This window comes from Pseudophryne corroboree, chromosome 10 (assembly GCF_028390025.1).
Source record: "Pseudophryne corroboree isolate aPseCor3 chromosome 10, aPseCor3.hap2, whole genome shotgun sequence".
Classification (NCBI taxonomy): domain Eukaryota; kingdom Metazoa; phylum Chordata; class Amphibia; order Anura; family Myobatrachidae; genus Pseudophryne; species Pseudophryne corroboree.
The window spans coordinates 134,546,814-134,618,902 of record NC_086453.1 but is presented as its reverse complement, the minus strand read 5'-3'; the positions used below and the strand labels follow the sequence as shown (position 1 = coordinate 134,618,902).

The 72,089-nt window shown below is 45.9% G+C and overlaps 1 long non-coding RNA gene across 1 annotated transcript; it reads right to left on the bottom strand.

The window, feature by feature from the left end:
- Positions 1-37,492: 37,492 nt before the first annotated feature.
- Positions 37,493-63,983, bottom strand: LOC134965092 (uncharacterized). Its single transcript, XR_010188314.1, has 3 exons — positions 63,900-63,983; positions 51,410-51,433; positions 37,493-37,726 (listed from the first exon to the last, which is right to left on the bottom strand). It is a non-coding gene; the product is annotated as an uncharacterized LOC134965092 (long non-coding RNA).
- Positions 63,984-72,089: the final 8,106 nt, after the last annotated feature.

Sequence of the window (72,089 nt, the reverse complement as noted above, 5' to 3'; positions counted from 1 at the left end):
CTGCATCAGCTCCGACTAATCTACTCGGGAGAGATTTATTGTGTAAAATGGGGTGTGTCATATATTGTACTCCTGAGGGTGTCTTCTTGGATATACCCGAGAATCACGTTCAGGAAGTGCAGGATATATTAGACACCCCACAAAGGCTAATGTCACACTCTGCTGTTATAGACAGGTGTCCATCCAAGGTAGAGGAAATGATCTCCCAGATACCGGAATCCCTTTGGACCAAAGATGGACAAGACACTGGATTGATGGCGAATGTAACTCCCGTAGTAGTGCAAGTAAAAGATGGTAGGATAGCTCCAAAAATTCCTCAGTATCCTCTGAAGCCAGAGGTGGAATTAGGAGTGTACCCGGTCATAGAGCGCTTGCTACAACAGGGCATCCTAGTTAGGACGTCCAGCACTGCCAATAGTCCCATCTTCCCTTTAAAGAAGAGTGGGGGGAGGGGTTACAGGCTAGTGCAGGATCTAAGAGGGATAAACAAAATAGTTGAGAGCCAATTCCCAGTAGTGCCAAATCCAGCTGTCATCCTCATGCAAATCCCCCCTACTGCAAAATTTTTCACTGTCAATGACCTCTGTTCTGCTTTCTTTTCGGTCCCTCTGCACCCTGACAGCCAATACCTGTTTGCATTCACATACAGGGGAATACAGTACACCTGGACTCGTCTACCCCAAGGTTTCATTGACAGCCCAAGTATTTTCTCCCAAGCTTTGCATGACTGTCTACAATCCTTTCAACCTGAGAGCGGATCAGTATTAATACAGTATGTAGATGACTTACTGCTGTGTTCTGATTCACTCGAATCGTCCTTGAAAGACACGAAACAGCTTCTGTTTCATCTTTCTAATACGGGACACAAGGTTTCAAAGGATAAGTTGCAGTTGTGCCAGACCAGGGTAAAATATTTGGGACATTGCTTGACACAAGGACAACGACACCTTACCGCTGATAGAATACAGGCGATTCGCGACATGACTCTGCCACAAACCCAGCAACAGATCCGCACTTTTCTTGGAATGTGTGGGTACTGCCGAAACTGGATCCCAGGGTTCTCCATACTGGCTTTACCTTTGCAAGAAATGGTCTCCTCGAACCAACCAGATCGGATCTCTCACACAGATGAGTCCGAACTGGCATTTGAGAGACTCAAACAGTGCCTATCACAGGCACCTGCATTAGGCATGCCAGATTATGGGAAACCCTTTGAATTGTAAAGTACGGAAAGTGCTGGGTGTGCGGCAGGTGTCCTAACCCAGAGACATGCTGATGCCAGCAGGCCGGTAGCTTACTACAGTGCACAGTTGGACACCGTAGCGCGGTCTCTCCCCACATGCTTGCGAAGTGTTGCAGCGATAGCTTTGCTAGTGAGTAAAAGCGAAGACGTAGTGTTAGGACACAACCTGACAGTCCATACACCTCATGCAGTGTCAGCCTTACTGAACTCTGCCCAAACCAGACATGTCTCATCAGCACGGTTTACAAGGTGGGAATTAGCACTAATGGCCCCTGTAAACATCACCATAAAGAGATGCAGCGCACTAAATCCTGCAACTTATCTGCCGGGTGTGCCTGGACAGGCACAAAGGGTGGAGGATGAGAATGATGGTGAAGGAGGATTTAGTGCAGATACTGACACGCATGATTGTATGGAATATCTGAACCAAACTTTCACTGCAAGACCCGACATTAGTGACAACCCACTGGAAGGCGTAGATTTTACTTTTTACACCGACGGTAGTTGTCACAGACAGACGGACTCGGGAGACCTGTGTACTGGATACGCAGTCGTAGATGACAGAGGTATCATAGAAGCTGAGCCCCTGGGCCCACCGCACTCAGCACAAGTTGCTGAGCTGGTCGCCCTAACCAAAGCGTGTGAATTGGCCAAGGGAAAGTCAGCCAATATATATACAGATTCTAGGTATGCCTTTGGAGTAGTGCATAATTTCGGGGCCCTATGGTGCCTCAGAAATTTCATGACGGCAGCTGGCACACCTGTAGCGTATGCATCCCACATAAAAAGGCTTCTAACAGCGATACAAGAACCAGACAGAGTGGCTGTTATCAAGTGCAAAGCCCACACTTACAGTCAAGACCCAGTGTCACTTGGTAACAGCAGAGCAGACGAAGCTGCTAAATCAGCAGCCAGCACCCCCGTACAAACAGATATCACATCACTGATGATATTCAACACCGTCAACATACAAAAATTAAGTGAAATTCAAAATGTGTGTTCTCCACAGGAAAAGGCAGTCTGGAGGTCAAAGAGGTATGGCCAGGAGTCCTCAGGACTCTGGACAGATGGACAGGGTAAGCCAGTGGCCCCCAGAGCATATCTTCCAAGCTTAGCTGAGGCGGCACACGGTCTGACTCATCTGGGTAAAGAGGGTATGTGTAAGCTGGTGAGAGCCTACTGGTGTGCGCCAGGATTCTCTTCTCATGCGGGTAAGAGAGCAATGACATGTCTTATTTGCTTGAGGAAGAATATTGGAAAGTCAATACCAACAGAACCATCCCATATCCCGCCGACAGACGGCCCTTTTCAGGTAATACAGATTGATTTCATACAGCTACCACCCTGTAGGAATTTAAAATATGTGTTAGTCTGTATTGATGTGTTTTCCAATTGGTTAGAAGCGTTCCTTGCTGCCACAAATACTGCTACGTTCACTGCAAAGAAAATTGTGCAGGAATTTGTGTGTAGATATGGTATCCCCAGGATAATTGAAAGCGATAGGGGTACCCATTTTACAGGTGAAGTCTTTCAGGTAATGTGCAAATTAATGGGAATTAATAGTAAGCTGCATACTCCGTACCGCCCACAGGCGAGTGCGAAGGTGGAGAGAGTAAACAGCACTATTAAGAACAAGTTGAGCAAAGTGATGGCTGAAACTGGATTGTTGTGGCCAGAAGCTTTGCCACTAGTATTGTACAGCATCAGAACCACTCCCAGGTCCCCACTTAACCTATCACCCTTTGAGATTCTTTTTGGTCGACAACCCCATGTAATGATAGACCCCCAGGATGATTTGAAATGCAATAACGAAGTGATTGTACATTACTTGGTTAAGATGAGCCAGCAGCTGAGGAATCAAAACAGAAATCTAAAGCTGGTGATTCCTGACCTACCAAACAGTAATTGTCATGACATTGAACCTGGGGATTATGTAATGATTCGAAATTTTCTACGCTCAGGTTGCCTCATTGACAGATGGGAAGAACCGTACCAAGTCTTACTAACCAGCACAATAGCATTAAAGGTTGCCGAAAGAGAGACTTGGGTCCACTCGTCCCACTGTAAGAAGGTCGCTGACCCAGAGAGAACCCGTGATAAAGAGCAGAGTGTAGAGAACATCGTATCACTGGAGTGTCTGTTGCGGGAAGGCTGAGAGGCAGTACGGTTGAGACGGCACCTGAGCGCGGAGAACAACAAGACCAGAGGCGGTTGTCGCACCAGTTTTTCTTTTTTATTATTTTCTCTATCTCCCACTACCCTCCTTCTCTCCTTCCCTTTCCTCCCCCTTCTTGTTTCCTTTCTCTCCCCTTAACAAGATGGACTTACCCCAAGAGACTGCATTCCGGGTTTTCCTGTTAATCATGATGTTGACCAGAACAGTCTGTTTCGGTGAGAGTCCCAGGGAGGTCGAGACAGGATCTGGAATGGGTTCTGATGGCGAGGACGGATTTGTAGAATTCCAAGAGCAACACATCACTCGAGCAAAGGCGAGTATCAGAAAACGATCTGGTAGTCAGGAAACTAGGAGGCACTGTGAAGGGTTATTGGCTGAGGAAAATTGCATTTGTAGGAATTGTGAAAACATAGTTGAGGATGGGTGCATCCAGAGATGTCAGTCCAGCCTTAATATCAACATGGACCGTCATCCATTGAGTGATTACCACTCACTAGTGGGTAAGGTTTTAAACCAGACAGAATGCTGAGTGTGCTCACAAGTACCTCAAGGTCAGAGCAAGTCAGGATTAGTACCGTACCCTTTAGCAATAGATGAGGTACTCGAATTACGGGGTGGGAGACCGGTGGACAAGAAATATAATATTTCTAGGCCCCCTAGTTTGAAGCTCCACCAGTATCATGTAGATAGATCCTTGTTATGTTTCAACATTTCAAATTCCCGAAAACCAGGAAATTGGGAGGTGACATGGAATAACCAAACCATGGCATTTTCGCACAGAGCTGATAGGATACCCGTAGACTCTGAACTTATACGCCAAATAGCCAACAGTGGAAGGTATTTTCGGTATAGGTATACTCAAGGAAGCAAGACCATGCGGGTTGGAGAAGTATCACCAGGGTACTGTGCGCATATCATACAGCCTGATACTTGTAATGAACAGATGAGAGAACTAGGAATTGGGTTTTTCACTTGGAAAGTTTGCAATATGGTAATGTCATATTCTGTCCCATATGTTCTCTCCGATGATGCCTATTTCATATGTGGGAGGAAGGCGTATAAGTGGCTTGCCCCAAACTCAGAGGGATTGTGTTATGTTGGAAGAGTGTTGCCAGAGGTCTTGACCATAACCCATGATAAGATGAAAGATGTTCACCGCAGTGCTCAGGCTCCTTATACTCATACTCACTATGAACACATCGTCAAGAGACACCTCATAGAGAGGACAGAGCAAGTAGCCTCTGATTTGATCCACGAATCCACCGGGATTCAATTCCTACTCGCGTTAGACATCACCCGTACCGCCAGAGGAATTATAAATTATAGGTATATCCATGCGCTAGCGAACCTGATAAATAATATCACTGAGATGTATGATGACACCTTCAGGTGTCACAACTGAGGGCCTGAGCTGACGGGAGGCAGCCTCAGTTGTAGGGGCTGAGATGTAATGGAACCTGGGAGGTTGTATCAGACCCCTAGACATGTAAGTAACATGTAGAATAACTGCCCGAAGGCGTGACCACGACAACCAGGATAAAAGTCAATGATGTTTATTATGACAAACTCCGTAACACAGCAGCAGTAAAAGGAAACATAAAAGTCAACAGAGGATAAATACAATTCCTGGGTACTACAGGGTGGCAAGGGCCACAGGCACTGGTAGTGTGAGACAGTTCTTATAATCTTCTAGTTGGAAAGTCCTTACCAGGCCTGACTGTAGCAATGGAGAGAACCCAGGATCGTACCAGCTGATGTTCCAGGAAAGGCTGGGCTGCTGAAGGTAAAACGGCTGCTGTGGATACTGGCTGGAACCAGACTGTTGTTGGTACGGAGTGGATACTGGCTGGAACCAGTTAAATAATAAACGAACTTGAGAGCGATGAAATAATAATGAAGTTTGGAGTTTGAGAGCGGTGAAATAATAATACCGGTGGAGAGTGGTAAACTGCAGAAAAGGACACCGGCCCTTTAAGAGAAGCTATACACTGCTGGAAGCGGGGCTGGAAGCAGGTGATTGTTTGAGAGCGGTGAAATAATAATGAAGTTTGGAGTTTGAGAGCGGTGAAATAATAATGAAGTTTGGAGTTTGAGAGCGGTGAAATAATAATACCGGTGGAGAGTGGTAAACTGCAGAAAAGGACACCGGCCCTTTAAGAGAAGCTGTACACTGCTGGAAGCTGGGCTGGAAGCAGGTGATTGTTGTAGCTGGAAACAGGTGAGTCCAGAATGGATCGGAGAGTCAGGCTACACCGCAGATGGAATGCTGGTGCGGGTCTCTATAGCAGAAGTCTGGAGACAGGAGCTGGAACCTGGAAGACAACCACAGGAGAGAGACAAACTGGAACTAGGTTAGACAACCAAAGCACTGACGCCTTCCTTGCTCAGGCACAGCATACTTATACCTGCAGCAAGGAAGGGGTTGGCTAGGCAATTATGCAAATCAACAATACAGACAGCAGATTGGTGGAAATAATCAGATGACAAAATCCAAGATGGCTGCGCCCATGCAGACACTTGGAGGGAAGTTTGGTTTGTAATCCATGTGAGAATTGAAACAGTAATGGCGACGCCGGCCACAGGAGACAGGAGACGCCAGACTGACAAGCGCACATTTAACCACGCGGGCACAGCGGAGGCCGCGGCTGATGAAATCACCACTCTGACATTCTGCATGTGGAAACTCAGGAACAGCGGGATCCGGTCCTGGAACGCTGAGCCAGCCTTAGGAGGCATCTGAAGGGTAAGTAATGGCGTCCAGATACCCGGATCGTGACAGCACCCACCCCTTTAGGAGTGGCCCCAGGACACTTCTTAGGCTTTAAAGGAAACTTTGCGTGGAAATTTCGGACCAAGGCAGGAGCATGGACGTCTGAGGCATTGGTCCAAGAGCGTTCTTCAGGACCATAGCCCTTCCAGTCAATGAGGTATTGTAACTGACCGTAACGGAAACGTGAGTCCAAAATCTTGGCCACCTCGTACTCGACTCCCCGTTGAGTCTGAACTTTGGGAGCTGGAGGAAGTGCGGAATGAAACCGATTCAGGATCAGCGGTTTCAACAAAGAAACATGAAATGTCCTGGGTATTTTCAAGAAGGATGGTAACTGTAACCTGTAGGCAACAGGATTGATGACTTGTTCAATCTTGAAGGGTCCGATGTAGCGAGGTGCAAATTTCATGCTGGGAACTCTCAACCTCAAATTCTTCGTGGACAGCCACACACGATCACCCACCTTGAGAGCAGGAACCGCTCTACGCTTCCTATCGGCAAACTTCTTATACCTGAATGAGGCTTTAAGCAGGGCTGCGCGGACGTTCCTCCAGTTATTTGAAAACTGACGCAAGGTGACATCCACTGCTGGAACAGAAGTTGCGGGAAGCGGTTGGAATTCTGGGACTTTAGGGTGGAATCCATAATTAATGAAGAATGGTGTAGAAGAAGATGAGGAATGGTATTGATTGTTGTGGCTGAACTCGGCCCAAGGAAGGAGTTGAACCCAGTCATCTTGAGAGGAAGACACATATATACGGAGGAAGGCCTCCAAGTCCTGATTCACCCTCTCGGTTTGACCATTGGTCTGAGGATGGTAAGCCGTGGAAAACTTTAACTTGACTTGGAGGGCTTGACACAAACTTCGCCAAAATTTGGCTACAAATTGTACTCCACGATCCGAGATGATCTCTTCAGGAAGACCGTGAAGTCGGAAGATCTCTTGTATAAACACTTGAGCCAACTTGGAAGCTGACGGAAGACCGGTGAGAGGGATGAAATGTGCCATCTTGGTGAACCGGTCAACTACCACCCAGATGGTATTAAACTTGTTGCAGATAGGTAGATCGGAAACAAAGTCCATCGACAAATGGGTCCAAGGTCGACGGGGAACAGATAATGGAACCAGTTGCCCCGCAGGCGACTGGCGGGAGACTTTGTGTTGGGCACACTTTGGGCAGGAGGCAATAAATTCCATAACGTCCTTCTTCAGAGTTGGCCACCAGTAGGACCTAGAAATAAATTCAAGGGTTTTCTGAATGCCTGTATGTCCAGCAAAACGGGAAGCATGGGCCCAATGCATGAGCTTCTTCCTTAGAACTGGCTTAACAAAACTTTTCCCTGGTGGAGGCGTAGAGTCCATCCCTACCGTGGAGAATGCCAACGGATTAATAATAGGATGCTTGTCTGCAGACTCGGACTCATTTTCTTGCTCCCATGAGCGGGAAAGGGCATCGGCCTTACGATTCTGAGAACCCGGACAGAACTGGAGTTTAAAGTCAAACCTAGAGAAGAAAAGTGCCCATCTGGCCTGACGAGGATTCAGACATTGTGCGCCTTTGAGATACAAAAGATTTTTGTGGTCTGTAAGTATGGTGATTGAGTGGGAAGCTCCCTCCAACAGGTATCTCCACTCCTCCAGAGCGAGCTTGATGGCTAGCAACTCCTGATCGCCAATGGCATAGTTGCGCTCAGCTGGGGAGAACTTCCGGGAGAAGAAACTGCAAGGATGTAGATGTCCATCTTTGGCCCTCTGGGATAACACTGCTCCTACTCCAACGGAGGAGGCATCTACCTCTAAGATAAAAGGAGAGTCGGTGTCGGGCTGTTTCAGAACTGGTGCAGAGATGAACCGTTGCTTCAGAAGGTGAAAGGCCTGTGTAGCTTCCTCGGACCACTTGGACGGATTAGCACCTTTCTTGGTTAATGCAGTGATAGGCGCCACAATGGTGGAAAAGTCTCGTATAAATTTTCTATAATAATTGGCGAACCCTAAGAACCTCAGGACCCCTTTGAGGCTTAAGGGTATAGGCCAATTCTGGATTGCTTGGAGTTTCTCAGGATCCATCTCTAGTCCGGAACCGGACACAATGTAACCTAGAAACGGAATGGTTTTAACTTCAAACACACACTTCTCCAATTTACAATAGAGGTGATTGACACGGAGACGGGAAAGAACCTCTTTTACCCAGAAACGATGATCTTCGAGATTATTAGCAAAGATGAGGATGTCGTCTAGATAAACCACGACATGGCGGTACAAGATGTCCCTGAAAATCTCATTCACGAAGTGCTGGAAGACTGCTGGAGCGTTGCTCAATCCGAAGGGCATGACGAGGTACTCATAATGTCCGTCACGGGTGTTAAAGGTGGTCTTCCACTCGTCACCCTCACGGATTCGGATGAGATTGTAGGCACCCCTCAAGTCCAGCTTTGTGAAAATAGTTGCACCACTAACTCTATCAAAGAGCTCGGTAATCAGGGGTAAAGGGTATCGGTTCTTGACGGTAATGTCGTTCAGACCTCTGTAGTCGATGCACGGACGCAGACCACCGTCTTTCTTCTTAACGAAGAAGAAGCCTGCGCCGGCTGGAGAAGAAGATGGTCGGATGAAACCCTTCGCCAGGTTCTCTTTGATGTACTCTTCCATGGAGTGTGTCTCAGGCAGAGACAACGGATAAATTCGGCCTCGCGGTGGAACCTTCCCTGGAATGAGGTCGATTGGGCAGTCCCATTCTCTATGAGGAGGAAGGATATCAGCAGAGGCTTTACTGAACACGTCCGTGAAGTCTTGATATGGAGGAGGCGGAACATCAGATGACCTGGGGAAGGAAGAACAAACAGGAAGAACTTTGGCTAAAGAAGTCTCAGCACAGGAGGGACCCCATGCCAGTATTTGCGTAGTCGTCCAGTCAATTGATGGGTTGTGGAGACGGAGCCATGGAAGGCCTAAAACCACTGGATGTGTGGCTCTTGGAATCACTAAAAAAGAAATATACTCAGAATGAAGAACTCCCACTCTCAGACGAACTGGAAGAGTCCTTAAGGAAATGACTGCGTCAAAAATCTTGCTGCCATCCACGGCAGTCAAAGAGATGGACGAGGACAGTCTCTCGGTGGGTAGGGACCACCGTTTAACATAAGCTTCGGTTATGAAATTCCCAGCTGCTCCGGAATCAAGGAGGGCAATGACGTTCCTGTAACGTTGAGCAATTTGGAGCGACACTGGGAGGTTACAGTCATGAGGAGATGGAGAGGAGATCATTACTCCTAGCCGGCCCTCTCCTTGGCGAGCTAGGATCTGGAGTTTCCCGGACGTTTGGGACAGGCATTGATAGTGTGCGACGGAGCTGCACAGTAGAGACAGAGAGACTCAGAGAGACGTCTTCGGCGCTCAGCGGGAGATAGACGGGAACGACTAATTTGCATAGGCTCATCCTTGGATGGAGATGGTTGACGAGGAGGAGGAGCAGAAGATTTAGGAGTAGATGATCTTCCTCGCTCGGTTGCTCTCTCTCTGAAACGTAGATCAACCTTCGTGCAAAGAGAAATTAGCTCATCCAACTTAGAGGGCAAGTCTCTGGTAGCTAACTCATCCTTGATGCGTTCTGATAAGCCATGCCAGAATGCAGCATACAGGGCCTCGTCGTTCCATGCCAGTTCGGATGCCAGGATTTTAAACTGTATAAGATACTGTCCCACAGTACGTGTTCCCTGGCGTAAACGGAGAATCTCAGATGAAGCAGATGTTATCCGGCCTGGCTCGTCGAAGATGCGCCTGAATGTAGCTACAAAGTCAGTATAGGAGGATAGCAGGGGATCAGACTTCTCCCATAAAGGTGATGCCCAATCAAGGGCTGAGCCACTGAGAAGGGAGATGATATAGGCAATTTTGGTACGGTCACTGAAGAAATTGCCAGGTAGAAGCTCAAAGTGGATTTCACATTGATTGAGAAATCCCCTGCAGAACCTTGGAGATCCATCAAATTTTGCTGGCGTTGGAAGATGAAGATGTGGACTGGAAATGGGTAAGGTGGGTGGGGTTACAGCTGGTGTCACTGTAGTGGACATACCGGACGTGCCAGGTCCACGGAGGGTCGTTTGAATCCCATCCAGCCGTGTAGAGAGATCCTGGAGACAGCGGATGATGTGGCCCTGTGCAGCCTCCTGATGTTCAAGTCGGGCTGCCAGTTCTTGCATCGGCCTGGCCGCTTGATCCTGGTCTCCGGCTGGATTCATTAGGTCAGTGCTTACTGTCACAACTGAGGGCATGAGCTGACGGGAGGCAGCCTCAGTTGTAGGGGCTGAGATGTAACGGAACCTGGGAGGTTGTATCAGACCCCTAGACATGTAAGTAACATGTAGAATAACTGCCCGAAGGCGTGACCACGACAACCAGGATAAAAGTCAATGATGTTTATTATGACAAACTCCGTAACACAGCAGCAGTAAAAGGAAACATAAAAGTCAACAGAGGATAAATACAATTCCTGGGTACTACAGGGTGGCAAGGGCCACAGGCACTGGTAGTGTGAGACAGTTCTTATAATCTTCTAGTTGGAAAGTCCTTACCAGGCCTGACTGTAGCAATGGAGAGAACCCAGGATCGTACCAGCTGATGTTCCAGGAAAGGCTGGGCTGCTGAAGGTAAAACGGCTGCTGTGGATACTGGCTGGAACCAGACTGTTGTTGGTACGGAGTGGATACTGGCTGGAACCAGTTAAATAATAAACGAACTTGAGAGCGATGAAATAATAATGAAGTTTGGAGTTTGAGAGCGGTGAAATAATAATACCGGTGGAGAGTGGTAAACTGCAGAAAAGGACACCGGCCCTTTAAGAGAAGCTATACACTGCTGGAAGCTGGGCTGGAAGCAGGTGATTGTTTGAGAGCGGTGAAATAATAATGAAGTTTGGAGTTTGAGAGCGGTGAAATAATAATGAAGTTTGGAGTTTGAGAGCGGTGAAATAATAATACCGGTGGAGAGTGGTAAACTGCAGAAAAGGACACCGGCCCTTTAAGAGAAGCTGTACACTGCTGGAAGCTGGGCTGGAAGCAGGTGATTGTTGTAGCTGGAAACAGGTGAGTCCAGAATGGATCGGAGAGTCAGGCTACACCGCAGATGGAATGCTGGTGCGGGTCTCTATAGCAGAAGTCTGGAGACAGGAGCTGGAACCTGGAAGACAACCACAGGAGAGAGACAAACTGGAACTAGGTTAGACAACCAAAGCACTGACGCCTTCCTTGCTCAGGCACAGCATACTTATACCTGCAGCAAGGAAGGGGTTGGCTAGGCAATTATGCAAATCAACAATACAGACAGCAGATTGGTGGAAATAATCAGATGACAAAATCCAAGATGGCTGCGCCCATGCAGACACTTGGAGGGAAGTTTGGTTTGTAATCCATGTGAGAATTGAAACAGTAATGGCGACGCCGGCCACAGGAGACGCCAGACTGACAAGCGCACATTTAACCACGCGGGCACAGCGGAGGCCGCGGCTGATGAAATCACCACTCTGACATTCTGCATGTGGAAACTCAGGAACAGCGGGATCCGGTCCTGGAACGCTGAGCCAGCCTTAGGAGGCATCTGAAGGGTAAGTAATGGCGTCCAGATACCCGGATCGTGACATCAGGTATACAGGAAGGGAGTTACAAGCTTACAAGATGGAACTGATCCAGCACAGGATGGTCCTTAATTATATCACAGTTGTGACGTGTGGGTACTGTGTCACTTTGGCAACTCAATATGGTGTGAAGTGCTGCACGTATATTACAAACAGCACTGATGACCCAACCGAGATCATCGATCAAAAGATGGACGATATCTTGCAGTTGAAGTGGGAGTTCTGAAGGAGACACAACCTTACCCTGACAGCTGTGAGTAATGAACTGACCGGCTGGGTCTCATGGTTGAACCCACGCAATTGGTTCTCAGGATTAGGAGAATGGGCTCAAAATTTTATTATGAGCGTAGGGAAGTTTCTCCTTTGTATCCTGGGAGTCGTCATAATTATTGGCTTGATATTTAGGTGTGTTCAAATTTTAACGCGGCGCAAGCACGGCACAAAATTGATGAGTTTAAGGAGTGGGGGGATTGTTACAGCAGCAGATTTAATTTATGACCCATCCATAGAAACAATGTTATGATAAGACATGATTGCAAATGAATTCCACGGCCCGTTTCTTTCACCCGTTTTTCCTTTGTCTCCCCTTTGCCCAGATACATCGATCCGAAAAAGACATCAACTACACCCAAGAATGATTACGCAAATGTTATGTGAATGTACTTTTGATATGTGTCTTATCTTCATCTCTACAACCTTCAGTTAGTGACACACATAGTCGACAGGTGATATCCACATATATTAGCACTCACATATGTTCCCCCTCCATGTATCATCAACTAAATGTGCACCCCATTTGTTGGAACAAGAAGACGAAAAAGAGCTCGGTAGTGTTTGTTGGCCCACTTACAGACCCTTAATACGGGATAAGAAGGATTTAATGTATACTTCGCAATACCTCGAAGCTTATCTAGAACATATACGGCACGATGATACATGCCCCTCAGACATGGATTCATACATACATGCTTTTACTGTCCCACTAGGTCATACATTTCCCGCCTACACCTCTCCTCCTACCATCCAATCATCTGTAGATATTGTATTGTATATTTTTCTGTTTAATGTTTAGATAGTGGCAGTTATTGTTGACTGCCAAAGGGCGGACTGTTAAAGTCGAAAAATATTGTAATGCATACATCATGTACTAACCACACACACATGCCCGCTGCACGTGCACTTGTTCCGCCGTGCGTGCACATTTCCGCAATTTGCGTATGATCGCTCCCGCGGACCTGCGCGTGGTATGGGTATTTACGGCGGAGTTTGTGAGCGCATAGAGGGTTATCAGAACATTACATATTTAACCCAAATAGTGCACATTGTACACATAGCTCCCCTGCACCACATCAGCAAGTATCAACAGTTTAAATGATTCCTGGACTCAGGATTCACCTTTACATGATAGGAAGGGACAGACTAAGGTTATAGGGTGATGTCTAGTATCCAGCTGTAGGGTATTTTAAGGGTAACATTCCGGTGTTGGTTAGAGGAAGATCGCATGTTACTGCGTATAGTTATGTGCAGAAGTAGAATATAGATATAAACTGTATTTACTGTATATTATGTATGTGGCGGGAATCCAGAGTAGACCACCCACAAGAGCAGTTGGGAAAGACATCGCCCACCTTTTCAAATCAACCTATGACCTCTACTGTAATGTAAAGATGCATCTCTGTGTCCAATGGACAAAGGGATTACAGCAACCATTGTATTGTTTATGGAAGTAGTGTATAAAAAAGCCTTTTGCTGCCTGGCCGGTCAGATGACTCTGAACGCTATCTACCTGATGAGCGGAGGACTGGTCCAGGTTGCGCAAGCGAATATTCTCACGTATGTACATTGACTGTAGCCATTTTACTCTGTTGTATTTTGTAGTGTATAAATTGTATTGTTATCCCCTTTCAGATATATACGCTGAGGTTTCGGATCCCAGTGTTTAACTACAAATCGGTGTTGTGTCCTCTTTTCCCTGCTAGGGTTTAAAGCATATTACATTACCTAACTGTATAAGGTTTAAGAGTGTATTGATAAGGTGTGTACGCACTGTGGGTACTTTATACCATCAGCGCTGCGTAAGGTTTAAGGTGTAACATCATTGCATTGCATTACTTATAAGGTTTAAAGTTTATCAAGAGTACTTTGTACCCCCAGCGCGGCGTTTGTACGCTAAGTCCGTACAACGTACAGGAATCTGTACGCAAAAAGCGTACAAAGTGCGTAGCGTGTGTGTTAAGTATAGCGGCCGCAGCGGCTCCATGGTAAAAGTGTATTTAGAGGTATAGCTTTATGGTTTAAGATAATATCGACATTATCAGGTCGAAGCTATGAGACGTCCTGAATCCGCATGCATCGTCTGGAGGCACAGGTACAACACTACACCATCACAGGGGCTGACATTGCAGGTCTCCTTGGCAGTGACAGATCCCTGGGGTTATAGAAACTATACAATGTAGTACCAGTAGAGTGGTGAAAATGGATAAACTTCAGTGCGATTTCAAGGCCTGGCCACAAGAGGGAGCTTTAGTGTAAAGAAATGTGTGGGAACTGTCTCCTGTGTCTGTCTCTAATATTTATGGAAAGTGAAGACAAAATGTGTACAGTATATAGTGGGAATGATCTCACAGCCCGTGGCGTAACTATGGAGGGTGCAGGGGATGCAGCTGCTATGGGACCCGGTGGCTTGAAAGGGGGGGGGGGGGTTCAAAGGCACTCAAACTGCACCCTCTTAAAAATATTTTTCTTAATTTTTGTATTTGTAATCACTGCTGCCGCACCAGTTTCGGAGCCTGGCAGTGTACTTACAGGGAGGGAGGAGTGAGGCGGGGCTGCTTGTTCTGCAGAATCCAGAAGCGTGGCTGCGCCTGATGGCTGACGGATTTGGCTCTGTATAAGCACAATCAGTGCGCAGGTTACTGTAGAACAAGCGGCTTTGCCTCCTGCCTCCCTCCTAACTCCGAAATCTGCGCGGCAACAGTGATTACAAATTAAAAAAAAATAATAATAATAATAATAATAAATTATAGAGGGTGCAATGGGATTGCCTTCGGGGCCCCCACAAGCCACCCTATAACAGCTGCATCCCCTGCACTGTGTATAATTAGAGGGGCCGACCATTCCTGTCCATCGATGTCCCCTCTCATCCTTCCGTCTATGCCCCCTCCTGTGCGTTTGTCTATGCCCCCTCCCGTCATGCCCCTTCCTGTCCATCCACCTGTCCGTCTATGCCCCCATATGGTGCCCTCTCTGTCCGCCCATGCCTCTGTCCATCCATTTGTCTATGCTTACTGCTGTCTGTCTGTCTATACTCCCATATGGTGCTCTATCCATCCGTTTGTCTGTCTATGCCCCCGCGCATCCATCTACACCCCCATATGGGTCTCTATCTATATGTCTATGCCCCCTCCTGCCCATCCGTCTATACCCCGATATGGTGCTCTGTCCGTCTGTCTGCACATGCCCTCGTCCATCCATCCAACCAACCTCGTCCATCCGTCTATGCCTCCACCCCCATCCTGTGCTATAGTCAAGTAGTGTCTCTCCTGCTTGCTCCTTCTCAATCTCCCTGCCTAACACTCTCTCTCGCGCCTCTGCTTCTTCCTCTCCCTTACACTGTTTTTCTCATTCCCTCTTTTTCCATGAAAACACACTCCGTCTTTCTTTCTCCCTCTCTAACTCGTTCTTCTCCCTCTTTCTCTCTCCCCTGACACACTCTTTCTCTATCACTCCCCTCTCTCTCCTGCCCCTAAGGGCCATTGTAGTGACAAAGATTGGGGTGGGGGGGTTGGTGGGGATTTGTTGGGGGTAGGTCCTTTCAAGATTTTGCTATGGGGCCCACAAAGTTCTAGTTATGCCCCTGATCACAGCCCTCACTGTGAAAGAAGCAATAGCACTGGGGTCACAATAATAGTAGGGTAGAGTGTAAATCTGTCCTGGAGCTTTATTAGGAGGTCCAGGCATGAACGGACAGGGAAAAGGGCACTTTGAGTTTGAGCACTATTACGCAGCACTCACCACTGTTTTGTTCATATGTTTGTAAATCCAGTCATCAGGACACAGAGACATGTGAGTTCACTGCTGTGCTGTTTATTCCCTTGCCAACTCCAGGCACACTGCCCACTGGACCACCCACTTCCCAGCATCCCCCTGGTCCCAGGGACCATCACTGAAGATTCAGGCTTACACAGATTAGTAAGGGAGTGTCTACAAATATTAAGCATTCTAATAAACTAACATCACATCCTCTTTTCTTTAAAGATAAGCCCTGTACGCTTCAATGCAACAATTAACAACGTCATATTAAGAACATCATCTAACACGTTTCAATGAGTCTCTCAGGTCTGCGTACACACAGTCTGTGTTTCATCGACCATGTTGGACCTTTCTAGAATCGTGGTTTGTTCACCATTATCAGGATCATCATACATGTCAGATGAAGGGTATTCTTCAGTCATGTTGTCTTCATTATGGTTAGGTTGAGATCTTAAATCCACCCTATTTTTTCTTACTTCCGTTCCACGCTCTGTACGTATAGTATACAATCTTGGTGCTACTTGTGCTTGCGCAATACCTTTCTGCACCCAAATACCTTTCTCGTGATCTCTGAGACGGACTTGGTCACCCGATTTTAGATCAGATAAGCTTTTTGCTTGCCTGTCATGGAACAGTTTCTGTTTCGCCTGTTGACATTCCTTACTCAGTCTGACCAACGCTGAGTTATGTGTATTAAGCAGTTCATCATGTATCGGGAGATTTGCTCTAATCCTCCTTCCCATCCGCATTTGTGCAGGAGAAAGTCCATTCTGTAAAGGTGTACTGCGGTAGATTAAAAGACTTTTGTAGAAAACTTTTTTACCTTCTTGAGCTTTTTTCATGAGACTCTTTACAGTTTTTACTGAACTTTCCACCAACCCATTTGAGCGTGGATAGTGGGGACTTGACATAGTATGGACAAATTCCCACTCATCAGCAAATTGTCTAAATTCAGCACTGGAAAACTGAGGACCACTGTCAGTGAACACTTCCATAGGAACACCATGCCTTGCAAAGATTGACTTCACCTCAGGGTAGTTAGAGGTAATAATCAGTCACGACAATGTACATTTTCCCATTACAATCAAACAAATCTGCGCCAACTTTCTGGTACGGTCTCTCTGGCACTGCGTGAGGACTCAGTGGCTTGACTTGTTGTTTCGGTCTATACGTAAGACATAATTCACATGTAGCTGTAGTCTGTGCTATGTCTTGGTTCATTCTTGGCCAATACATAACTTCACGCGCTCTCGGCTTACATTTTTCTTCTCCTAAGTGGCCTTCATGTATCTTGCACAACATAGTTTTTCGTAGTCGTGCAGGTATGACAAACCTATTGCCTTTGTAAATAATACCATCGACAACTGTAAGGTCACTGCGGTACATCCAATAATCATGGATAGACAGCAGGCACGCATGTTTTTCTGCTGGCCAACCTTTCAGAATGATATCTTTTAACACTTTCATTGTGTCATCTGTCTCAGTTTCTTTCCTAATCTGTTCTTGTCTTGCAAGAGACACTGGTAGAGAAGCTACGATCAAATTAACATAGGCTTTTCTCTCAGCACAAACGGCACTTTTCTACAGGGGTGTATCACTGAAGAAACTTGCGTGTCTATATTTATTTTATGCTCTCCAGGCAAACAACCTAGACATTCAAACAAATCTCTGTATTCTGTAAACATCGATTTGCAGTCATCTTCTACTTGTGATGTCACCATAAAAACTTTCTTTAGCAAGCTTAGTTTCTCACAGGAACTTAATCCTAGAATCGGTTGCACATTTTTATCCACAATCAGTGGAGATGTTTTAAAATGTTGTCCCTTATATTTCAGTGTCACTAAGCATGTACCTTTCACAGGAATTTCCTCCCCAGTGTACCCTGTAACTTTCACTTTGGCTGGGTGAATTTTAGGTTTTACTCTAAAAGTCTTATAGTCTTGAAATTATATTAAATTCACCTGCGCACCAGTATCAAGCTTAAAGGGAATGACAATCTCGTTCACAGTTAAACGGACAATCCATTCTTTCTTATCTGCACTGCAAAGTTCAATGCAATCCACAAAGAAGTCCTCTGTTTGTTTAATAGCATGCACTTTGATTTCACTTTTCATTTTACAGCATTTGGCAAAGTGATTAAGTCTACCACATTTAATGCAGGTTTTACCATAAGCAGGGCACATTTTAGGATTGTGAGCATTTCCACATCTACTACACATTTCCTTATTAGACTGTGGCTTAGACTGCTTCATTCTTGAGAATGGGGGTTTGCATGGCTCTGTTCTCTGCACTACATGCACATCAACTTCCTTGTGTAACTTTTGGCTTGAAATCTAGTTGTTTCTGCAGATCTACACATAGTCACTGCCTTTTCTAGTGTTAGGTCTTGCTCTCTCAGGAATCTCTCTCTGAGTCCATTATCAGGTATTCCACAGACAATATGATCTCTAATCAGTGAATCCTTTAAATCACCAAACTCACAGTGATTGCAGCTCTGTAACATACTGATCAAATCCATCTACAGACTTCTGATCACATGTGAAAAACTTATATCTTTCATATGTCACATTTTGCCTTGGCACAAAGTAATCTTCAAACTTTTGCACTATAGAAGAAAGCACCATATTCTGCCCCTCATCAAACTGAAAACTATTATAAATGTCCAGCACATCCTCTCCTATCACATGGAGGAAAATGGATGCCTTCGTTTTGTCAGCCTCTGAATCAGCTCCACATGCAGCAAGATATATATTAAACCTTTGCCTAAATCTTTTCCAGTTTTCAGACAAGTTACCAGACATCAGCATGCCGGTTGGAGGAGCTAGTTTATCCATGGTTACTCACTGTTTGAAGATAGGAGCACACGGCAGGCTTTGCAGACAGAGTATCACAGCCACAGACTTCTGCAAGATTCTTTCACACTCTGAGAGCACTAGCAGTCCAAGTTAAACTTCTTCTGACACCATGTTTTGTTCATATGTTTGTAAATCCAGTCATCAAGACACAGAGACATGTGAGTTCACTGCTGTGCTGTTTATTCCCTTACCAACTCCAGGCACACTGCCCACTGGACCACCCACTTCCCAGCATCCCCCTGGTCCCAGGGACCATCACTGAAGATTCAGGCTTACACAGATTCGTAAGGGAGTGTTTACAAATATTAAGCATTCTAATACACTAACATCACAACACTAGCAGGGCAGCGATGATACGCACAGGAAGGCGCAGGTGTAAGCAAGGGCACCTCAACTGAAGGACATCAGACTTGGGCCAGCCAGCAGCCGCAGTGTCCCAGGAGCCAGCCGAGGCGGGGGGAGAGCAGCCGCAGACCACAGGGCCGCCAGTCTCCATCCATTATCAAGGCCCCAGATTCAGCAGAGTGAACAGACTGCAACCTGCTGGGATGCTGGAGACATTCCTTTGCTCCGTGGATCCGATCACTGGATAGGTGCAAGCTTATTTGGGCTAGTGTGGCTGGGTAGGGGATCTCAGGCAGCCCTACTGATTTCATCAAAGAGAGTTTACTATAGACACCTCGGACAGGAGCTCCAGTGAAGCACATGTAGGCAAGTTGCCCGCTAGGCCATGCCACAGAAACGTTTATTTTTTTATCCCACCTGCAATGTACCTTATATTATGTCACACAGCAGCAGTCTTATTTCCCACTGTGTCTCTCTTTCCCACTCTTTCTGTCATTATAATCCCAGCTGTAAGCTGAAGCTTGTGTGTTTGACTATCTGATACCCCTTTTCCACTAGCTAAATTTACCCGTGTTTTTGCACAGGGGCGCGCATCAACACGGGTTTAGTGGAAACGGCTCAACAAGGGTTGAGTGACCCTGGAATCCTACCTGGGTAGCTACCTGGGTTGAACACAGTAACACGGTAATGACCTAGGTAATTGTGCAGTGGAAACGGTCATTACCTGTGTTTCAGAACCGAGTAACAAGTGTTATCAATAGCTTTTACAGAGCTTACCCGGGTAAAGTGGAAACAGATCCGACCTGGGAATAACCCGTGTCGAAGTGCAGTGGAAACGGCGGGGCTGACACGGGTTGTAGCTGGTTAAACATCCTGCATCGGACCCAGTACTCAGGTGAAAAAGGGGTAGAACTGTTGTAAGGTTATCCCATTCAAATTAACAATGTAATGAGTACTGATTCTAATGGCCTGTATACAGTGGGCGATATATCGGTCGTTCTATTGAACGGCTGATATATCGCAGGTCCGTCGGCCAGTGTGTACGGGCGATATGTCTGTGAACTCCGTCGTTCACAAACATATCGTGTGGGCCCTGCAGCACAGCTGATGGCTAATATATCTACCGATATATTGGTGCATCGCTGTGTGTGTACGGGTGATCAGCCTACCGCCCGTACACATGCTGCGGCAGTTGGCGGTGAATGACAGCTGAACTCAGTTCATGACGTCAGTCCCCGATGGATCGGGCAGTGTGTATGCACAGCACAATGTCTGATCCGTCCATAGATATATCTGCAGATCAACTGATCTGCAGATATATCTATCAGTGTGTACCCACCTTAACATAGCAGTAAAATAGCAAGGACATGGAGAAAACCTTTGAAGAATAAAACCAAGAAAAACCAAAGACTTTAGAAAATAACTCCCATTGCAACTAATCTTTATCGAATGCTTACAGAGCTATGATTGTGAATATAAAGGAGCTTACTCAGTTGGGAGCAAAGCAAAAAATTAAGTTACTTGACATCTGGACAGACCATGGGCATGGTATTGCCCTGTAAGTGATTGCCCCTTTAAAAAACATCCGCGTTCGGTCGACATCCCGCACGGCCAACGAACTTTGGTGGTATTACTTCCCACCCCATGGTGGAATGCGAAGGATGCACTGACCACACAAATGCTGGACAGCTTTACTTTTACACTGCAAGTTATTTTTGAGTTTGGAAGTGTCCCTCACAAATCTCAATCTCTCTGCACATTTTACAACTGTTCCCCCTGCAGTGGAACATGGCTTTGCCCAGGTGTAAAGTTACCTGCTCTTTTTTTGCTTTACTCCCAACTAAGAATCAGCCCCTTTATCTTGAAACTGTCACTCCATACTTGCCAAATTGTGTTCTTTCCTCTAAAGAAGAAAGTGTGTGTGTGTGTGTGTGTGTGTGTGTGTGTGTGTGTGTGCATGTGTGCGTGTGTGCGTGTGTGTGTGTGTGTGTGTGTGTGTGTGTGTGTGTGTGTGATTCACAGCATTTTAGGGGCGGGGCATAATGATGCAAATAGTCAGCCCCACCCCAAAAATGCTGTGAATCACACATATTGAAATAGGGGTGTGACCAAAATGATGTGATTACAATAGAATTGCATCAGTAGGTCCTTCCCACTCTGCGATAACCATAGATTACTGGTATTTATCTCTCCAGTCTGCCCACTTCACTATGAAGTGGGCATCATGCGGGAGGGGTGCTCACTCTTTCTGACTACCTTAAAAATTGTGTGTCTCCTGCAGGATCTGGGAGAGCAGGCAAGTATAGTTCAGTTAAACACTGGTTTCCTGAGTTTTGAGGTCGAAAATTTCAAGATGGGATATATCTGGCTTATAGAACCAAAGTAGTTCTTCTGGGGAGGGGGGGGGGGGAAGTCTGCTTGGACCCCAACTCGGAGTCATCTCCAAACTGTTTGCAGTCTTTTTTATTTAGGGTCATATATAGGCTCACAAAGGCATTGTCACAATCCTGACTGAATTTCTTATGTTCTATGACTTACCTCTGCATATTCCATACTTGCCTACCTGACCCTCTCCATGAGGGAGAAAATGCTCTGTTCCTGGACTTTCCTGGTAATGTATGATTGCTATCGCCTGTGGTGAAACGCCTTTCTTATCAATTAACTAGTTCACCACTGGTGATGGCAATCATACATTACCAGGAAAGTCCAGGGACAGAGCATTTTCTCCCTCATGGAGAGGGTCAGGTAGGCAAGTATGGCATATTCTGCAAACATGCATCTGCTTCACATACTAACTGCAGTCTTGATTACTTGCTGATTAGCACCTGAGTAGGAATTCCTCTGTGTGAGTAATTGCCAAGATTCCATACCTCCCAACATGACCTGCTCCAGGAGGGACACAATGCTCTGCTTCTGGACTTCTCTCTTAATTTGTGATTGGCAGCACCTGTATTGAACAGGTTAATGGATAAGAAAGGTGTTTCAGCACAGGTGAGGGCAATCCTAAATTAAGAGGGAGGTCCAGGAGCAGAGCATTCTGTCCCTCCTGGAGAGGGTCATGTTGGGAGGTATGAGATTCAGTGTTCAGCAACCAGGCTCTCTGTTCATCACACCCAGCTGGCAGTAAAGTCTGTACATGCTGTTCCTGCATAGCTCTCTCAGCATAATCTTTGCTTCCTAGTGTTTGAGCCTACTAGGCCTTAATCCACATCAGAGTCTAAAGGGCCCTACACATTGTCCCATCCGCCGCCGAGCTGCCCGACAGCGGATACAGCCAACGGTTGACCCGGCGGTGGGGGGCAGTAACGGGGGAGTGAAGTTTCACCCGGCTCCATAGAAGTGCAGGCAAATATGGACGAGATCGTCCATATTGGCCTGCATGCACAGCCGAAGGGGCACCCGCGATAAACGAGCACGGGGCCGCGCATCGTTCATCGCTTGTGCCTCCACTCAAAGATATGAACGGTATCTCGTTCATTAATGAACGAGATCGTTCATATCTTTGAGTGATATCGCCCAGTGTGTAGGGCCTATAAGCCTGGAGTACTGCTGTGACAAGTCTTGACCACCTGATTGCAGCACAGCCAATCATGTGACTGTCTGAGCTTCCCTCCTAAACAAAACATGGGTGCTGCCATTTTTGGCCCGGTTTCCTGTTTCCTCTGAGCCTATCCTGAGCATCCCGCTGTCCAGATGATTGTTCCAGCCAATCCATTGTTATGAGCCACGGCTGTGGCTCATTCCTATTTTGCATGTCAGTTAGGTATTTTATGTGTATAAGTTGTTTTGCAGGCCAGGATTTCCCGTTGCTCTGTTTAAGAGTACTCTTGGTTGCTGCCGCTGGTGAGCCTGTGTAATTGCAGCTTGTTCCCATGTGTTCTGCCTCACCTGGCTGCTAATTGCATCTTGTCAGTTTGGAGTCATGCAACAGGGCAGCTGCATGAGATTATTAATTAGGCCTCTCTGTTATATGCTGGCTCAGTGCTATTCACAGACGCTGGTGATATTTAAAGGTTTCCAGTCTGCTTGAGTTCTGAGCTTGGTTCCTGCTAGTTCCTGAGCTCCTGTGTAGCAGTGTCAGTCGAACTGCTTCCTGTGTCAGTCCCTGTGTCGATTCCTGTGTCTGATCCCGTGTCCTGCCGTGAGGCGTTCCTGTCCTGAGGTCCAGTGGCTTTGCCTGTGCCTGGTCAAGTTTCTGGCTTCTTGGTGTCCACCGGTCTGTCGTTTGGGATTCTGCCGGTCCTCCAGTTCTGAGAGTCTGTGTCAGCAGCATTTGGAGTTCCTGTCCGTTTGCCAGTATTCGTACCGGTTCCGTGAGTAGCGGCTCTGCCGCGTCCGTCGGCCTAGGCCGCTGTATTCCGTTATTATTTCTGTCACTGGTGTTTTGCAGAGGGTTCTGCTTATGCTGTCACCGCCGGTACACAAAAGTATTGTGTCGGCATGTGGTCAGCATTTCCTTTGTTGTTCTTTTCCTTTGGCGGCAAGCCGCACATACTTTGGTTTTAGGTTTGTTAGTAGCCCCTGGCCTTGTTGTTTAGTCAGAGGGCCCCTTGTTATCACCCTGTCTCGGTTCATTCTTTGTCTCTCATTAAGACCTGAGGGGGCATCGAAGTTGGGCAGATGCAATCCGCCCTTCAAACGCGGCTGCCATGAGCTCAAGCAACCATAGTCTCGCAAGAGTGTACTGACAGCACGGGCGAGATAACGGAGATAGGGCGCCAGGGGCTATTCCCTTTCCATTCCCCTTTCCCAGCATTACGTCCTGGTGCTCTGGACTTGCTTCATAACATCTCCCTTGTTCTGAGCACCAGGAACCTAACATTATCACCAGCCATACCACAAAAAAGAAATAAAACTTTTTTCTTTTTTGGCCCAGTCCAGTGTCTAGTCTAGAATCCAGTCCTGTCTAGAATTCAGTGTGCAGAATCCAATCCGGTTTAAAAAAAAAAAAAACAGTCTTGTTTTGTTTAGCAAAAATTTAGTCCTGCCTTGTCTAGTCTTGCCTTGTCTAGTCTTGCCTTGTCTTGTCTTGTCTAGTTTTAAATCCTCCTATGTCTACTATGCAAGCCCTGCAGGCATCTCTCTCAGCCCTGAACTCTGCTTTCAGTGCTTTGAGACCAGAGCGACTAGAAGTTTTGCAGCAATCCTTAAAGCAACTGCAAAACCTTCTGACTAAAATCTTGCTCATCTTGCCAGAAGTCGTTGAGAGTACATCTATCTCTAAAGAGACTCTTGTTCACAGTATGGTGACAAGAGAATCCTCTGGTTTAATTGAAGAGAAAAGGTTTAAAAGTTTTCTGCGGCCCATGCTCTCAGAAGAGGAGCGTCTGCGTCGCAGAAACTTAAACTTATGCCTATATTGTGGGGGTTTAGGCCACTATCTGCAGACCTGTGAGTTGCGCAAGCCAAAGTGTGGTGACGAGTCTTGCCCTCTGGCCAAGTTGAGTCAGGATACAAGACCTACTCCTGTCTCTACTGTGGCAGAGGTACTTGTCACACAACCCACACTAAAAAGCTCTCTGTCCTATAATTGGGGTCCTTGGGCAAGGGAGCCCCATTATAGATTCAGGAATCAAAAGAGAATGTTTCTCTCCTCTCTTGAGGTTCCTGTTGAAGCAGCGTTGCAAGCCCCTGGAGTGGTGCCCGATGCCCAGGTTCCTGGAGTGGTGCCCGATGCCCAGGTTCCTGGAGTGGTGCCCGATGCCCAGGGTCCTGGAGTGGTGCCCGTTGCCCAGGGTCCTGGAGTGGTGCCCGTTGCCCAGGGTCCTGGAGTGGTGCCCGTTGCCCAGGGTCCTGGAGTGGTGCCCGTTGCCCAGGGTCCTGGAGAGGTGCCCGATGCTCAGGATCTTGGTGCGGTACCTAATGCCCAGAGTGCTGGAGCGGTGCCCGATGCCCAGAGTGCTGGAGCGGTGCCCGATGCCCAGAGTGCTGGAGCGGTGCCCGATGCCCAGAATGCTGGAATGGTACCCGATGCCCAGAGCGCTGGAGCGGTACCCGATGCTGTAGCTTATAGAGGGATATCAAATATTATAGCTCAGGTTTCCATACCAGAAGGGGTCTCAGAAGCTGTTACCCTAGGTAGAGACTTGAAGAGCGCAACCCCAGAAAGGGTATCTAAAACCACAGTTCTAGAAGGGAACTCGAGAAGCAAAACCCCAGAAGGGATATTTGAAGTAATATCCCCAAGTGGGGTCTTGAGAGACGCAGCCTCTAAGAAGGGTCTAGAGGTCGCTTCCCCAGGAAAGAACTTAAGAGGCGTAGCATTAGTGGAGGTGCTGAAGGTTATAGCTTCAGCAAAAGTCCCGGAAGTCATAGTCCCGGGAGAAGTTTCGATAATTATCGACTCAGAGAGGGAGGCCGATGGCTCGGTCCCAGTGGGGGAGGCCGACGGCTCGGTCCCAGTAACAGAATCCGAGGTGCTGACCCCAGCGGGGTTCCCGGAGGCCACTGCCCCAGCGGGGTTCCCGGAGGCCACTGCCCCAGCGGGGTTCCCGGAGGCCACTGCCCCGGGTGGGGTTCAGAAAGTCACTGCCCCGGGTGGGGTTCAGAAAGTCACTGCCCTGGGTGGGGTTCAGAAAGTCACTGCCCCGGGTGGGGTTCAGAGAGTCTCAGCCTTGAGTAAGGTCAATAGTGACCAGATCCTAGCAAAGCACTCCAGTCAGTCAGATGGGAAGGAAACAGATCCTGACTCTGATGTCTCAACATCCATAATCTTTGATGGGGACTTAGCCCAATTTCTGGCGCTTTACAAACACTATTACATTATTATGTTGTCTAGACCATTTCTGGGCATCACTTCAGAGAACATTGTGCTTTATCTGATTTATTCTTTTAGAGGAGAGCCTTTTGAGTGGGCAACCAGCCTAATGAAAGCTGAAGATCCCATTCTTCAGGATCCCCCAGCATTCAGTGATGCAATTATTGAAAGATATGGTTCCAAAGAAATTGGTTAAGGTTCCTCTAAGTCACCCGTCTTGTCTGCTGAGAGTCCACCAAATACTGTAAACTCGGCACAAGAGTCCCAGCCCGTTGTTTTGACTGCAGGATGTGCTTTTCTGACTAATTCTTCTTCTAATAGGAGTACTTTGCCAGAAAGTTCAGCTCCCAAGGGTAAGAAACCTGTCTCTGATTTGAACGCAGCCTTGCTGGGTGGTACCATCAGTTCAGACAATGTTTGGGGAATTACCTTGGTCAAACCTAAAGAGCTTTGTAAAAAGAAGAAGAAAAAGAAATAATTTTTGACTCTTGCCTTGATATAAAAAAAAAAGATTTTATTTTCCTTATCTTGTGTCCAGTGGCCACCGTCAGGGGGAGGGCACTGTTACTAGCTGTGGTTGCAGCTTGTTTCTGTTTTCGTGTCTGTTAGACCAGTGTGTCAGGTTTTTTTTTTGTATCCCTTGTTTTGGATAGTCTGTATTTTGGGGTCCTTTGACCCCTCCTCAAGGGGGGGTACTGTTATGAGCCACGGCTGAGGCTCATTCCTGTTTTGCATGTCAGTTAGGTATTTTATGTGTATAAGTTGTTTCGCAGGCCAGGATTTCCCGTTGCTCTGTTTAAGAGTACTCTTGGTTGCTGCCGCTGGTGAGTCTGTGTAATTGCAGCTTGTTCCCATGTGTTCTGCCTCACCTGGCTGCTAATTGCATCTTGTCAGTTTGGAGTCATGCAACAGGGCAGCTGCATGAGATTATTAATTAGGCCTCTCTGTTATATGCTGGCTCAGTGCTATTCACAGACGCTGGTGATATTTAAAGGTTTCCAGTCTGCTTGAGTTCTGAGCTTGGTTCCTGCTAGTTCCTGAGCTCCTGTGTAGCAGTGTCAGTCGAACTGCTTCCTGTGTCAGTCCCTGTGTCGATTCCTGTGTCTGATCCCGTGTCCTGCCGTGAGGCGTTCCTGTCCTGAGGTCCAGTGGCTTTTCCTGTGCCTGGTCAAGTTTCTGGCTTCTTGGTGTCCACCGGTCTGTCGTTTGGGATTCTGCCGGTCCTCCAGTTCTGAGAGTCTGTGTCAGCAGCATTTGGAGTTCCTGTCCGTTTGCCAGTATTCGTACCGGTTCCGTGAGTAGCGGCTCTGCCGCGTCCGTCGGCCTAGGCCGCTGTATTCCGTTATTATTTCTGTCACTGGTGTTTTGCAGAGGGTTCTGCTTATGCTGTCACCGCCGGTACACAAAAGTATTGTGTCGGCGTGTGGTCAGCATTTCCTTTGTTGTTCTTTTCCTTTGGCGGCAAGCCGCACATACTTTGGTTTTAGGTTTGTTAGTAGCCCCTGGCCTTGTTGTTTAGTCAGAGGGCCCCTTGTTATCACCCTGTCTCGGGTCACTCTTTGTCTCTCATTAAGACCTGAGGGGGCATCGAAGTTGGGCAGACGTAATCCGCCCTTCAAACGCGGCTGCCATGGGCTCAAGCAACCATAGTCTCGCAAGAGTGTACTGACAGCACGGGCGAGACAACGGAGATAGGGTGCCAGGGGCTATTCCCTTTCCATTCCCCTTTCCCAGCATTACGTCCTGGTGCTCTGGACTCGCTTCATAACATCTCCCTTGTTCTGAGCACCAGGAACCTAACATCCATACACACTGGATGCTATACGAATGCTGGGTAAGGACTGCTTAATCGCCAGTGCTATGATTGTCATACCCTGTATGGTTGTTTGCTCTCAGCTGCTTCCAGGTTACCTTGCTCCAGGAGATTCCATTCTGCCCTGAGACCTGAGTTCCATCCTGCTTGCAGACCTGCCTGGCTCATCGGTGTTCCGCCATCGATCTCTAGCTCCATCGGTGTTCTGCCATCGATACTCACTTCCATTGGTGTTCCGCCATCGATCTCCTGCTCCATTGGTGTTCCGCCATCGATACTTATCACCATCGGTGCTCCGCCATCGATCTCTAGCTACTGTACATTGGTGTTCCGCCACCAATATCCTGTACCATCGGTATCCTTCCCGTCTCCAGTGGTCAGTAACCTTATGCTTATTTGTATAAGGACTTCATTAGTGGTTTACACTGCAACTGTGTCTGCTATTGTGTATTCATTTATATTGGGACTTCATCAGTGGTTCACACTGCATACGATATTACATCTTGCCATCGATGTTACATCTGCTACCGCATTATCTATGCCTATGTTACTGCATTATCTGTGATACCGATTATTAAGTCTATTACCATCTGCCGCTATCTGTGTCATATTGCGTGCTGAATAAAAGACTAATTTTACTTTACATTCTCCTCCATTCTGGTCACGCCTTCGGGCCTACGCTCAAGTATACTACATCCTGGTTTATGCATACCGCCCAACATTGGGAGAAGTGAAGGAGGGACACAACAGAGCAGCGAAGCTGCACCCGCCCAAAAAGGAGCATGGCCTATGAAAAGGGGTGTGGCTTTGCGGGAGTGCCGTGATCGCGAGGCATGCCCCCATTTTTCGTCAGTATGGGGGCATGGCCAGCGCTCTGGGAGCTGCTGGCATGCCCCCTGTCCCTCCGTCTCTAGTGAATAGACTCTATTCACCGCTGCTCTGTTCTGAACTGAGGATTCTGCTCGCACTCTCCTGAGGTGCGTGCAGAAATCTGCCTAAATTAGTTTTCCTTTTTTTTTTTGCTAAGCGCGAGTGCTCTGTGCATCTCATCTGCTGCCTGTCTGGCACCTAGCATAGGAGAAACCACTTTATGCAGCTATTCCTGTGCATTAGGACATGAGATGCAGCCATCGTGACCAGCGTGGGGCTGGTTGCCCAAACAATTGAATAGCTCCTGGTCACTTTAGATGGGTGCCATGGGCATGGTAAACACTTTTCTCTAACGTCCTAGTGGATGCTGGGGACTCCGTAAGGACCATGGGGAATAGAGGGGCTCCGCAGGAGACTGGGCACTCTAAAGAAAGATTAGGTACTATCTGGTGTGCACTGGCTCCTCCCTCTATGCCCCTCCTCCAGACCTCAGTTAGAATCTGTGCCCGGCCAGAGCTAGGTGCTCCTAGTGGGCTCTCCTGAGCCTGCTAGTAAAAGAAAGTATTTGTTAGGTTTTTTATTTTCAGTGAGCTTCTGCTGGCAACAGACTCACTGCTACGAGCGACTGAGGGGAGAGAAGCAAACCTACCTGTCTACAGCTAGGTTGCGCTTCTTAGGCTGCTGGACACCATTAGCTCCAGAGGGTTCGAACACAGGCATCTGTCCTCGATCGTCCGTTCCCGGAGCCGCGCCGCCGTCCCCCTCGCAGAGCCAGAAGAACAGAAGCTTGAAGACGGCGAAAACGGCGGCTGAAGACTCCTGTCTTCATTTAAGGTAGCGCACAGCACCGCAGCTGTGCGCCATTACTCCCAGCACACTTTCACACATCGGTCACTGTAGGGTGCAGGGCGCTGGGGGGGGGGGGGGGGGGGCCCTGGGCAGCAATTGAAGTACCTTTTTGGCATAACATACATATATACAGTCAGGCACTGTATATATGTAAAAAACCCCGCCATTTTTTTCACACAGAAGCGGGACAGAAGCTTGCCGCTGAGGGGGCGGGGCCTTCTTCCTCAGCACACCAGCGCCATGTTCTCTTCACAGCTCCGCTGGAAGGACGCTCCCCAGGCTCTCCCCTGCAGTATCCAGGTACAAGAAGGGTAAAAAAGAGAGGGGGGGCACATAAATTTAGGCGCAAAAGACATAAAATCAGCAGCTATTGGGTAATCACTTATTATAGTGAATATCCCTGGGTTATATAGCGCTGTGGTGTGTGCTGGCATACTCTCTCTCTGTCTCCCGAAAGGCCTTTGTGGGGTCCTGTCCTCAGTCAGAGCATTCCCTGTGTGTGTGCTGTGTGTCGATACGGCTGTGTAGACATGTTTGATGAGGAGGGTTACGTGGAGGCGGAGCAAGTGCGGATAAATGTGGTGTCGCCGCCGTCGGGGCCGACACCTGATTGGATGGATATGTGGAAGGTCTTAAATGATAATGTAAGCTCCTTGCATAAAAGGTTTGATGACGCTGCAGCCTTGGGACAGCCGGGGTCTCAATCCGGGCCTGCCCAGGCGACTCAGAGGCCGTCAGGGTCTCATAAACGCCCACTATCTCAGATGGTTGACACAGATGCCGACACGGAGTCCGACTCCAGTGTCGACGATGATGAGGCACAATTACAGCCTAAGATGACCAAGGCCATCCGCTACATGATTATTGCAATGAAAGATGTATTGCACATTTCAGAGGTTAACCCTGTCCCTGACAAGAGGGTGTATATGTTTGGGGAGAAAAAGCAGGCAGTGACTTTTCCCCCGTCACATGAATTAAATGAGTTATGTGAAGAAGCGTGGAGTTCCCCTGATAAGAAAGTGGTGATTTCCAAAAAATTACTGCTGGCGTACCCTTTCCCGCCAACCATAGGCGTGCGCATGGGGGGTGCCTGGTGCGCACAGGCACTCCCTAATGTACGGCACCTCCAGCACATCACGCCGATCATCGTTGTCTGTGTGCTGCTGCAGTAACACACTGATACAGCGATGATAGGATAAACTCTTCCTGGCTGCATCGCTCGCGCTGCCCTGACAGCATTGATTCACCCCCTCCCGAGTCCCACTGCGCTGCCGCCGCCCGCCGGTCACACACACACAGCTGCCTGTCAGCTGTGCGGCTTCTTCCTGGATGGGTGGGCTGGCCGCACACAGCCCAGCCCACCCACCGCCACTGTCATAAGCTGACTGCCTCACGGTGTGAGTGTGACGTCAGCACGTTACACCGCGCGCCCTCCCTCCCTTCCTTCCTGCCCTGGCTGAGTGGCTGCGCTGCCGGCTGTCCTCCGAGTCCTGGCTCCCGGCTCCCGCCCGTACTAATTTCAAGTGTGTGCCCTGCTCTGCCACCCTGCCGCCCGGCCCTGACGTTTTCATCCTGCCTGAGCCTGCCCTTCAGAATGTGAGTGAGAGACTCACTCACTGTCTCTCAGTCTCTGTGTGCACCAGGGTAAAGTTCAGGCCAGGCGGGGGTGGGGGTTGGGATAAAATTTAGCACAATAAAATAAAGGTTTATTATTATTACTAATATATATGTCCATAAATAACTGGCACTCAGACAGCAAAATGATTCAAAAGCAATATGTAATATCCATGTCAAGAATATATATTACATATTGCTTTTGATTCATTATGCGGTCTCTGAGTGCCAGTTATTTATGGATCTATATATCTATATATATATATATATCCATATATATATATCTCTATATATCTATATATATTTATATAAATATATATTCTTGTGGACGTGTCACGTTATCTCCATGGGACGCCGTTGGGGCTCATTCACGCACGGCAGACTAGAAGGCACAAGATTTGCAAGACTACATTAAGGTAAGGCACATGTTCTGTCTTGAAAAGAGAACGTTGTCCTGAAATGTTGTCTGGTGGTGGATATGAGACTCTGAGTGTGCCATATCTTTATTATTTAGTTTGCATTGACTGCTAATATATGGTGCTAGGCACACCCAGTAGGCGGGGCTAGGCACGCCCAGTAGGCAAGGCTAGGCACGCCCAGTAGGCGGGGCTAGACACGCCACTCCAGTCGTGCACCCCCTAATAGAATGTGCTGCGCACGCCTATGCCGCCAACGGACAGGTTAAGTTGGGAATCCTCCCCTAGGGTAGACAAGGTGCTGACACGCTTATCTAAGAAGGTGGCCCTGCCGTCTCAGGATACGGCCGCCCTAAAGGATCCTGCGGATAGGAAGCAGGAAGCTATCTTGAAGTCAGTGTATACACACTCTGGTACTCTACTGAGACCAGCTATTGCTTCAGCCTGGATGTGTAGCGCTGTAGCAGCATGGACAGATACTCTGTCAGAGGACATATATGCCCTGGACAGGGATACTGTCTTGCTAACCCTGGGCCATATAAAAGACGCCGTCTTATATATGCGGGATGCCCAGAGGGACATTTGCCTGCTGGGCTCTAGAATTAATGCAATGTCCATTTCTGCCAGGAGGGTCTTATGGACTCGGCAATGGACAGGGGATGCCGATTCTAAAAAACACATGGAGGTTTTGCCTTATAAGGGTGAGGAATTGTTTGGGGACGGCCTCTCGGACCTTGTGTCCACAGCGACAGCTGGAAAGTCGACTTTCTTGCCTCAGGTTTCCTCACAGCCTAAGAAAGCACCGTATTATCAAATGCAGTCCTTTCGTTCTCAGAGAAGCAAGAAGGTCAGAGGTGCATCCTTTCTTGCCAGAGGCAGGGGTAGAGGAAAGAAGCTGCACCATGCAGCTAGTTCCCAGGAACAAAAGTCCTCCCCGGCTTCCACTAAGTCCACCGTATGACGCTGGGGCTCCACAGGCGGAGCCAGGAGCGGTGGGGGCGCGTCTCCAAAAATTCAGCAACCAGTGGGTTCGCTCACGGGTGGATCCTTGGGCTATACAAATTGTATCTCAGGGATACAAGCTGGAGTTCGAAGTGACTCCCCCTCACCGTTACCTAAAATCAGCCTTGCCAGCTTCCCCCACGGAAAGGGAGGTAGTCCTGGCGGCAATTCACAAGCTGTACCTCCAGCAAGTGATAATAATGGTCCCCCTCCTTCAACAGGGAAGGGGTTACTATTCCACACTGTTTGTGGTACCGAAACCGGACGGTTCGGTAAGACCCATTCTGAATTTAAAATCCTTGAACATTTATATGAAAAAATTCAAGTTCAAAATGGAATCGCTCAGAGCGGTCATTGCAAGCCTGGAAGAGGGGGATTTTATGGTATCTCTGGACATCAAGGATGCTTACTTGCATGTCCCCATTTATCCACCTCACCAGGAGTACCTCAGGTTTGTGGTACAGGACTGTCATTACCAATTCCAGACGTTGCCGTTTGGTCTGTCCACGGCACCGAGAGTATTTACCAAGGTAATGGCCAAAATGATGGTACTCCTTCGGAAGCACGGAGTTACGGTTATCCCGTACTTGGATGATCTCCTCATAACGGCGAGGTCCAGGGAGCAGTTGTTGATCAGCGTAGCACACTCTCAGGAAGTGTTGCAACAGCACGGCTGGATTCTGAATATTCCAAAGTCGCAGCTGATTCCTACGACGCGTCTGCCCTTCCTGGGTATGATTCTGGACACAGAACAGAAGAAGGTGTTTCTCCCGGAGGAGAAGGCCCAGGAGTTAGTGACTCTGGTCAGGGACCTCCTAAAACCAAAACAGGTGTCGGTGCATCACTGCACGCGAGTCCTGGGAAAGATGGTGGCCTCATACGAAGCCATTCCCTTCGGCAGGTTCCATGCGAGGATCTTTCAGTGGGATCTGTTGGACAAGTGGTCCGGATCGCATCTTCAGATGCATCGGCTGATCACCCTGTCCCCGAGGGCCAGGGTGTCTCTTCTGTGGTGGCTGCAGAGTGCTCATCTTCTCGAGGGCCGCAGGTTCGGCATACAACGCCCTGAGTCAAGCGGAGCCCCTGCTTCGAGACCAACCAGTGCTGATTCAGTCAGACAACATCACGGCGGTCGCCCATGTAAACCGCCAGGGCGGCACAAGAAGCAGGGTGGTGATGGAAGAAGCCACAAAGATTCTTCATTGGGCGGAGATTCACGTACAAGCACTGTCAGCAGTGTTCATTTCGGGAGTGGACAACTGGGAAGCAGACTTCCTCAGCAGACACGACCTCCACCCGGGAGAGTGGGGACTTCATCAAGAAGTCTTCACACAGATTGCAAATCGATGGGAACTGCCACAGGTGGACATGATGGCGTCCCGCCTCAAAAAGAAGCTAAAAAGATATTGTGCCAGGTCAAGAGACCCTCAGGCGATAGCTGTGGACGCGCTAGTGACACCCTGGGTGTTCCAGTCGGTATATGTGTTCCCTCCTCTTCCTCTCATACCCAAGGTACTGAGAATAGTAAGAAAAAGAGGAGTGAGAACAATGCTCATCGTTCCGGATTGGCCAAGAAGGACTTGGTACCCATAACTACAAGAGATGATCACAGAGGACCCATGGCCTCTGCCTCTCAGACAGGACCTGTTGCAACAGGGGCCCTGTCTGTTCCAAGACTGACCGCGGCTGCGTTTGACGTCATGGCGGTTGAACGCCGGATCCTAATGGAAAAGGGCATCCCGGATGAAGTGATTCCTACGCTGATAAAAGCTAGGAAGGATGTAACAGCTAAGCATTATCACCGTATATGGCGAAGATATGTTGCTTGGTGTGAGGCTAGGATGGCCTCTACAGAGGAATTCCAGCTGGGTCGATTTCTGCACTTCCTACAGTCAGGTGTGACTATGGGCCTGAAATTAGGGTCCATAAAGGTCCATATTTCGGCCCTATCCATTTTCTTTCAAAAAGAACTGGCTTCACTGCCTGAGGTTCAGACGTTTGTAAAGGGAGTGCTGCATATTCAGCCCCCTTTTGTGCCACCAGTGGCACCTTGGGATCTTAACGTTGTGTTGGATTTCCTGAAATCCCACTGGTTTGAACCACTTAAGACCGTGGAACTAAAGTATCTCACGTGGAAAGTGGTCATGCTGTTGGCCTTAGCATCGGCGAGGCGTGTATCAGAATTGGCGGCTTTGTCATGTAAAAGCCCTTATTTGATCTTCCATATGGACAGGGCAGAATTGCAGACTCGTCCCCAATTTCTCCCAAAGGTGGTATAATCGTTTCATTTGAACCAACCTATTGTGGTCCCTGCGGCTACTCGGGACTTGGAGGACTCCAAGTTGCTGGACGTAGTCCGGGCTTTGAAAATATATGTTTCCAGAACGGCTGGAGTCAGTAAGACTGACTCGCTGTTTATTCTGTATGCACCCAATAAGTTGGGTGCTCCTGCTTCAAAGCAAACTATTGCTCGCTGGATCTGTAGCACGATTCAGCTTGCTCATTCTGCGGCTGGATTGCCGCATCCAAAATCAGTGAAAGCCCATTCCACAAGGAAGGTGGGCTCTTCTTGGGCGGCTGCCCGAGGGGTTTCGGCATTACAGCTTTGCCGAGCGGCTACTTGGTCGGGTTCAAACACTTTTGCAAAGTTCTACAAGTTTGATACCCTGGCTGAGGAGGACCTTGTGTTTGCTCATTCGGTGCTGCAGAGTCATCCGCACTCTCCCGCCCGTTTGGGAGCTTTGGTATAATCCCCATGGTCCTTACGGAGTCCCCAGCATCCACTAGGACGTTAGAGAAAATAAGAATTTACTCACCGGTAATTCTATTTCTCGTAGTCCGTAGTGGATGCTGGGCACCCGTGCCAAGTGCGGACTTTCTGCAATACGTGTATATAGTTATTGCTTAATAAAGGGTTATTGTTATGAGCCATCCGTTGAGTGATGCTCAGTTGTTGTTCATACTGTTAACTGGGTAAGGTTATCACGAGTTGTACGGTGTGATTGGTGTGGCTGGTGTCAAAGTCAAAAATATTACATAGAGAGACCATATAAACTGCACACATATAAGTCGCTATACTTGCAAATATGCGCAGCGAGCACAGCAATATATGGAAACACACGCATTTGCTCGGACATGGCACAGAGATGGATTCGGCACTTGTTTCATACAGTACATGGTTATAATAATGAACAGCACCAGACATCATGGAGATTTAGAATTGGCTAATGAATTAATGTCATGGATGTGTATCATTCGAACCGAACCAGATAAACACATCATGTTTGGTATTGAAGCAAGCAGAATGAGGTGTGGGTTAGTTTGAGGCCTGTTGTGTTGTTGTGGGACATTGCAGCAGATAGATATGATTATATGTATAAAAGCTAAGATCATATTGTTAGAACAATGGATGCTCAAGACAACCTTTTACTAAGTTTTCAGGGCTGAACCTGATTAGCATATACAAAGGAGAAAGAAAGACCCCTCCCCCAGGTACTGGTCAAACAGGAAGGTAGTGGTCAGGTGTGGCCTCAGAGAACAGATGTAATGTAGCTACACTCAGACACACACACAGCTACCTGGCACCAAGCAGCATGGCAGCTAAATCCCCAGGACATCTTCCAAACTAAAGGCTAAGTATTGAACTTCACATGGCTAGATAAGGAAACAGACAGATTGCTTTCTGGTTTAAATAGGATATTGTAACTTGGTTGTGTGATTGTTGGGTGTTTGTGGATACTCTGTGAAGTCCGTGATGAATTGGAACAGTATACAATCTGTAGCATAGTATTTGTGGTATTTGTTTGCCTATGGAGATTTAAAATAGATTGTGCTGGTTAGTTATACTATATATCCTGTTAATCATAAATACCACCATGCAGTTACGTTTGTGTTAATTACATTGTGATCTGGTCTTGTGATGAATATGCTCTGGTTAGTGAGATACTGAAGTTGTTTAGGATGTGAAATTATGAGATGGTTCTAGGAAGTTGGATTACATTGTGAAAGGTGTTTTAGATGGTTTGGAATTGTAAAATCAGAACATATGCATTGTTTTGAGGCTTGGACATTTTGGAATAAAGTGCCATGTGTTTGGACCTGCAAATCTAAAATGGCTGCTGCTGGATGTCTTCCCCTCCCCCTTTCAGCCATGTGGTGTGGTCTTTGGAATCAAGTGGAGGTTTCTCAAAATGGAGTCTAGCTTCCATCCCATGCTGTATTCAGCATTGACTAACTGCGCAGCGATTGTCTCTCACATGTGTAGTTTTATCTGCAACCATGTTGTCTCTTATTTAATGTTATCATGAGCCATTTCTCTCTATCTCTCTCTTCTTCTCTTCCCCTTCCATTTTCCCATAAATAGTAATTGTATTGTATTGTATTTCTTGTGTAGCTATCTGGTTAGGTAGTCTCTGTTATATTGTAGTGTATCATTTGTACTGTGATTCTCTTTTACAAGTATATTAGATATAATACAGTTAATAGGCTTTGGACCCTAAACCAGTATCTGTGTATTTCCTATAGTGTAATGTGTTCACTTGAGCGTCGGTGACGCTCAAGCAGCTTTGTAGTTAGTCAGGTTACACAAGGTTGCACTTACACCCTGTATTCACATTAAGGTATTCTGTGTATTTCACTGTTAAAAGGTTTAGACATAAAGGTATAGCGTTGTGAGCGTCTGCGCCGCTGGTGATCTCCTCGTGGTCTCGAGCGTCTGCTACGCCATAGCGAATCATTACGTTAGTCAAAAGCCATTTAACGTGCTGTCCTGTGATCGCTGGGCCGTGAGCGAACGTGACGCTTGAGCGTCTCGCCTACGGCTGAGCGATCATTACGCAACCAGCGTACCCGTACGGTACTTCTTAAGTAAACAGCGTACAGTGTTCTTAGACTTCATAAAGGGTTGTTTATACGACAAGGGAATTTAGCATTGTCAATTGGGGGACTCGTCCTGTCCTTCACATATCTCTGCTAGGTAATATCAGCAGACATTATCCATCAGCAAAGGGCGGGATCATATTCCTTGCAGTGCTGATTGGATAAGCGTCTGTTTCGCTTAGTAAAGGGTGCTGAGGGAATCCGGGACCGGAGGTAAGAACAGTACGCTATTGTCTTTGAAAATCTGGTTTTTATTTCAATTTGGTGCCAACTACACACTCAGGCCTAGAATAACTTTAGGAGTTTTGAATGATGACTTTCTTTGTGACAAGAGGCCGCATGGTCTGTCCACCATTTTGTGTGACCCTCATGGAGGTGGAAGGGGGAGGAGCAGCGGCCATTTTGGGAAGGTCAAATTTTTTTTTTTTTTCCGAGCGGCTGGTTTTCAGTTGACTCAGGAAACAATCAGCCATCCACTGTCAAAAAGAAATCATCATTTAATGAGTTTTTTTTTTAATGCATTTATTTAATCTATATCATAGTCAATCATAGGTAATAGTGATTGGTACTTATATGTAATATCTATATGCGTGTGCTTACATCAATGTATGTTAGTAGATTAAATTTAGAATTGCATTTTCATCTGTGTAAGTTTCACATCTCACCTTCCTGTTTGCCATTTGCATTGATAACGTGCTAAGAAAGATTTGTTGCTACTCGGTAGTTAAAGTGTAAAAGTAATACATTTAAGGGGTAATTTGTAAAGCACGCACACAGTCTCGCCTAAGAATACAAGGGAGATTTGGGTGGTGTATAGTGAATGATTACACTTAAAGATCATTCACATTGATAAACGTGTAGTGTGTTACTGTGAACGTACTTGGTCTGTGTACAAGTGTGCTTACAAGGACAGAGCGTACGCAATCCAAAGGCAGACGCACGCAGCGTACATTATGCAACGGAGCGTCTGTGTACGCCCACGTAACTCAAACCACAAGTTGATTTTTAACGCAAAGCGATAAGTAGCGCAACGCGGTAAGTAACGCAAGGCGATAAATAGCACAAATTGATTTCAGCTTTCCAAAACTTAGTTTAAATACCTTACTTTACTGTAATACCTCTGGGGAGAGCTATCAGACTACGGGAAATGATTTTTCTGATCAGAAAACTATAAGAATGATAGTGGGTTGAAAACGGTATGAGTGTATTGAATCCCACTTTGTGGACTTTGTGATCTATGTGATAATCCCGCTTTGTGAACTTTGTGATCTATGTGGAACGTGATGAGCACGATCTGAGTGAAAACGTGCAACAGAGTGTGATAAAGTTTTCGTTGTATTACGCTCTGGCTGTTTTGGAGCACAGTAGGGAGACTCCAATGATCCTACCATTTATGGGCAACAAGTGTCTATAAGTGGTACGATTGGACCGCACGGTTGTATGTGTGACCAATAACGCAACGTGATATGAGGTCGTATATCCATGCGTAAATCTTGCCCTCATACGTGTTGTAGGGAGCACATGCAAGCGTGATTTGTGTAAAGAAAAAGGAAGGGAATTTTCTCAGGAAAATCTCTAGAGGTAGGGCCTGCAACGGCTACACGTGTCTGCTAGAAGGCGGACCGGAGATACCCGGAGCAGAAGAAGTTCAGTGGAAGAGCTTTAAGGATTTCCAACGAAGTTCTGTGTTTGGTGCATTTTAGGAAGTTTTTCTGTGTTAAAAAGGTCCACAATGGCAGCCAAGTGCACAACACAGAGACGGTCGGAGGTCAGGATTCAGACTCCAGAGGCTTGCAGACCCCGAGGGTCTGCTCGGTTAGTAATGTGGGGGAAATATGGTCCCCACACTGAGACCTTTTGTGATGAATGGACACGAATGACTGCGGGGGATAAGGCACCATTTCCCGGGATAGGTAGTTTTGACTTAGAGGTGTTGCATAATTTAAGGCAAAGGATCAGTCTCATAAAATCCTGGAAACAACGAGTTAAACATGATGATTGTTTGCAGTTATGGCAACAGGAAAGTGAAATGCAAAGAAATGTAACTTACATATCTAACTTTCATCTTGAGAGGAGAGACATGGCATTGAAGAGGATTATGGTTGCAGAGAAATGGCACAATGTTGTACGATAAAAATGCACTTAGTAACTGTATTAAGAATGAAAGTGTTAAATGTAATAATGTTTATGAAAATGAAAGTGTAAAAATTACAAATGTTAACCTGTGCAAGTCGCACCCCATGTTAAACTTCCCTCAGGATTACCAACAAGAAAGTGAGCCCAGAACGATGTCGGCACCTCTTAAAGAAGCCATCCTACAAGACATCCAGGTGGACGCGACCAAATTGGTAAAGGCAATAATCAAACCCCCTAACGGAGGGTCAGGTGAGGTCGTGTCCACAGGTACGTACAATGTTTTATATCACGCACAAACAAATGTACCCCATATTATAAGACCAAAACAAGGTGATGTAATTGAGTTTAGTCCTGTCAGGGTGATCACAGTCCCCAATGGGAAGACTGATGATCAGGGAACCATTCCCGTCAAGGACAGTGCAATGCGCCATCCCTGGTCCCGGACAGAATTGAGATCAATCATGTCTGATTACCCAGATCCTAGGAAAGATCTAACTGTATGATCAAAGATTCACAGAAGGTATATCAACTCCCTAGACAACGACATAATCATGGTATCCAAGGAATCAGGTAGGTACAGGGAAAGCGGTTGATGGTGATGAGCATCCAAGCGTTTGAGGAGGCATCAAATCAACCAAAACCCCAGGCCATTGGCACATGGAGGAACTTAAGGATTTGTGATCTGTGCAAAAGAGAAGGGCATTATGCCAGTAACTGCAACAGCCCACATAAAATCAGACCCCCTAGACATGAAAATGAGCAAAAGTTATGACACACCAAATTACAAGCAGGGATCACATAGGAAGAATTTTGAGCCACACCCATGATAGGTAGTCAAGAAAGGTGATCATTAGGACTGATGGTAAGCCTGAGGTAACGGTTAATAAATTGGGAGGTCATTCACTGAAAGACACAGGAATGACCAGGTGAAACGTTGTAAATGTATCAGTGAAATGTTTTTTTTCTCTCTCTCTCTCTATCCCCATCTCTGACGAGTATTGGTAAGAATTCACACATTGCATACCCACTTGGTCCTTGCAGAAGTCTACCAAACCCCAGCATGACCTCCGCCACAATGTATTTCTGGCCAGATACAGACAGTGGAGTAATGCAGGTGCTGGTGGGGAGGGACTGCTCAAGGAGACCAGTAGACACATAGATATGACAGCCTAATAAGTCTGACAATGTTTTTCTAATGCTAACAATGTTTTCTTAATGTTGACAATGTTTAAAAATGCTTTGTTTCTCTTTTCTTATTGATGGTTATTGTCGAGTTATGTAATGTATATATGCACATGAATTGTTCTCTATCTCTTTTTTTTTTTTTTTTTGTTGTCTCTCTCTTCCCACTCATGTTTCCATGGTTTAAAGATGGTATGTCACCCCTCAGTTGGACCAATGGTAATGCCAGATTTTTTTTCTCCTTACAGAAAGATCGCCGGTTAGGAAGGAATATTGCATCACCAGAATGTTCGTTTGGAAGACTGAGAGACAGCACCTTTGAGAGGACAGCAGAACAAGAAGAACAACAAGACGAGAGAACTTATTATCGTAACAAGTTCTCTCCCCCTCAAACTGTTTTCTTATACCCCCTTTACAAATTTCTTCTTTTCTCCTCCTGTAAGATGGACTTGCCCCAAGAGACTGTGATATGGATTTTCCCGTTAACCATGATGTTGACCAGAGCAGTCTGTTTCGGTGAGAGTACCAGTGAGGTCGAGAAAGGATCCAGAAAGGTCCTGATGACTGAGACGGAGGTGTAAATTTCCAATAGCAACCCAATCACCAAGCAAAGGCAAGTACCGGGCACGATCTAACAACCATGTTATCTGTAAACATTTTCTTTGAAGGATTGTTAGTTCAAAAAGAAAAACTGTATCTGTAGGCTCTGTGACAATGGTTGAAGCTGGATGCATAAAGAAATGCCAATCCAGTCTTAATATCCATATGGACCAGCATCCATTGAGTGACTATCACTCTTTAGTGGGTAACGTGTTAAACCAAACAGATTGTTGGGTATGCTCTCAAGTACCTCAGGGTCACAGCAAATCAGGGCTAGTACCATTTCCTTTAACGGTAGGGGAGGTACTTGAGCTAAAGGGTGGGAGACCGGTGGACAGGAGGTTTAATATCTCCAGCCCTCCTAGTTTGAAGCTCCACCAATACCATGTGGATAGGTCCCTATTATGTTTTAACATCTCCAATCCCCGAAAGCCGGGAAATTGGGAAGTGTCATGGAGCAACCTAACCATGACCTTTTCACATAGAGCAGATAGGATGCCTACAGATACAGAGCTTGTACGCCACATAGCCAGTAGAGGAAAATCTTTCCGGTATAGGTATACCTTAGGAAATAGGATTACGAGAGTTGGAGAAGTATCACCAGGATACTGTGCACATATCGTACAAACTGATACGTGTACTAAACAGATGGGAGAATTAGGGTTAGGAGAGTTCACATGGAAAATGTGTAACATGGTAATGACATATTCCGTCCCATATGTTCTCCCCGATGATGCATATTTCATATGCGGGAGAAAGGCGTATGAGCGGCTTGCCCCAAACTCTGAAGGATTGTGTTGTATTGGAAAAGTACTACCTGAGGTAATGAGTCTAAGGAGTGAGGAAACTGTAATTAACCTGGATTTGGTATATGACCCAATGATAGAAACCATGATGTGATGAAAATGCGATTATACGGTCCGTTTCTTTCACCTGTTTTTCTGCTTTTCTCCAAGATACAAAGACCCCTTGGACGAGGAAGTTAACGAGACGCTATACAGACAACAGACAAGAACCAAAGATGAAGTTTTGACGACCTATGATATGGACACTTGATGAACTTTGCCATGGATCCCCAGTTTCCCTAGTATTTTAAACTCACGCTAGCCCAACATTTTTTGTAAATCTGATGGCACTGACAAAGCTATTTGCTCATGCCCAAAGAGCAATACAGCGCAAAGAAGACGACTCTCAACAGATACCGAACAAAACTTCAACAACAGATGTACATTTCCCTGACATAGAATATCATTGCATTTTCCATAAGTGTTCTTTATCTTCATCTCTACAACCCTCAGGTAATGACACACATAGTCGATAGGGAATACAGGCACAGATATCAGCAACCACATACCTCCCCCATTCATGTATCATCAACTAAAATGTGCTCCCCCATTTTGTTACAACCACAGCCGAAATGAGCTCGGTAAAGTTTGACAGCCCATCCACAGACCCTTAGTACGGGATAAGAAGGAATTCAAATGTATACTTCGCAATACCTCGAAGCTTGATGTACAACACGTACGGCACGATGATACATGACCCCCCAAACATGGATTCATACACACATGCTTCTGCTATCTCACTAGGTCATACCCTCTTCACACCTTCTCCTCTCTCCTCCCTTACCCAACCATGGAAATGTATTAACCCCTGACATATATTTTTCTCTTTTTGAAATGTTTTAGGAAGTGGCAGTTATTGGTGACTGCCAAAGGGTGGACTGTCAAAGTCAAAAATATTACATAGAGAGACCATATAAACTGCACACATATAAGTCGCTATACTTGCAAATATGCGCAGCGAGCACAGCAATATATGGAAACACACGCATTTGCTCGGACATGGCACAGAGATGGATTCGGCACTTGTTTCATACAGTACATGGTTATAATAATGAACAGCACCAGACATCATGGAGATTTAGAATTGGCTAATGAATTAATGTCATGGATGTGTATCATTCGAACCGAACCAGATAAACACATCATGTTTGGTATTGAAGCAAGCAGAATGAGGTGTGGGTTAGTTTGAGGCCTGTTGTGTTGTTGTGGGACATTGCAGCAGATAGATATGATTATATGTATAAAAGCTAAGATCATATTGTTAGAACAATGGATGCTCAAGACAACCTTTTACTAAGTTTTCAGGGCTGAACCTGATTAGCATATACAAAGGAGAAAGAAAGACCCCTCCCCCAGGTACTGGTCAAACAGGAAGGTAGTGGTCAGGTGTGGCCTCAGAGAACAGATGTAATGTAGCTACACTCAGACACACACACAGCTACCTGGCACCAAGCAGCATGGCAGCTAAATCCCCAGGACATCTTCCAAACTAAAGGCTAAGTATTGAACTTCACATGGCTAGATAAGGAAACAGACAGATTGCTTTCTGGTTTAAATAGGATATTGTAACTTGGTTGTGTGATTGTTGGGTGTTTGTGGATACTCTGTGAAGTCCGTGATGAATTGGAACAGTATACAATCTGTAGCATAGTATTTGTGGTATTTGTTTGCCTATGGAGATTTAAAATAGATTGTGCTGGTTAGTTATACTATATATCCTGTTAATCATAAATACCACCATGCAGTTACGTTTGTGTTAATTACATTGTGATCTGGTCTTGTGATGAATATGCTCTGGTTAGTGAGATACTGAAGTTGTTTAGGATGTGAAATTATGAGATGGTTCTAGGAAGTTGGATTACATTGTGAAAGGTGTTTTAGATGGTTTGGAATTGTAAAATCAGAACATATGCATTGTTTTGAGGCTTGGACATTTTGGAATAAAGTGCCATGTGTTTGGACCTGCAAATCTAAAATGGCTGCTGCTGGATGTCTTCCCCTCCCCCTTTCAGCCATGTGGTGTGGTCTTTGGAATCAAGTGGAGGTTTCTCAAAATGGAGTCTAGCTTCCATCCCATGCTGTATTCAGCATTGACTAACTGCGCAGCGATTGTCTCTCACATGTGTAGTTTTATCTGCAACCATGTTGTCTCTTATTTAATGTTATCATGAGCCATTTCTCTCTATCTCTCTCTTCTTCTCTTCCCCTTCCATTTTCCCATAAATAGTAATTGTATTGTATTGTATTTCTTGTGTAGCTATCTGGTTAGGTAGTCTCTGTTATATTGTAGTGTATCATTTGTACTGTGATTCTCTTTTACAAGTATATTAGATATAATACAGTTAATAGGCTTTGGACCCTAAACCAGTATCTGTGTATTTCCTATAGTGTAATGTGTTCACTTGAGCGTCGGTGACGCTCAAGCAGCTTTGTAGTTAGTCAGGTTACACAAGGTTGCACTTACACCCTGTATTCACATTAAGGTATTCTGTGTATTTCACTGTTAAAAGGTTTAGACATAAAGGTATAGCGTTGTGAGCGTCTGCGCCGCTGGTGATCTCCTCGTGGTCTCGAGCGTCTGCTACGCCATAGCGAATCATTACGTTAGTCAAAAGCCATTTAACGTGCTGTCCTGTGATCGCTGGGCCGTGAGCGAACGTGACGCTTGAGCGTCTCGCCTACGGCTGAGCGATCGTTACGCAACCAGCGTACCCGTACGGTACTTCTTAAGTAAACAGCGTACAGTGTTCTTAGACTTCATAAAGGGTTGTTTATACGACAAGGGAATTTAGCATTGTCACTGGTATCAGGGCCGTTTCTAGACAATTTGGCTCCCAGTGCGAGATTTCAAAATGCGCCCCCCCCACAATTGCTCTAAAAAAACAATGCGTGCCCCCCCCCCCCATATAGCCATAAAAAGAAAAAGCATGCGCGCGCGCTCCCGACAAGGGTGTGTGGCCTGATTAAAATGGGCGTGGTCTCATTAAAGTGGGCGTGGCCTCTTCTGATATCATCACACCCACCACAGGGGGGGGGGAAATTAAAATAAAAAAGTCCCCTATTTACACATTACAGCAGGCAAGTGTCCCCATATTACACAGCGCGGCAGGCAGGTGTCCCCATTTTACACAGCGCGGCAGGCAGGTGTCCCCATTTTACACAGCGCGGCAGGCAGGTGTCCCCATTTTACAAAGTGCGGCAGGCAGATATCCCCATTTTACACAGTACGCAGGCGCCCCCATTTTCACAGTGCGGCAGGCAGGTATCCCCATTTTACACAGTACGGCAGGCAGATATCCCCATTTTACACAGTACGCAGGCAGGTGCCCCCATTTTACACAGTACGCAGGCAGGTGCCCCCATTTTACACAGTGCGGCAGGCAGGTATTCCCATTTTACACACTACGCAGGCAGGTGCCCCCATTTTACACAGTGCGGCAGGCAGGTATCCCCATTTTACACAGTACGGCAGGCAGATATCCCCATTTACACAGTACGCAGGTAGGTGCCCCCATTTTACACAGTGCGGCAGGCAGGTATCCCCATTTTACACAGTACGGCAGGCAGGTATCCCCATAGGCAGGTGTCCCCATTTTACACAGTGCGGCAGGTAGGTATCCCCATAGGCAGGTGTCCCCATTTTACACAGTGCGGCAGGCAGGTATCCCCATAGGCAGGTGTCCCCATTTTACACAGGAGTAACAAAGTGCCGCGGCGGGCGCCCCGTGCGGTTGCACGGCTCGCCCGCCGCTAGAAATGGCACTGGCTGGTATGAGTCTTACCCTGGATTCCAAAATCCTTTCCTTGTAATGTCAGCTCTTCCGGGCACAGTTTCCCTAACTGAGGTCTGGAGGAGGGGCATAGAGGGAGGAGCCAGTGCACACCAGATAGTACCTAATCTTTCTTTAGAGTGCCCAGTCTCCTGCGGAGCCCGTCTATTCCCCATGGTCCTTACGGAGTCCCCAGCATCCACTACAGACTACGAGAAATAGAATTACCGGTGAGTAAATTCTTATTTACATTCCCCCTACATTCTTCTCATCAGCAAAAGTCACTGTGGTTGTAGCTTTAGCAAAGGCCAGTGGTTGCCAAACTCGGTCCTCAAGGTGGTTAAATCTTATTGACTGAGATAATAATTAAGTCATCTGTGGCCAAGCATGGATACAGGGTCCTGGACCATTAGTGCTCCTTGAGGACCAAGTTTGGGAACTACTGGCCTATGCCAGCGTCTCAACTTCAGTCCTCAGGGAATCCTAGCAGTGCATGTTTTCCACATCAAGAAATTGCAAGTATAATAATTAGTACCAGCTGTAGATCTTTTAACATGTCAGTCAGTTATCTTAAAATTAGGATTCTCTCACGTTGGGGGTGATTCAGACCTGATCATAGATGTGATAAATTAAGCACAGCTACGATCAGCTTCCCTGACTTGCGGGGGGATGCCCAGCACAGGGCTAGTCCGCCCCGCCTGTCAGGCCCTGCCTCGTCGCACAAGTACAAAAGCATCGTACAGCGTCAATGCTTTTGTACTTGAAGATTAGCTCCCGACCAGTGCAGCTACTGCACGCTGGCAGGGAGCTACTTGTCGCTGCCCGAGTCACAGCGGTTGCTTGTAACATCATGCAGCCAACGCGGCCCGCCCCCTCCAACGGTCCGTGCATGCCTGCATTGCCCAGACTGCGCCCCCTAAATGGTGGCCAAACGCTGACGACCCGATCCCTCCCACTCAGCGACTGCCTCTGCCTGTCAATCAGGCAGAGGTTATCACAGGGCTAAGACAGCCGTCGGCGCATACGCAGTTCAGACTTGATTGCTGCTGTGCAAAAAAATTAGTCCCATTCTAACTAGCTCTTACACCTATCACATGCACCACTGGATTTGAACATATATACAGTACCCTACACTTAATATTTAGTACTTTTAACATTCATATATAATGTCACAAATTCCCATTTTGACATATTTACATGTACATATATTGTCAACTGATGTAAACTGTGAGATATATAATACTGTGCAAAAGTTTTAGGCAGGTATGGAAAAAATGCTGCAAAGTAAGAATGATTCAAAAATAGAAGTGTAAATAGTTTACTTTTATCAACTGACAAAATGCAAGGTGAATGAACAGAAGAGAAGTCTAAAGCAGATCAATATTTGGTGTGACCACCAGTGGCGTCACAAGGGGGGTGCGGGGGGTGCGGCCCGCTCCCGGGTGTCACCCGCCGAGGGGTGACACCAAAATGCCGGCTCCTGCAGAGTGACAGAAGCCGAGTGCTGCACTGTTATATTATGTGCAGCACTCGGCTCCTGTCACTTTGTAGGAGCCAGCACTGCAGGTACAGCACCTCCCGAGAGTCAGCCCTCACCTCCCACACCCCCCAGTGATAAAAAAACGGGTGTCGGGACGCGAAGCCCCGCCCCTCCGCAAAGCCCCGCCCCTTTGCGTGCCTGCAATTGTCTAAGAACGGGTCCCGACCGCGAAGCCCCGCCCTCTATTTAAGCCACGCCCATTCCAATGAAGCCCCACCCCTTTATCCTCGCTGCCGCACCGGGTGTCACAGAGGTGAGTGACGCCTCTGGTGACCACCCTTTGCCTTCAAAACAGCATCAATTCTTCACTTGCACACAGTTTTTGAAGGAACTTGGCAGGGAGGTTGTTCCAAACACATTGGTTGGAGAACTAACCACAGATCTTCTATGGATGTAGGCTTGCTCAAATCCTTCGGTCTCTTCATGTAATCCCAGACAGACTCATTGATGTGGAGATCAGGGCTCTGTGGTGGCCATATCATCACTTCCAGGACTCCTTGTTCTTCTTTATGCTGAAGATGGTTCCTAATGACATTGGCTGTATGTTTAGGGTCATTGCCCTGCTGCAGAATAAATTTGGAGCCAATCAGATGCCAACCTGATGGTACTGATAATGATGGATAAGTACCCGCCTGTATTTCTCAGCATTGAGGACACCATTAATCCTTACCAAATCCCAAACTCCATTAGCTGAAATGCAGCCCCAAACTTGCAAGGAACCTCCAACATGCTTCACTGTTGCCTGTAGACATTCATTATTGTACCACTCTTCCTGCCCACACCCATAATCTATGCTTCAATTACCTTAGGGTATATAAAGGGACACAAGGCACCCTTCCACCACACTTGGCGAACAACCCAACCTCTGGTGAAATGCGCATCCAAGTTTGGAAGTCCAGGTCCCGTGCACAGGACCAGGACATACTGTACAAATTCGCTGATAAGTATACAGTTTTAACTACTTATCCAGCGCCAATTGTATTATATTACGCGACCTCTAAACGGGGTTCATAGACCCCACATTGAAACAGGTGTTTAACTAAGGCTATCTTAACCTATATTTACTTTATAATTTTTTTGTACACTCTATGACTCTGTATATCTGTGTATACTCTATGATATTGTAAACTCACTATATAAGCAGATCCAATGTGCGCAGCAGTGCTGCAAATTCTTACATCCTGATATTAACAGATAGCTGTACTATATATCTTGCACTAGTTATACAAACACCTTTAATTTCTAGGGGACTCCCATTGTGCGGCAGTCTTGGAACATTCCCTGTACTGGATTTCCAACAGGGATTTCAGCTTGACCATATGCACTAAGGCAGATCCCTTGTACTGCACTACAGCTCGCCCAAGCCCCTGCACTCTCACCCATACCTCCCAACTGTCCCGCTAATTGGACACTGTCCCGCTGTCCCACCCGTGGGCCACAGTGTCCTGTGGGCGGGGGGACGACATTTGGGAGAGCCAATTATCACATTTGTTCGGTATCTATCAGTGCAGGGAGTAGAGCCGGGGGCTGCCGAGCTTCTCAGAAAGTGCTGGCATGCCCTCAAAATTATGAAAACGGGGGTTCACGGTGAGAGGCCCTGCTCCCTCCCTTTGAGGTCCTACTCCCTTTCCTAGCGTGGCTTTTCCAAACCCCAACAATCAAAAGTTGGGAGGTATGCTCACACCCACTAGTTCGCTGTTCCTAGCAACACACATGTGGGTAGTAGAAGTAGGGCGAGGGTTAAGCGAGCCTATCTTATATATAAGCTTAACATCCTGTCACCCAACCTAGTGAGGTCTAACTACTTTCGTTAGCTATAGCGATATACACATACACCCCTCTCACAGCATTGACTATATTCTACTTTGCCAGGGTTAGAGGGTACTTCAACTGGGCGCAAGGTTTAGAGAGGTAAAAAACCTCACATACAGCACCTTTTGCCCAATTTTGGATTATCATGGGTATGTGCGCACCTGATACCCTCAGAATCCAATAAAAAAAATGGTTGTGGGGTTTGCATGGGCTCTCGGAGACCTCCCCTCCATCTTGCCATAGGGGAGAGGGCTGCTGGGAGTCCCAGGTGCTGCACGAAGGTGCAGGGGCTGCTGCTGGGAGATGTAGTTCTCCCAGCAACCAGCTCCAGGGAGATGACACTGCAGGGGGGGGGGGGGGGTGGCACACACAAACACACATACACAGTCGTGCACACTTGCACAAACTCACACACACACTCTATACTCACCGCTGCTACAGTGGATCGGCTCCTTACTCTTAAAGAAGAAAACCCCACTTCAGAAGATGAGTAATTACTGACTACTTAAGCTAATTGGAAACTTCCAGTTACTTAATTAGTCCTCAAGGGGGAGAGGGGGTGCCACCAGGGTGCCAGAGCAAGTCTTGTTGATTTTTCCTACAAATAACAATTGTAGTAAAAATCAGACTTGCTCTGGAGGTGCGAGAAAAAAAAGACGCATAGAAATCACTGCATCTCATTTTCTGTCCTGTAACTGAATACCAAAACCCTGTGGCTGCTGGAAAAATCATGTGCTGCAGGGTTTTTGAAATTTCCAATGTGCTATTGTGCTACTTGAATATTATATATATGAATTTTGATACTTTTATAACTGGATAAAACTTAAGGGCCCCATACACTAGAAGGATAATGCCCGATTTCATCCGATTTTGGGTATTCAGTCCGATATATCAGATGAAATCGGGCATTTTAAAGGCGTATCCAATCCGCGTTCCCGAGAGCATCAGATCAGATCCTCCAGATTGACTGTGCTGCACATTCAATCTGGTCCGACACTGCAGGCATGGCTGGGATCGCCAAAGATACATCGTATGCAAAAGGACAGCATACGATGTATATTGGGCGATCCTGCCCCCCGGGAGGCTGCTGGGGGTGATCGCCCGCGACATGTCAGCCGGACATGCCACGGTAATGTATGGGGCCCTTTACCCTTGGCATCCAATCATCTATTTGATATATTTTGGACTTTTAAACAAATATTGTGTTCATGTTTATGTACTATTGCTTATTCTGTGTATTGGCATTAGTATACCATCAAAATATTTTTGACAAATACTGTATATCTTTCTGGATCTTCACATAATTTGTGTAACCTTTTGGCTGTTGTAAATTGACTGGGTATTTTATTATATTATTGATGCACACACAATTCTTTTTATTCTAATATTTATTTTGAGTATTGCGTTTTCGGTGTACAGAAGGAATGTTTACTTTTAATGCATACCAATAAAAATGTCATATTTTAATAAAATTATGATTTACAGAGGTCCCAACAAAAAGAGTCTTCTTTTTCCTCTGCCTACCAACTTGTCAGTCAGTGATGAATACACATGTGCTCCAGCAGAAGACATTGAAAACATGCACCGTTGGGTTCCCTGATGACTGGAGTTGATAAACACGGTCCTAGGCTAACCTCTGACAAAGAAAAAGGTCATGTACAGTATAGAAGAATCCTAAACCTTTCATTTATTGAGGACTGCGTGTTTGAAATAAATTGTCACTTGCACTCATATTTTCCTGAACTGGTGTGAAAGATGATCTGTAGTCTAATTTTAAGCATGCACTAATGCACACCTCTGCAAATGTAGTATTGTGTATTAATTCCTTTAGGAATGTAACAGCAGCAGGGGTAATTGTGGGTATTTAAACCACAGCGCTATTTTTAATGAGCTGTGTCTAATAAGTGCAGTGGATGCTGGATTTAATTGAAACCCCAGAGTTTTACAGGAAATGTAAAAACAAAAAATACCTCCTGTTCCCTACCAAATGAAACGTCAAACTGATCCTGTAATATTAAATAGTGCAAGTTATGCATGTTTAAAAGAAAACAAACAAAACATGTGACAGGTTTATAAGATGAATTTTCCAGTGACATGCACTATGGATGCATGGTTTGCTGGTTGTAGTTGCAAACATCCTTTGAAGGTTTCCGTTTATGCTATAATTCATACTTGCCAACTCTGATTGTTTGTTTGCCTGGGAGACTCCCTGAAAATAGCAGCAACCTCCCTGACTCCCTAAAGAGTATAGCAATCTCCCTGACTGCGCCTTACCTCCATTATGTAGCTGTTATATTCCTGGAAAAAAAGGAAAGCAGATATATATATATACATTCAAATAGGATCATCTGTGCCATTTCCATGCTTTGGTTATATAAGGCACAATGGGGCAGATGTACTGTATTAAGCCTGGAAAAGTCTTAAAGTGGAAGGTGATAATGCACCAGCCAGTCAGCTCCCAACTGTCATTTTTCAAACCCAGCCTGTAACTTGACAGTTAGGAGCTGATTAACTGGTGCATTATCACCTTCCACTTTATGACTTCTCCTGGCTTAATACATCTGCCCCAATGATCCCTATGGCTACATGCATTTTTAAGTAAGGTTTCTTCTGGTCACTTAAGGGTCGATTCAATTGAACGCAAATTGAATAATGACGGAAAAGAGGTCCGGGCGCTATTCAATTCAGCGTGCTGCTTTGTTGGAGACTGCCAGTATGGTGCGAACAGAAATCCACTAGTTGGAGTTGAATTATGCTGGAACCTCCTTCCCAGCGCTATTAAAATCGCATTCAATTGAATCGACCCTTATATGGAACCATTTGTAAAACACAATACATGAGCAAGCCCTGAAATTTATTATGACTTTTCATCAAAAAGTAGATCTCACTAACTGCTTTGGGGCTCATTTATATTTGAATGTAAGTCATTTTTATGAAACGCCTTTCAGATGTAGCAGTACACATCTGCGCTTATTGATGTTACAGTCACAATCTCCCTGAAATGGATTTTCAAAAGTAGACATGAATGCCATAATTACATGTTTGGTACCAAATCAGCTCACACTTACTGCAAAGGTGACAAAGGTGTAAGGCTCGACCCACCGTTATAATTGGGGCTTTGCACAGAAATGGATTCAAAATATTTAATGGTACAGTATGACAATTCAATGTGTGCCAGACCCTTTGTCTGGTGCATTACAGATGGCAGTACATGCCACATACTGTATAACACAACAACATTTTCCCTAAATGTGGAGTATCTTCTGCTTCCTTAGCTAATCACAAAACCTATGCTCCTCTAATATAAAGTCTCCTTCTAATGAATGGAACAGTACTGCTTTATATCAGTAGCTTAAGTTTCTTATAGAATGAAGTAAAATATTACCAATTCACAAAAAGTTTGATTAACAAAGAAAAGGAGAAAAGGGAATATAAACTATTTAATATATACAAAGAATTTGGTTACCTGTACTGTGCTTGTATTGTCTTTCCCAATTAGTTTAAAAATAATACTAACAGAGTTGATCTCCCTAGAGGGATGCAGCAGCCAAACCCCTAGAGATGGTCCTTTGCCAGGAAGGACCTTCTAGAACAGGAAAACAAATGGTGTATCTCTTGGGGGCTCCTATGGTTAAATTATTTGTTGGTAAATCCTTTCTATATAAGACTAGTTTTTTATACAGTCCTGATCAGGCATTCCCAACCACGGTCCTCAAGGCACACCAACAGTGCAGGTTTTAGTGATATCCAGGCTTCAGCACAGATGGTTAAATCAAAATAACTGAGGTACTAATTAAGTCATCTGTGTTCAAGCCTGGATATCACTAAAACCAGAACTGTTAGTGTGCCTTGAGGACCGTGGTTGGGAAACACTGGTCTAGATCAGTGGTTCTCAAACTCGGTCCTCAGGACCCCACACAGTGCATGTTTTGCAGATAACCCAGCAAGTGCACAGGTGTATTAATTACTCACTGACACATTTTAAAAGGTCCACAGGTGGAGCTAATTATTTCACTTGTGATTCTGTAAGGAGACCTGCAAAACATGCACTGTGTGGGGTCCTGAGGACCGAGTTTGAGAACCTGTGGTCTAGATCATAGGTTCTCAAACTCGGTCCTCAGGACCCCACACAGTGCATGTTTTGCAGGTAACCCAGCAAGTGCACAGGTGTATTAATTACTCACTGACACCGTTTAAAAGGTCCACAGGTGGAGCTAATTATTTCACTTGTGATTCTGTGAGGAGACCTGCAAAACATGCACTGTGTGGGGTCCTGAGGACCGAGTTTGAGAACCTGTGGTCTAGATCACAGGTTCTCAAACTCGGTCCTCAGGACCCCACACAGTGCATGTTTTGCAGGTCTCCTCACAGAATCACAATTAAAATAATGAGCTCCACATGTGGACCTTTAAAAATGTGTCAGTGAGTAATGAATACACCTGTGCACTTATTGGGTTACCTGCAAAACATGCACTGTGTGGGGTCCTGAGGACCGAGTTTGAGAACCTCTGGTCTAGATGATAGATGAACTCTTGCATATCAAGTTTGTGAGAACAACCATAAAACCCTTATACAGTAAAGACTGATAATTTATTAGAAGGTAATTAAAACATTTAGACATTAAAAATTGAGTACATTCAATTAGTACACAGCTTTCTTAAATTTAAGAGAACTCCCTGTTTCAGAGGAAGCTTTTTTTTACGTATAAATGTGTCTGTGTTCACAGATTGCATACCATACAATGCATTTCATCAGTAATGACTTTATCAGGGGTGTCTTCAGACAGAACAAAGAAAGGTTGTCTCAGTATATTTAAACAGGCATCTTTTTACAAAATTTGGTTTTACAAAACATTAGAAAGATCCTTTTTGCAAATAAACATCAAGAAAACTATAAGAAAAGTCAAGAAAACAATACATTTTCAACATGGGGGGCATGTTTCTTATAGAGGGATCACAGTAAATAGGGTATTCGGCTATTATAAATAGGACATTGATCAATGAAAAGTAGTGCATTGAGCAATGACGATTAGATGAAATTAAATCTAGAAAAAAGTGACCTTGGTTGGGAGCACTCACTCCCGAAGAGTAACTTGAAATTCTTGATGTATATATGAGTAATAATGTAACAATGAAGTATTTAAAACTTAACTTTTAATAATATGTCATTGTCTATATAAGAAATGGGGTACACAATTTAGAATTGCAAAAAAACTTGCATAAATAATAAATGGATGGCTCTAACTTTTATGAGCCACACTTAAAGAATGAGTCTGCGAACATATTGATGGATTACTACTATGGTAATTCAGTGTCTGGCAAGCATAAGCCCATCTTCCCGTGGAGTCAGCACAAGCCCCAATTAAGTGCCATCAGTAACCTACAACACCTGGTATTCCTAAATGGTCTCCCACTAAAGTACTGACCAGGCCCATTGAACAGTGGGTACAACTGGATTTTTCAGGACACTAAGGGCACTTTTCTTAATGTTCCTGTACAGTCCGGGAATCGCTTGCCTAGTGAAGTGGAATCTAGACAGGATTTGGTACCGGGAACACAGTATGTCCATCAACTGTCTAAATCCCACTGCACTAATGGCGGATCTCGGACGCACGTCTAACACCAGCATAGTTGTTATGGCCTCAATAATCTGCTTTGCAACAGGGTGACTGCTGTCATATTTCATCTTCCTCGCAAAGGACTGTTAGACAGTCAATTGCTTAGTTGAAGTAGTACAAGTGGTCTTCTGACTTCCTCTCTGGGATGATGATCGACTCCCAGCAGCAACAACAGCAGCAGCAGCAGTAGGTGTGCCACTCAAGATCTTTCGGAAATTGACGTTGAGGGAGTTGGTGGTGTGGCTTGCAGGAAGAAGGGATGGCTTGGGTACAGTAGGAAGAAGGGATTTAGCTGTCAGTGGACTGCTTACACTGTTACCCAAAGTTTCTGAACTTGACAATGACTTCTGATGAATGCGTTGCAGGTGACATATAGGGGAGGATGTTCCTAGGTGGTTAACGTCCTTACCCCTACTTATTATGGATTGACAAAGGCAACACATGGCTTGACACCTGTTGTCTGGATTTGTGGAGAAATATTTCCACACCGAAGAGGTGGCTTTTTTGGTATTTTGCCCATGCATGACAATGGGCTTTTTCATCTCATGGACAACTGTCTCCACTGGTGCCTTATTTAAACAAACCACATCACCATCAGAATCCACATCGTCAACTTCCTCCTCAGCGCCAGCTACACCAATATCTCCCTCATCCTGGTGTACTTCTACAGTGACATCCTCAATCTCAATATCAGCAACTGGACTGGCAGTGCTCCTCCCAGCACTTGCAGGGGGCATGAAAATGGTGGTAGGAGCCTCCTCTTTTCATACAGTCTTGGGAAGGTCAGGCCTAGACATCACATCTGCGGACACACTTGGACTCTCCTTGGGGATTTGTGATATCTCTGAACACACAGTTGTTTTTTCCTGTGCTTTAACAAGCTTAATTTTTTAAAATTTCTCTAACGTCCTAGTGGATACTGGGAATGTACTTAGTACCATGGGGTATAGATCGGGTCCATTGGAGCCTGGCACTTTAAGAAAACATTAGTGTGTGCTGGCTCCTCCCCTCTTTACCTCTCCTAGCAGACTCAGTCTACGAAAACTGTGCCCAAGGAGACGGACATACCATGAGAGAAGGAATATACAACAAGATAGCTGTGAGGTAACAAACCAACACACAACAGTAACAAAAGATAGCAGCACTAACCAGAACAGAGGATAGCCACCCTAACTATAACAAGGATAGCAACGCTAACCAAACATGGAACAGGGACAGCAAGAGCAGACCCAACCAAGAACACTTACAACCAGGTAAGCAGGAACACGATGCACTGAGGCGGGCGCTCAGTATCCACTATGGACTACGAGAAAAGGAATTACAGGTAGGTATTAAATTCCTTTTTTCTCTAACGTCCTAGTGGATACTGGGAATGTAATAAATACCACCCAAAGCTCCCAGAACGGGTGGGAGAGTGCTGGGACCCCTGCAAAATTGCCTGACCATCTTTGGCCAAGGTGTCGAACCTATAGAACTTAACGAACATGTTCGACCCTGACCAAGTAGTTGCATGAACAACTGTAGGGCAGAGATGCCCCGGGCAGCCACTCAGGAAGACCCCACCAATATTGTGGAGTGGGCCTGGACAGAACTCGGTAGTGGCAATGCTGCCGAATAGGCTTGTTGAATGGTCAATCTTAGCCAACGAGCAATGGACTGCTTAGAGGCAGGACATCCAATTTTGGTAGCGTCATAAAGGACAAATAGCGAGTCAGACTTTCTGTGATGAGCTGTCCGTTTAACGTAAATCCCCAAAGCCCTTACAACACCCAAGGACTTTGGAGCAACCGACATATCAAACAGTATCAGAATCACTATTGGTTGATTAATGTGAAAGGCCGAAACCACCTTCTGCAAAAACTGTGGGCGAGTCCTCAGCTCAGCCCTATCCTTGTGAAAAATCAAATAGGGCTCTTACCAGATAAGGCCCCCAATCAAGAGACCCGTCTAGCAGAGGATAGAGCCAGCAACATGACAGTCTTCCAAATAAGATATTTCAGGTCCACCCTGTGCAAGGGTTCAAACCAATCCAACTGGAGAAAGGTCAAGACCACATTAAGATCCCACTGAGCCGTTGGAGGGACAAAGGGTGGTTGGATGCGAATAACACCCTTCAGGAATCTCTGTACTTCCGGAAGTACAACCAGTTGTTTCTGGAAGAAGGTGGAGAGAGCTAAAATCTGAACCTTGATGGAGCCTAACCTTAGCCCCATATCCACGCCTGCTTGCAGGAAGGGCAGAAATGGCTAACTTGAAACTCCGCAGGAGAATATTTTCTACTCTCACACCAGGAAAAAATTTTCTTCCAGATACGGTGGTAATGTTTTGATGTGATCCCCTTACGGGCCTGGACCTTAGTGGAAATAACCTTGGATGGGAGACCTTTTCTGGCTAGAATCTCCCTCTCAACTTCCAAGCTGTTAAACGTAGCCATAGTAAGTCTGGATAGACGAACAGTCTTTGTTGAAGAAGGTCCGTGAGAAGCAGCAGAGGCCAGGGTTCCTCCAGAGACAAGGTTAGGGGGTCTGTATACCAGGCCCATCGAGGCCAATCTGGGGGTAATTAGAATTGCCTGAATGCTTTCCCTTTTGAGTCTTTTTAGAATTCTGGGAATGGTAAGCAGTCTTCAACAAAGACTGTTTGTCTATCCAGACTTACTACGACTACGTTTAACAGCTTGGAAGTTGAGAGGGAGATTCTAGCCAGAAAAGGTCTCCCATCCAAGGTTATTTCCACTAAGGTCCAGGCCCTGGCGGGAAGTCTCGAGCTGGACTCGGATTCTCTGGAAATTTCTAGGGAAATTCAGGGGTGGGGGGATCGGTTCTCTGAGAACCAGACATGCTCATCTCTAGTTTAATCATGCACCAATCAAATTATAACAGGCTGTGACATACTATTGTTAGAGGTATAAATAGCACTACCTGGGAGCCAGACTGCATTGTCTTTTTGGCAGCAGGACTGGACAGACCAGGCACGAGATTTATCACCAAGGTAAGCAGCTAATTACATCAACTCCATCTAATTGACTCTATTATTTTAATACTAGTAACACCATCGATATATTGGCGCATCGCTGTGTGTGTACGGGCGGTCAGCCGACGGTGATTGACAGCTGAACTGGGCGGGGGTATGTACATGCCCGCCAAGTTCATGATGTCAGTCCCCAACGGGTCTGGCAGTGTGTATGCACAGCACACTGCCCGATCTGTCCACAGAGATCAATTGATCGGCAGATATATCTTCCAGTGTGTACCCACCTTAAGTCCAGCCCAGCAAACCTGTGGCTCTCCAGATGTTGTGGAACTGCATGTCCTGGCATGCCACTGTTTTTCTAACTTTAATCAATGGAAGGGATTCTAATTCCATTGTCATTCAATTAGGACCAACTTTCCCAAAGTAGAGACTACTGTAAGAAAGGAGTTACCTGATTGAGAACATATGCCAAAATCAGAAGTTTTATTCGATAAAACCAGAAAGTGAGTACCTCAGAAATAGATAAATATTATGAATGAACTACTTTAATACATACAATTAAAAATAAACATTATCCGCTAGGTCCCACAGCCTAGAATCGTGGGCTCCTACTAGTCGTTTATAATGGAAGAGATCAAAATATTGTTCGATACCTTTTTATTCTATATAGTCCCATCATTGAGCAACACTTAATAATATGACATGGCTAATGTAATGTTTAATCATTTTTGGAAATTGTATTATGGATGTTTAACAATATTGTTAAGTTCCAGAACAATACAGAAAAAACAGCCTGCTATGAATGTTTGTTATTGATGTTCTTTCCTTGATTCAGAAAAGAGGTTCATTCCTCTACTATTATATCATTCCTCTACTATTGTATGAAAAAAAAAGTGCATTCTGATGCTGGGTTTAGTGTTATCTATTTTATTTCTGCATTCTGATGTCAGATTTCATTTCATCTATTCGTCATTGCTCAATGCACTACTTTTCATTGATCAATGTCCTATTTATAATAGCTGAATACCCCATTTGCTGTGATCCCTCTATAAGAAACATTACTAAAGTTATTAATGCCTTTCATGTTGAAAATGTATTGTTTTCTTGACTTTTCTTATTGTTTTTTTGATGTTTACTTGCAAAAAGGATCTTTCTAATGTTTTGTAAAACCAAATTTTGTAAAAACATGCCTGTGTGAATATATTGAGACAACCTTTCTTTGTTCTATCTGAAGACACCCCGATGAAGTCATTACTGACGAAACACATTGGGTGATACGCAGTCGGTGAACACAGAAGCATTTATAGGTAAAAAAGCTTCCTCCCAAACAGGGAGTTCTCTTAAATTTAAGAAAGCTGTGTACTAATTGAATGTACTCAACTTTTAATGTTGTAAATGTTTTAATTACCTTTTAATAAATTATCAGCAGTGCTTAAAGTGGTCCTAGAGAGGTGGGGGAACTCACCCCCTCCCCTACGGCGCACATGGCAAAAAGGGGTGTGGTCTCACAAAAGGGGGTGTGGTCTCAAAAAGGGACGTGGTCACACAATAGTAATAATGCCCACAGTAGCAGCGCAACCAAGTGGAAATTTTGAAGTGGCGGTATGGAAAAGTGAAGGTTGTAATTATGTGCGCGCCGAAGGCACGTGTGCTCCTGAAAAGAGGCATGGTCATGCAAAAGGGTGTGTGTCCTTCAGTGTAGTTTACCACACCATATACACCTTATACACATTATGCACCACAATAGTAGGACCCCTTACTGGTGCCCCTTTCACATTATACCACACAGTATGAGCCGAAATTCCCACTATACCACACAGTATGAGCCTAAATTCCCATTATACCCAACAGTATGAGTCGAAATTCACATTATAGCACACGGTATGAGCCGAAATTCACATTATAGCAAACAGTATGACCCAAAATTCACATTATAGCACACAGTATGACCAGAAATTCACACTATAGCACATGGTATGAGCCGGAATTCACATTATAGAGTGACAGAGGAACAGGGAGAGTGACAGCAGGGAGAGGGAGAGTGACAGCAGGGACAGGGAGAGTGACAGAGAGAGGGACAGCAAGGGCATACAGTAGGGACAAGGGAGAGAGAAAGGCAAAAGGGTAAGATTACCTGTTTAGCAGCGGTGGTGCTCTGCGGTGCGGTGGATGAGTAGGAGATAGTGCGGAGGAGGAGGCTGTGGGCATGCAGAGGTCTGAGGGCAGGGCGGTAGAGGAGGCTGAGGGTGGCTGCAGCAGATCTGGGACCTGGCTGGCTTTATTATCCCTGCCGGCGTATCGAGTTCCTGTGACCACGGCGCTAATATTTAAAAACTGCTGCGGATGAGCAGCCAGTCAGTGACAGATTTGAACTAGTAGCGCCACGGTCACAGGAGCTCGATGCTGTAGCAGGGATAATAAAGCCGGCCTGGTCCCAGATCCGCTGCAGCTGGGAGTCTGGAACTAGAGCTTCCAGTGAGGCTGCGATGGTAGGGGCAGAGGGACGGAGGACGAACCCGGAGCTCAGCTTCTTTGTCGGCCCTGCAGTGCTTGAAGAAGTGTCGGTATACCATACCGTTATATACCGTCCCACTTTGAGCACTGGTAGCACGCCGTAATACACATACAGTAATGCCCACAGCAGTAGCACCCCTTATACAATGCCCACAGTAGTAGTGCCCCTTATGCAATGCCCACAATAGTAGTGCCCCTTATGTCCCCAGGAGTGGTGCCCCTTATGAAGTGCCCCCTTTACAATGCCCTTATTAGTAGTACACCCCATCAGTAATGCCCTTAATGGTAATGCCCCTGTGTAGTATTGCCCCCAGTAGTAATGTTTGCCCCCAGTAGATAGTCCCCGTTAGTAATGCCCCCAGTAGTTTGCACCCTTGTAATAATGCCCCCTGTAGTTTTCCCCCCTGTAGTTATGCCCCCAGTAGTTTAGCTCATGTAGTTATGCCCCCTTGTAGTTTAGCCCCCAGTAGTAATGGCCCCAAGTAGTAATGCCGCCAGTAGTTTAGCCCTCCTGTAGTCTGCCCCCTTGTAGTAATGCCCCTGTAGTAATGCCCCCAGTAGTTTAGCCCCCAGTAGTTTGCCGCTCTGTAGCTTGCCCCCTTGTAGTTTGCCCCAGTAGTAAAGCCCCCCAGTATTAATGCCCCAATAGTTTGCCCCTTTGTAGTTTGCCTTCAGTAGCTTGACTCCCTCCAGTAAAAGTGCCGCTAGTACACATATGGGAGAGGGGGGAAACACCATACTCACCAAGTCCCGCTCCCGCCGCAGTCCTCTTGGCGTCCGCTCCTTGGCACTATGGGAGAGATGTCATGACCTCAGTAGTGAGCTCCTGCCTCCAGATTCCGCTGCAGAGAGGGAGCCGGGCGCCCGCTAGTAACGCAATCTCAGCGGGAGCCCGGCATCTCCCTGCAGCGCTGGGACATCGGGTTAGGTGAGCCAGAGGAGGCGGAACTGCATTCCGTCTCCAAGTGGAACTGACGGAACGCAGTTCCGCCCTATCCTGGTTCACTTTAACCCCTGATTATCAGTCTTGTATAAAGGTTGTATGGTTGTTCTCACAAATTTGATATGCAAGAGTTCATCTATCATCTAGACTGTATAAAAAACTAATCTTATATGGAAAGGATTTACCAACAAATAATATAACCATAGGCGCCCCCAAGAGATACATCATTTGTATTTAATATATACATATAATAAAACTGTAAGGCTTGTGTTGGTACATAGCATTTTTTATATACTTTTAGGGTCTGTTTATGAATGGAGATGAAAAAAATTTGTTTGTTCTAATCCCTGAAGGAAAGACTGCAAATATTGGGGGTAATTCAGACCTGATCGCTGGGCAGCGATTTTTGCAGCCCTGCGATCGCATAGTCACCGCCTATGAGGGAGTGTATTTTAACTGTGCAAGTGTGTGATCGCATGTGTAGCAGAGCTGCACAAACTGATTTTGTGCAGTCTCTGCGCAGCCTAGGACTTACTCAATCGCTGCGATCACTTCAGCCTTTCCGGGACAGGATTTGACGTCATACACCCTCCCTTCCAATGCTTGGACACGCCTGTGTTTTTCCAGACACTCCTTGAAAATGGTCAGTTGCCACCCACAAATACCCTATCCCTGTCAATCTCCTTGCGATCGCCTGTGCGTTCTAAATTTTCGCACCATCCCGTCGCTGACCAGCGATCCCCGTTGCTGCAGTCCGTCGCGCCTGTGCATTGCGGTGAATACACATGCGCAGTTCAGGACTGATCGAAGGCTGTGAGAAATCGCAGCCTCGTGATCAGGTCTGAATCGGCCCCATTGTGTGCAAAGAAATTGTGGGTCATTCCGAGTTGTTAGCTCGTTGCCGATTTTCGCAACGAAGTGATTAAGGCAAAAATGCGCATGCGCATGGTTTGCAGCACGCATGCGCTAAGTATTTTAGCACAAAACTTAGTAGATTTACTCACGTTCGAACGAAGAATTTTCATTGTTGAAGTGATCGGAGTGTGATTGACAGGAAGTGGGTGTTTCTCGGCGGAAACTGGCCGTTTTCTGGGAGTGTGCGGAAAAACGCAGGCATGCCAGGATAAAACGCAGGAGTGTCTGGAGAAACAGTGGAGTGGCTGGCTGAACGCAGGGCGTGTTTGTGACGTCAAATCAGGAACGAAACGGGCTGAGCTGATCGCAGTGTAGGAGTAAGTCTCGAGCTACTCAGAAACTGCAAAGAATTATTTATGTGCAATTCTGCTACTCTTTCGTTCGCTATTCTGCTATGCTAAGATACACTCCAAGATGGCGGCGGCCTAGCGTGTGCAATGCTGCTAAAAGCAGCTAGCGAGCGATCAACTCGGAATGAGGGCCCATGTGTACAATATAAAACATACATCACAATATTAGATAGCACTACGGCCTTTGTAAAATTAGTTCCGCTGAGCAATAACAGACATTCACTCACTGAAGTCACTGGCAAACACCAGTTAGTAAATAAAGTATAATCATTATATCTTCATTTCATAAGCAGAATATAAAAGCATTAAAAAAAACAAACGGACTGGGATAGTACATCTTTTTTAACAAACAGTTATTGTTACACACATTCTGCCTGTGTAATCAATATGAATTACAAATACTGAATCATTTAGAGACTCCTTGTTTGCCTCATGTATAAGATTGATTTATATAGTCTATGCCCCATGTCATACATGACCTATCACAGTGATTCCTCTGTTATGGGTACACTCAAATCAAAGTATATGATTGTAGCTCAAGGGCAATATGTAATAGTATTTGATGTGCAGGCTGTTTGGGAATTTCTGTGAGTCTGCTTGTATTTTTATGGCAGCAATAATTTAAAATGTAAAACAAAGTCGGTTTTGCAGACAGACTTGCAGAAATTCCCGAACAGCCTGCACCTCGCAGGCTATTAGATATTGCTCCATGGGGGTAATTCCAAGTTGATTGCAGCAGGAATTTTGTTAGCAGTTGGGCAAAACCATGTGCACTGCAGGGGAGGCAGATATAACGTGCAGAAAGAGTTAGATTTGGGTGGGTTATTTTATTTCTGTGCAGGGTAAATACTGGCTGCTTTATTTTTACACTGCAAATTAGATTGCAGATTGAACACACCACACCCAAATCTAACTCTCTCTGCACATGTTAAATCTGCCTCACCTGCAGTGCACATGGTTTTGCCCAACTGCTAACAAAATTCCTGCTGCGATCAACTTGGAATTACCCCCCATAGTGGGTCTGATTCAGGTTTGTTCGTAGTAAGCATAGCTGCAGCGTCAATGGAAGCAGCAGTAATGCTTACATGTGGTAATGCAGCAGGAGGCATCTGGTATAAGTAGACTCCTCCTGCATGCAAGGCAGCCAAGAGAAATCCTGGGCTCCACTACAACAACTTCCCGGTCCCCCCATAAGGGGGGTGGCCACAATATGCTGGGGGAATGGCTGCACCCTTTTGGGAGCGATTTTATAAATATATATATATATATATATATATATATATATATATGTAACCCCTAGTATGTATGAGGGTATTCAATAGTATTTATGCTCCACAGTGGTCTTTCGTGACATATGTATATATTATATGTGTACATAAATGATTTGTAATAATTATTGTATATTTATTTATATGTAAATGCATGAATTTCAATGGGATGTGAACAAGTTACCAATGCCTGCATATTCGGGTGCATAGAGTGGCATGCGAGGGACGGAGAGGTTGAGCTGGAGGCTCCCTGTGCCGAAGGGTAACTGCCTGGGGGGTGAGCTGAGACTGACTCACGGGGAAGAGAAAAAAACGGTTGCTCGTGTGAGGTCGTCGGTTGGTGGCGCCGAGAGGAGAGACAGAGCAGCAGCGGAGGTGTGTAGAGGAGAGGTGAACTTACGGAAAGATTTGGGGGAGTGTATCCACGAAGCTCCCTGCCACCCACATTGATCGAACTGCTGTAAGCCGAACAGAGGCGGGTGGATTTCGTCTATGCCCCGTCAGAAGCCGCACTGAAGTCCGCCTCCTGAGTGAGTGGGTTGTACGTACTGGCAAGGCAGAGAGCCAGGAGGGAGGTGTGGCTGGGATACTAAGAGCGACGCGACCCTCCGGAGCTGCTGGATAGAGGACACAGCCTCATAGAGACTGAAGGGCAGCTGTCCTGGCCAATAATTGAGTTGGGAGGAGGAGTCGAGGGAGAGGCTATTCCCCTTTCAGGCTGACAGATGAATACGTAAGTGTTTTAAGACAGCCACACTGCACACAGGTATAGCACCTATCTGAGCTCATGATGTAAAGGTGACAGGACTAGAAACTGTCAGGAGAGAGCTATTATTGCCAAACATATTTAAACACTCCTATTAGGTACCAAGAGTATAATCTGCTATTCCCTGCTGTTCTCACATGACTGCCATAGAGTGCTGGTAATCATCTGTAGACTACTAAACCATTAAAATCAGATGAGGAGTGCCCAAAACAGTAGAATCATAATACACCAGACTATTTGAACTATGGCCCTCATTCCGAGTTGTTCGCTCGCAAGGCGATTTTAGCAGTATTGCACACGCTAAGCCGCCGTCTACTGGGAGTGAATCTTAGCTTCTTAAAATTGCGAACGAAAGATTTGCAATATTGCGATTACACATCTCGTAGCAGTTTCAGAGTAGCTTCAGACTTACTCGGCATCTGTGATCAGTTCAGTGCTTATCGTTCCTGGTTTGACGTCACAAACACACCCAGCGTTCGCCCAGACACTCCTCCGTTTCTCCAGCCACTCCCGCGTTTTTTCCGGAAACGGTAGCGTTTTTTCCCACACGCCCATAAAACGGCCTGTTTCCGCCCAGTAACACCCATTTCCTGTCAATCACACTACGATCGCCTGAGCGAAGAAAAAGCCGTGAGTAAAAATCCAAACTTCATAGCAAATTTACTTGGCGCAGTCGCAGTGCGGATATTGCGCATGCGCACTAAGCGGAAAAATGCTGCGATGCGAATAAATTTTCCGAGCGAACGACTCGGAATGACCTCCTATATTCGAGAAATTATAATTTCTACAATTATACTACTACTTAACGAGATGGTGAGAGGAGGAGGAATCTGTGATACTTGGTGATGTTGCCTGAAACTGAATACCTTAACAGTCAATATTTATGGATACTGTCTGTGCATATAACCCACTAGTGGATAGTGCATAGGGTCCTATTGTGTATAACCGGGGCCATTACTGGTTAACCCAAGTCTAGCTCCAGAAAACAAGATATCTTCAGCAATAGTATAGCTCTGATGAGGACTCAGAGAAGAGTTGAGTATAAAAGACTAGGAACACGGAGTACCACTGAAGGACTCCCAGAATGCGGGTCTGTATTATTCAATTAAATACCCTTCAAGCCAGCCCAATAGCAGAAGGAAGGAGGACCAGCCAAATTTAAAGGGAAAGCCACTTCAATTGCACGGGAGTAACAATAGGAGCGGTGAACCCATTAGACTTCTAATATAATTTGCAGCTTGGAAAGTGTACTGTCTAACAGACCTATATTTAATGATACAATTCTATCATAATCGTCATGAACTGCAGTGTGCACACTATAACCACGGGCCCAAGTAACTGAGTATATATATAATTCATGTATGAGTACCCGGGTCACTCTAGGTAAATTTTTTGGTTTCACCCACAGTTTTTTTGTCTTGCATGCATTACTGATTGTATAGGCGGAATATTTTTTTCAGTATATGTATTATATGTTATGTTGTGAGTACCATCAATATAACCCTAATTGTTGTAGAATTAAACCTGTTGGTAATAAACTAACCTTAAGAATACTTACCGGTGACGTTGTTTCCACATCCAAGGAAGAACCTGCAACGAAGAAATAGAAGGTGTAAAAGGTAACACCGTGATATGAGGTACTTTATTATTAAGCAATTCATCATATTAAAACACTATTCACTCCTCCTGTAGAGTGTGTACTGGGTGGAAATTACTCCAACACAATCACAAACGGCAGTCCTAAGCTAGCTGGGGAGATATACCAGAATCCCAAATAGTTTAGGTGGAGGCACTGGGTGGTGATACAGGGTACCCCTGAGTGACTATAGGGGTACATTGGAGGCACTGCTGAGATCCGAAAGGGAAGTAATTCCACAGACACATCTGGATCTCCTGTTTACCAAATCTGTGAAGTATGGAGGAGATTAATACGGAAGACATCTACCGATGGTGCAGAGAAAAAGGGATGGAACCACTGTGCAGTTTTGGACTGGGGGGACCTCTAACGTCAGTCAACGATGAAACTGTACTAAAAGTGGTGGGAAGTCTTTATGGGATCTGTCAACCCTGGGTGGTGGAACGGCGGAGAGGACATGCTGACGATACCCTTGCTATATTGGTGAGCAATCGATGTCCATTGGATCCCACTCTATTCCCCTGTATGGTGATCATGGAGGGTGCTCCAGGGTGGAAGATACAATTATTATGGCCTGAAGGGAGAGATAGTGAGGAGGCCACCTCGTAGGAGGACCATGGGGATAATGCCCCCTCAACTGGGGAGTGTTTCCACACCACTAGTGTGGGAATGGAACCAATGGAATCACCAGAGATTCGAGATGGAGCTATTGCGTCTGGGGTGGATACAGTAGTAGATAAAATGGTTAGCCAGATTGAATGCTGGCATTATGAAGGCGGATACAGATGGTTAAGAATCTTCTCTGGGATCACTCCGGTGCCTGCTGGCGAAGAGAATTATGACACTTGGCGTGAGGCAGTGGTACAGCATTCAGAAGAATGGCATTGCCCAGAGCATATAAAGAAACAATGTATTGTGGAAAGCCTCCACGGACCAGCCATGGGGGTGGTACAGGCCACCAGACGGAGTAAGATGACCGCGACGCTCAAAGATTATATTGAAGCCTTAGACTTTTCTTTTGGCATACTTAAGGATGTAGGGGATCTAATGGCCAGATTGACCCGCACATATCAAGAGCCAGGTAAGACCCTAACTCATTATATCTATAGAGTGGACCGTTTGCTTTACAAAATTATAGATAAAGGAGGAATTGATAAGGACGCAGTTGATGCCAGTAGGATGAAGCAGGTGCTTAAAGGGGCGTTGACCACCAATCCTGTGGCTCAGAGGCTCAGATGTACATGGGCTACTGGTCCCAACCCTACATTGACCGAACTGGTGAAAGAAGTAAAGCTTGAAGAGGTACAAATTGAAACTAGAGAACGGAACATAAAGAAAGTGAAAGTGGTAATACCAGCTGCCACTCCTCCTCCAAAGGATGAACGACTACTTAAATTGATTGAGGAGTAAAATAGGAAAATTGATCAGTTGATTGCGCTACAAACTCCTGACCCTTCCAGCCGCCCATATTGGTCTCTGGGAACAGGGCGAGGAGGGAATCGTGGAAGGGGAAGTAGAAACCCTATTATCTGCTAAAGTTGTGGACAGCCAGGACACCGAACTTTTGAGTGTCCAGGTAATGGGTCACGGAGAGGAGAAAATAGTGAATTTCTAAGGAAACACACTACTCAGATGGAAAACCCAAACGGGAGTCCTGTGACCCCCTCACAGGCTCCCCAATTATAAATGTTAGAGCAATGGGGAGTGCCCAGTAGTCCGCCACCATCCCAGATAGCCTAATGGGACATGCACCGCTGGTCAAAGCGATGATCAATGGCCAGGATTGTAATATACTAATGGATAGTGGCTCGCAGGTTTCTATTGTGTTCGAGTCGTGGTATCGGGAGCATTTGGCTGACATCCCCATTCAACCGCTTAGTGGCCTTACTGTCTGGGGCCTAAGTGAGCAGAAGTACCCTTATTTAGGATACATTATAACTCAGATTACGTTTGAACCAGGACTAATCACTCCCAACGAGACTGTTCCTCTGGTAGCCCTGGTTTGTCCAGACTCTCCTGGGGACAATGGTCAACTTCCAGCAATCGTGGGTACCAACACTCACAGGTTCAAGAATCTTATCAGATGGTGTGAAAAGCAAGACAAGGATAATCTGCGTCTCTTGGGAGGGTTATCTAACAATGGGGACTATCGATGCCACCGGGTAGAAAGCCACCCAGATGTCCCCTCTAAGGGAGTTGATCTAGCCCCTTGTTTTTTGGGGAGTGATATCTCTCATGGAAATAAGCAGCAGTTGATGGAGCAACTCCTCTTGCGAGAAGCCATGTTCTCTCACAGTGATTGGGATTTAGGGACTGCAACTGGCATAGAACATCACATTAATCTGAATGATGACACTCCTTTCAGAGAACGATCGCGACGGTTAGCACCAGCCGATTTCGATGATGTGAGAGCGCATTTGTGTAACTTGTTAGAGAACCACATAATAGCTGACTCAGAAAGTCCTTATGCGTCACCAATTGTGGTAGCTCGCAAGAAAAATTGAGAAATACGGTTGTGCATCGACTATCGTACTTTAAACAGCCGTATTGTGCCCGACCAGTACACCGTACCAAAAGTTGATGAAGCACTAGATTGTCTCCAAGGAAGCCAATGGTTATCGGTGCTGGACCTGAGGTGTGGATATTACCAGATCCTGATGAGTGTGGCTGATAGAGCTAAGATTGCCTTTATATGCCCCATAGGGTTCTTCGAGTTCCTGAAAATGCCTCAAGGTATCAAAGGAGCTCCTGACACTTTTCAGTGGGCAATGGAAAAAACCGTAGGTGACATGTGTTACCGAGAGGTTTTAGTATATCTTGACGATATCATTGTGTTAGGTAAAAACCTGGAAGAGCACAATCAACGCCTATTGAAAGTATTGGATCATCTTCAAGCGCGTGGGCTGAAATTATCAATTGAAAAATTTAAATTATGCCAAACTTCGGTTAAGTATTTGGGGCATATTGTGAGTAGACAAGGTTTATCTACGGACCCTGATAAGGTGGCTGCGGTGAAGAATTGGCCCAGACCCAACAACCTAAAGGATTTACGGTCGTTCTTGGGGTTCTGTGGTTACTATAGGAAGTTTGTGCCTCACTACTCCAAAATTGCGCTACCATTGACTGAGTTGACCCGTGGCTATCCCCCGGCCCATAAGAACCACAGTCGTGCAAAGGACGAGGAGCGGGTCTACTATAAACCTCGGGAGTCATTTGGAGTACGGTGGACTGAAAAGTGCGAAGAGGCTTTCTGTCGATTAAAAGATAGCTTGACACAAGCACCAGTGTTAGCCTATGCTCACCCTGAGCTACCTTATGAAGTGCATATAGATGCGTCATTTGACGGTCTGGGGGGAGTACTCTATCAAATCCAGGATAACCGACTGAGACCCATTTCTTATGTAAGCAGAGGACTGTCTCGAAGTGAGAAGAACTACCCAGTTCATAAATTAGAATTTCTAGCACTGAAATGGGGTAGTCAGTGAAAAGTTCAATGACTACTTGTATGGGGTGTCATTCGTAGTTCAAACTGACAACAATCCTCTGACCTACATCCAGACGTCAGCGAAGTTGAATGCAACTGGCCATAGGTGGCTAGCAGCTTTAAGTAATTACGACTTTACGATCAAATATCGCCCTGGAAGTAATAATCAGGATGCTGATGCAATGTCCCGAATGCCACACTGTGAAGCCGGTAATGTAGGGGATGAATGGATTGAGGTGCCTGCTGCTGCAGTAAGAGGATTATGCCACCAAATAAGCATCAATCGGTACACTAATTCTGCTGCCATAATGTCTCTGGGAGCTTCGATGGCTGCTATCCCTTCCGCCTATTGTCACTTGAATCGTATTGCATTGGATGGGCTTAGTCGGGTTACTAAGGAACAAATGGCGTGGGAACAGCGAAATGATCCTACCATTAGTCCCATTCTAAGGATGGTAGAGAATTCAACCCTACTGGTTGACCAAGAGACATTGTCCCTGAAATCCAAGATCTTGTGGAGGCAACTAAGAAAGTTGAGCTTGATAAAGGGAATATTATATAGGAGAACCCAGTGACCTGATGGAACTTGTAAGCTGCAGATGGTATTGCCCGCTAGGTATAAACAACTGGTGCTTAAGTCATTACATGATGAACACGGGCACTTAGGATACGATAAAACCCAAGGCTTGATCTCGGATCGATTCTTTTGGCCATTTATGAACCATGACATCAACCAGTTCTGCAGAACATGTGGAAATTGTATCCTCCGAAAGACATTTCCAAGTAAGGCCACACCACTAGTGAACATTCAGAGTGCTGGACCGATGGAGTTGATTTGCATTGATTTTCTGACTCTGGAGGGTACACGGGGGCAAGATCGTCATATATTGGTGGTAACCGATCATTTCACCAGATACGCCCAAGCTTATATAACCACCAAACAAAAGGCTGTGACAGTTGCGAAAACTCTGTGGGACAAGTTTTTTGTCCACTACGGGCTTCCCGTCAGAATACATTCTGATCAGGGAAGGGAATTTGAGAGCAGAGTGATCAGAGAATTGTGTCAATGCTGTGGTATTCAAAAATCTCGTACAAAGCCTTACCATCCTCAAGGTGATCCACAGCCTGAGCGCTTCAACCGGACCCTGCTGAACATGCTAGGTACTTTAAATGCCCAACGGAAGCTGCAATGGAACCGCCACGTATCCCCGCTAGTACATGCGTATAACTGTACAAAGAACGAGGCCACTGGATACACACCATATTATTTAGTGTTTGGTAGAGAAGCTCGGCTCCCAATTGATGTTTGTTTAGGTGACCACCCTGCCTACGTCACATACTCAATACGTTAAACAGCTCAGACAGCAATTAAAGGAAGCCTATCATTTGGCACAAAATACTGCCTATAAAATGGGAGAAAAGAATAAAACCCAATATGATCGACATGTAAAAGAACAGCAGCTGAACCCTGGAGATAGAGTGCTAATTAGATCCCTAGGGTTACCAAGGAGGCAAAAACTAATTAATCGGTGGAAAACAGAAGCTTATATAGTAATGAAGCAGTTACCTCGTATACCTGTCTATCAATTGATGTCTACAGATGGTACCGGGCCCATATTAACCTACCATAGACAACATTTACTGCCCATAGCACAAGATAATCGGTGGGAGGATAGCCGAGACTGGGACCTGCGGGAGGAGGAGTATCCTGTAGCTACTGTTCCTACTCCCATTATTACTAATACAGGTGAAGATGATGATAAGGTCGAGTAGGAGGAATACACTTCGGGATACTACTATCAGGATAGAGCTGAGCCCACGGAACACCTTGTGCCTTCTCAAATTCACCAATCTACTCAGCTAGGTATGCCTGATGACTCTGATAGATGGGGACAGGAGGAGGATGATATGGACAGGGACGAAAGTTGGGGAATAGGTGGAGAGGGGTCCCAGTTACCAATCAATCTGAGTAATGATTCAGAGGGTGCTGGTGGACCACCGCAATGGTCCCCTAGGCCTCAAAGGGCTCGGAGGCCCCCTAAATTACTTACCTATAATAAATTAGGAACTCCCACAGTAGTGCAGTGGGTACTACAACCCCATCTAGTAAGGTCCTGGCCCTATTTTGGGTATACTGTTTAAAGCAGTGAGATAGAAAGTGAATAGAGTGATTACATTTCGTAATTAGATGGTGAAACCCATTTTTAACAAGAAAAATGTATTCACCAGGGGGAGAGTGTAACCCCTAGTACGTCTGAGGGTATTCAATAGTATTTATGATCCACAGTGGTCTTTCGTGACATATGTATATATTATATGTGTACATAAATGATTTGTAATAATTATTGTATATTTATTTATTTGTAAAATCCATGAATTTCAATGGGATGTGAACAAGTAACCAATGCCTGCATATTTGGGGGCATAGAGTGGCACGCGAGGGACGGAAAGGTTGAGCTGGAGGCTCCCCATGCCCCAGGGTAACTGC